This window comes from Mesoplodon densirostris, chromosome 2 (genome assembly GCF_025265405.1).
Source record: "Mesoplodon densirostris isolate mMesDen1 chromosome 2, mMesDen1 primary haplotype, whole genome shotgun sequence".
Classification (NCBI taxonomy): Eukaryota; Metazoa; Chordata; class Mammalia; order Artiodactyla; family Ziphiidae; genus Mesoplodon; species Mesoplodon densirostris.
In genome coordinates, this window is record NC_082662.1 from 110308876 (window position 1) to 110380964 (window position 72089).

At 41.4% G+C, this 72089-nt stretch overlaps 3 protein-coding genes across 4 annotated transcripts; 2 read left to right on the top strand and 1 right to left on the bottom strand.

The window, feature by feature from the left end:
• Positions 1-6293: 6293 nt before the first annotated feature.
• On the bottom strand, positions 6294-34961 carry LOC132482065 (myomegalin-like). 2 transcript variants are annotated; one of them, XM_060087094.1, is made up of 7 exons: positions 34840-34961; positions 15270-15502; positions 13886-13937; positions 12864-13051; positions 9023-9256; positions 7637-7768; positions 6294-6385 (listed from the first exon to the last, which is right to left on the bottom strand). In XM_060087094.1, the coding sequence occupies exons 1-7, from the start codon at positions 34959-34961 to the stop codon at positions 6294-6296; spliced, it is 1053 nt and encodes a 350-aa protein (XP_059943077.1). The 2 variants fall into 2 exon arrangements, 1 of the variants encoding a protein (XP_059943077.1); XR_009530867.1 differs by lacking the exons at positions 6294-6385; positions 7637-7768; positions 9023-9256; ... (1 more) ...; positions 15270-15502; positions 34840-34961 and adding an exon at positions 13182-13254 and having other exon boundaries at positions 13886-13940.
• Positions 34962-37425: 2464 nt separating this feature from the next.
• LOC132482057 (securin-like) lies at positions 37426-38125 on the top strand. Its single transcript, XM_060087082.1, has one exon. It carries the CDS (start codon positions 37469-37471, stop codon positions 38075-38077), a length of 609 nt encoding a protein of 202 aa, XP_059943065.1. The 5' UTR covers positions 37426-37468; the 3' UTR covers positions 38078-38125.
• A 16301-nt stretch (positions 38126-54426) lies between these two features.
• On the top strand, positions 54427-71750 carry FCGR1A (Fc gamma receptor Ia). Its single transcript, XM_060120159.1, has 4 exons — positions 54427-54472; positions 56641-56925; positions 57865-58080; positions 71548-71750. The coding sequence occupies exons 1-4, from the start codon at positions 54427-54429 to the stop codon at positions 71748-71750; spliced, it is 750 nt and encodes a 249-aa protein (XP_059976142.1).
• The last annotated feature ends 339 nt before the right edge of the window (positions 71751-72089 follow it).

Genomic DNA, 72089 nt, shown 5'->3' on the forward strand with positions numbered 1-72089 from the left:
GGGATCCCGGGGTCTCACCCCGCGCGCCTCCTCTCCTGTCCCTACAGCCTCTGCCCTGGCGGCCTCCTCTCCATACGCGGTCGCCTGGCAAAGGCGCGGCTCCAGGGCAGTTCTGAGGTGCGGCCCAGACGGGGCAACTCACTCGGGACTTGCGGCCCCGGCGGGCCTCGTGGGCGCGTTCACTGTCCCGCAGAGAGCTCGGCCTTTCGTGTGGGGCTCCTGTTTTGGAGAAAGCAGGGAGGGAACGTTCTTCGGGTACAGTTCCTTGGAGGGAGGTGCGGCACTCAGAACATGAGGGCGGAGATAGCACACACTCCTTGTAGGCTTCTTACCATCACTTAACAAAGGGCTTGCGTACAACTGTTTGGTGGTCTCTTGGCTAGAGTTCGGCGCTTTCACTGCTGCTATCCTGGTTCCATCCCAGTGAAGGAAGTTTTTTCGTGCGTGTGGCATCTCCACATTCAGAAATCTTCACTTCCTCCTCACAAGTATTATGTGCCCCAAGGTGCAGATGCAGTAGATCTCTGCATTGAATCCTTAAGTCAGGGAGGTCTGGACCCAGGGTCCAAGGCATCTCCCAGGCTGGGAGAAGGGAGATGTGATGAACAGCCTTGGCAGCCCCTCGCAAGATTCCTATCATCACTTAGAAACGCAGAGTGCACAGCTCCCTGGTGGCCTAGTGTCTAGGATTCAGCGCTTTCATCGCCATGGCCCGGGTTCGATTCCCTGTGCAGAGAAGCTCGTTTTTGAAGTGTCACACGCAGCCGCCTTTACTTCTTCTGCAGAAGTGTGCTGTGCCCCAATGTCCAGATGCAGTAAAGTCTCTGCACAGAATCCTGAGGCCATTGAGGTCGATCCCCAGGGTCCAAGGCATCTCCCACGTGGGGCGAGGGGAGATGTGATGAGCAGCCTGGGCACTCCCTCGCCTCCACTCCTCCCATCATCTCAGATACCTACAGCCTCACTTTCAGTGTCGATCTAAAGAGAGCTTGGGACTTGAGTACCAATTACTCCTTAAAAAAACAAACAAAAAACCCTACTTTGAAACCTCCAAAAATTTGCAAGAATAGTAACAGCATATGTTCTTCACCTAAATGCACCATTTAACATTTCCTCACATTTGCTTTCTAATTCTCTCTCCATGTACATGACTTGCTACACCATTTGAGAGTAACTTGCAGACATCTCAACTCAAGATCACTGTTTGGGCCGCTGTTGCTTCATTCCTTTGTCTCCCTCAAAACCAGCTGCTGTGGTACCTGTCCTCCAAGGCCAAGGGAAGATTTTGTCCTGGCAAGGAGGCCCCTCTTGACCTGTTCTCTGCAGGCCATAAGAAGCTTCAGGTGGAAATTTATTTGGCTCTCCCTGACAGTGCAGGCCAGAATGGCGTTGAGCTTTTAGGAACACAACTAGGCTGTAATCTGCCCCTAGAACCCGCTGCCCTGCAGACTCTGCTTGGTTGCCTTGGTGGGCAGTGGGGTCTTGGGTCAGCCTGAGTGCTAGAACTGCCTACCTTGGGAGGGACCCTTCAGGGAAGTGCAGCTGCCCCCTTGGCTCTTGCCTGGCTTTCTGTGCCCTGCCGGGATATCATTTTACTCATTTTTTTGTTTATAACATTTTTATGCATAATTATATTTCAACTTCTGTATACACTACAGTGTGCTCACCATCAAAGATTTACTTCCCATCTCTTGCCATACAGTTGACTCCCTTTACTTACTTCTTCCTCCCCCCTCCACTCTTCCCCTCTGGTAACCATTGCCCTGTTTTTGTACCTATGTGTTTGTTTTTGTATGGTTCACCTTGTTCATTTATTTTAAAATTAAAAAAATTATTCAACATGTAGTGAAATCACATGGTATTTGTCTTTCTTCGAATGACTTATTTCACTTAGCATAATACCCTCAAGTCTATACATGTTGTAGCAAATGGCAAGATTTCATTTTTTTTAAGGCTGAGAAATTACATGGCTGCCAAACCTCTAAGCATTCCCGTGATTTGTCAGTATGAAATACCTTCATTTCTTTCTGATTTAATGGTTTGTTCTGCTCTCTGAATGTCCTATGCTCATGGGTATGTGCCAGGTGACTATAAGCTAATAAAGGTGATCAACACAGCACCTTCTATGTTTAAGGCCTTAATAAATAAACTACTAATTATAACAGTGCACAGACTCCCCTGTGGCTGTGAGGCAGGGTGAGGAAAGGGGAGCAATATCAAGACAGTTATGTCTGGAACAAAGCAGAGTTCAAAGTGCCCACAGCACATAGCCATAGAAGGGGCTGGCAGTATGACAACTATGTTATTCCAGATTCTCCAAAAAACAAATGCTGAGCAGGATTAAATATACAAGGACTATATTAGGGGAAATACCTATGTGAAAGGAAATAGGAAGGTACTTGGAAGGATGGGAGACACCTTAGAACATGAAGCAAATCTGACTCTGAATAAGGAAGACAGGGAGAGAAAGCACCCAAGACTGCCTGCCATGAAGTCTAAATTCATCAAAGTTATTGTGGAGTCACTGAGCCAAAGTCAGCCAACAGAGAGTCCTATGTCTCCCAGGAATGGGTCTGCCTTTGCATCCTCACTGCACTCAGCTACTGGCAGGGAGCAGCCCATGGGAGATGTGGCCTCAGAGATAGATTTTAAAGCATAGCTGGGTCCTTCAGTCAATTAAGATCTATGTATTACGAAGGTCTATAAGGCAAATTATCATGGCCATCATAGCAGCCAAACCCAGAATAGATGTAAGACTACACAAAAGTACTAGTGATTGGCAAGTATGGGGAACAGAAATAAGTACAGTGGTAGAACTGTCACCTCTCCTTCCAGTTCTGTGAAAGCTACTGTCACTCACCTTTTGTTCTACCTTCAGTTTGAGCTGTAAGTGGCAATAAGGAGTAAGTGGACCCAAGAGCCACAGATGTGATTACTTCTGTGCCCTGGGCTGACCTCATGAGACAAGTCATCTTGTTGACAGCATCTTGATTAACACTGTTCTTTTTCTAGTAAGTACGGCATTGTTTCTTGCTCAAGCCTGCATGGAATGTAAGCATGTACAACAGTGACTGAGACAGAGGGCTGGCTCACATTGTGGAAGGCAAGGAGAGCAGGAAGAATGGATACAGGGAAGACATAACTAAACACTACTATATATATATATATATATTGGCTGTTGGGTCTTTGTTGCTGTGCGCGGGCTTTCTCTAGTTGCAGTGCGCGGGTTTCAGTAGCTGTGGCATGCGGGCTCAGTAGTTGTGGCTCGCAGGCTCTAGAGCTCAGGCTCAGTAGTTGTGGCGCACAGGCTTAGTTGCTCCATGGCATGTGGGATCTTCCCGGGCCAGGGTCACTGTGCCACCAGGGAAGCCCACTATATTTTTTTTAAAAAGAAACTTGGGAATTCCCTGGTGGTCCAGTGGTTAGGACTCTGTGCTTTCACTGCTGAAGGCCTGGGTTCAGCCCCTGGTTGGGGAACAAACATCCCACAAGCTGCATGGCGCAGGTCCCCCCATCCCCACCCCTACCCCCCCAAAAAACTAAATATGTAAGGAGATTGGGTTGCTGAGGGAAGTATCCACATTTCTTTTGAAGACAGGGGAGACTAGATTAAGAAAGAATACTGAAAGAATAAGAGAAGGGCTAAGAATGCTCTCCTGAGAAAGCAAAGAAGATTGAGCCCAGAGGGATGTGATAATGCAAAAAAATGGATGCACACCACATGGAATAATAATGCATGTGAAGGCACTTTGTACATTTCAATGTACCCCAAAACAGAAGAGATAGACCTTAAATATAATGAATATGCATTGCCATTAATTCAGTGATTCTTATGTTGTTTGGCATTATGTCACTATCTTACTCACTTTATGCTTCCAGCAACCACATGAGGTAGATTTTTTATTATGGTGTTAGAAATGAGGAATTTGGGACTGGCTTAAATACCTGAGAGCCTACATTGTTTGCCTAAACCAAAAACCAAAAAAGTAGTGGCAAACCAGAACCTCCTGCAAATAGTGGGGACAAGCAGCTGTAATTAATACAGTAAAGGCTCATGACACCTTATTTGAATCTTTGGGGTCAGATGTTTTTAAGATGTCAGAATTTGTTATTCTTTTAGGAAAATAATATAAAGCACAGCCTTTATATTACACAACACCTCCAGTGAGTACTGGGATCGTATCCCACAATTAAATACATATACTGGATTCTAAAAATGTAGGCATCACTTGTCTTGCCCTAGTCACTTCCAGCTCATGAAATGAGGGCCACTTCATTTGGAGTCTTTATCTGGAAGGACATTCATCCTGGAAATACAAGTTCTCCTGTTGCTTCTCCTTCCAGTTCTATGAAATCACTCCACCTTCTTTTGCTCTACCTTCCATTTGAGCCCTTGAAGCTGGGACTGAGAGGATAGCAGAGCCTCCTCAGGAATTCCATCTCCTTGGAGTGTTCTGGTGAGCCCAGGTTGGGAAGGGGTAAAGGAGGGGGAATTTGGGTTCTCATCACTGCAAAGCAGTCAGCTGGAAGGTGAGCCCAGTCACACCCACACTGATATTGAGATCTAAAGCAAAGGTGGAAGGAAGCATCACTATTGGTATCTGAGGTGACCTAGGGCCATATAATGCCCCCTGGGGTGATCTGCACTTATCTGGGTTCAGTGAAATAAGAGTGGCATCTAAATTCAGGGAAACTGAGCTTAGTACCAAGGCATCAGGGGATGTGCCGGGTTTCTTTGTGGGAGGTTGACGGGGGTTGAAGAGAGCTATTGAGGTGATGTGAGTGCCTTTGTGATAACCTACTGAGAAAGGTAGCATCCAGTAAAGACAAGCACATAAAAACTATGCAATAGAACTATTTAAAAGACCAGGCCGTGAATATCGATTAAAGAATCATAGAGGGGCTTCCCTGGTGGCGCAGTGGTTGAGAGTCCGCCTGCCGATGCAGGGGACACGGGTTCGTGCCCCAGTGTGGGAAGATCCCACATGCCGCGGAGCGACTAAGCCCGTGAGCCATGGCCGCTGAGCCTGCGCGTCCAGAGCCTGTGCTCCGCAATGGGAGAGGCCACAACAGTGAGAGGCCCGCGTACCAGATTGTGCCTTAGGCATCTAGCTCAGCAAGCTCTCCTTTCAAGGATTCACTCTCAGACATTCTTCATGAGGAAACACCTACTCTGGTCTTGAATACTTCCAAGGACAGACAGCTCTCTCCACTATGAGGCACGTTACTTCTGTCATTGGACAGTTCTAGTTGGTAGAAATGGCTCTCATCATCAAGTCCACCTTGGCCTTCACGTCACTTTCACCCACTGGTGTTCATTCTGCCCTCTAACTCCATAGTCTAATTTCATCTCCACATGGCAGCTGTTCCAACATTTGATGATACTGTATTCAGAATCTTTTCTTCTCATGTACCTTTTTTCATGAAATACTCTGTCATCCTCTGAAAACTAGCAAGACTATGTCTCTTAGTTGGCAACTAGAAGTTCTCTTAAGACCGAGTTATGCCACGACCAATATAGAGCACACGGGCCTAAATTTTATCCTTGACTCAGCTCTCTGGGCATCCTTCTGACCTGCTAAGTTATTAATATGGCTTAACTTGTTCTTGGTGAACCCATTCTGCTTATCAGTGTCCATCTTTTCTATGTGCTTACACGTCATCTAATTAATACCAATCGATTCTTAGTTTGAAAAAGATCAAAATAAAATTTACACTTCTATATATATTGAAATATATTATTTCTACCATTCTGAAAATTGGACAACTGCTATTTTCCAGGCTTGAGGCAACTCTGATCTTCGTGACTTTGAGAAGCAGCTTCTGTCATTCTGTTGAAGGGAGTGCACCCGGGTCTGGTAAATGGTCTTCATTATAAACGTTCAGATTTTATCCAACTATATTTTCACGTGATAGTTTTTCTGTTCTTTCCAAGAATGTAATGGGGGTCAAGGAGTCCCACGGCCCCACTCTTAATAGCTCCAACCTTTTCCCAGCATTGGCCTTTCTGGTCTAGTTCTCTGAAATAGAGATAGCTAATAGAGAAAATGTATATTTTCCTTTAACCTTTGCTATGGATTTCAGGCCATTCTGGGTTTTATTCTTTCCTGCCCAAATTTTACTTTTTATAGACACTCGATAAATATGTATAAACAATTTTTAAGTAATAATTTATTAACTTGATCCAGTTATTTAAAGGTAATGTCTGATGCCTCCAAGTTTATATCCACGAATGCTGTTGGATAGGGCTGGAAAATCTGGAGAACATATCTCTAGACCCTCCTGTTGTCACGTCACAAGATGTCCTTACCAGAGCCAGAATAGTGACTCTCAGTGTATGAATGAGGGGTTGCAAGGGGGACATCTGGAGCTGGCTGTGCAGTGCCTGGGGAGGGAGAGACAGAGCTGCAATGAAGTCTGGAGGGACTTAGGGAACTCTCTTCACTGACTGCTCCAAACAGAAACTGACATCCTTTCCCCTCCTCATTCACACTCAGCTGGAAATGGGAAAGGGAGAGAAAGAGACACCAAGCTGGTGTTCAGTTCACAGCCAGTGACCCTCTGGTTATCTGCAAAGATGGGAGAAGGGATTTATACATGAAATGTGAATTTCTCAGTGCTATTCACACCTAGAGCTTGTGAGTCTAGGGACTTGTAGGTGGGATCTCATAAGAAGCAGCCTTATCTAGATTGGGCTGTGTGGGTCTGGGCATTTTTTACTCTCCACCCTCTTTTCTTTGATTCTGAAGCAGAGTATTTCTGTGGAAAGGAGGAATATGGAAGTGAGCTGAAAACTCCAGCTGGCTTCCCTGAAGGCCCTTTTCTTGTTGTAGAGCTGAGGCATGGACTCTGGGTTCTAACCATGGAAACCAAAGGTGGATACTGTCTCAGGGAATAAAAACAACCCAGTCAAGTCACACATTTGGGTAACAGATCCTTTCAAAGATATAGTTCCTTGCATTCACCAAAGTTTCAGCCCTAGCCAAACAGAAAACCTGGGAGCCTCATGCACTGGGACAATAGTATGATGTGGCTGAGTCCATGACGGGCCACACATTCATGTCAGTGGCTGCAGTTGTAGAACAGGGTCTTTCCCCCTAATTGGCTGCTGCTGTGATGTTGTAGGGGCTCTGGTCACCTTTTTTCTGATCCTGACAAGGGAGAAGGAATGTGGAAGTACTGGTCTTCCAGCAAAAACATCTGGGTGGCAAGTGTGGAAATATGGGCCACTTGCATGGGGCGGGGAGTGGCAGGTGCTATCCAGGGCATGTGGTAGTAACATGAAGGTGGGATGTGGTCCTCCCTCTGCTGAAGTGGGCACCATGGAAGCCTTGGCTCTATCATTTGACAATCAGGCCACAAGCCCAGGGGCAGCACCAGGTAGTATAGGGAGTCACAAGAATGGGCATCACATCAGACAGCCCTGAGGATGAAAACTAGCCCTGCCTGGGGCAAGCCACTTGGGGTCAGTATTTGTAAAGTAGGGACAATAGTGCCTGTCCTGCTTCCCTCTCTGGGCTGACTGTGAGGAAGAGTGGAGTACTGCACACCAATGTGTTTTATAATTGCTAACCTATATGCCCTCTTGAGACTCCTAGATGTGGACAGAACCAGGAGGTTTGGGTGACTTTCTTACTTTTTCCTTGGTGAGCATTGCTGAGCACATATTCCAGCCTCTCCCGCAGGTGGTCATTGATGAATATGGATTCCTCCAGGCGCTGGCACAGGTTCTGGATCTCAACAAGATTCTTTTCCAGCAGGTTGGCCCCTGTTGCATACCACCAAGACATGGGAGAGGTAGGAAATGGGGAAAGCTGTCACTCATGGGCAGGTGGGGGGTTCTGCCCAGGGTCTCCCTGCAAGATCCCTGCCCATATTTATACCTCCGTCAACTTCCTCCTCACACCTGGGCACCCAGGAAACACCAGGCAACTTCGTTTAAAGAGCTCCTGGGCTCTCAATCACAAGATAGCCCTGTGTTAGGAACTCCACAAGGCCTCCTCCCAGATAGAAGCTGAGTACACCTGAGGGAGATGGACACCGGGCTGGCGAACAAGGGTGAGAAGCCGCTGAAGTCCTCTAGGCAGGACTGGCCTGACGATGAGAAAGCACGTCTACTTCCTTAGGCAGCAATCCAGAGGGCCTCCCTCTCTACCTCAGTCCTCTCTTACCCTATGATCCATGACTGAACAACCTTTAACATCCACTCACTGATAGAAAGACTAAGGTAAGTGGAGATGAAATTAGATCAGGCTGTGAATAATGAGTGACACTGAGTGTTTTCCTTTGGTGAGAAGTGACAAGGAAGAGCCTGGGGAGGTATCAGGACCTGAAGGAGGAGTGAGAGAAAGGAACACCTTCAAGGAGAGAAAAAGATGCACAAAGGAAAGGGTAGAAAGACCAAAATTAGCTTCATCCACCAGGACATCTTGCTTAGGGCCAGGTTTTTCTCTGAGAATTTCAAATGTTGTATTGTTACACTGTGAATCCCAGAAACTGAGCTGCTTCAAGGCATTCCTCTACACAGCTGCACCCCTAGCCACTGGGTGCCAGGATGCCTGGCTCCAAACCCAATGGCAAAGTTTGAGAGGCAGGACTGGCTTAGAGTTGTATACAAAGTGTGTGTGTGTGTGTGTGTGTGTGTGTGTGTGTGTGTGCCTATAGAAATAGTTTCCCATCCTGCAATAGCTCTTGACCTAAGGAAGACCTACCTTCCTCATGGAAGGGAACACACAAATGTGAGGCGACTCATCCTCCCTACAGAGTGCCTCAGAGTGCCTTCCTTTACTGTCCTGCCCAGAGTGAGTCCCTAGGTAGGGGAAATGGGAGAGGCACGTAGAAAGGACCAACACTGAGCTGGGACTTCATTCTCTGGCTGACCCACGGGATATTGCCTTTCATCTTCTCACCCATTTCTGTGAGCCAGGGTCTAACAGAGGAACAAAAAACCATCTGGCCAGGAAAGGAATGTATCATTCCTGTCAATGGGCTCTATTTCACCAACTGCTCCTTTGTATTTTACCAGAGGGCTTGGAGTTGGGCTGGTATAAAGAGGAGAAGGAGGATAGGTTCCCAGATGCATTCATCTTCTGAGGCCTCATCTCGTCCCATGGGCCACTGCGGCCATGAAGCCCAGGGTCTGGTGTCCCACTCAGTTGTGTGGTGTCGCTCAAAGGATAGAAGGGCTGAGCAGACATGGCTTCTGAATGGTTGCTGGGCAATGAACCTGAATCAGCAGGAGTGGCTGCGCTGACATCTGTCCAGAAAGGAATATGAGTGAGAAACAAACAGAGAAGTCAGAAATGAAGTGTTTTAAAAATAATTATACTGGGTTGAATAGTATCCTCCAAAAATTCATGTCTACCTGGAACCTCAGACTGTGACCTTTATGGATATAATTACTTAAGATGAGATGATACTGGATTAGGGTGGACCCTGAATCCAACATGACTGATACACAGGGGAGAAGACCACATGCCAGTGGAAGGCAGAAATGGGAGTGATGCATCTTCAAGGCAAAGGATGCTTCCCGCAACCACCAGAAGTCAGGGAGAGGCAAGGAAAAGGGAGCATGGCCTGTTGATGCCTTGATTTCAGACTCCTAGCCTCCAGAACTGTGAGAGAACAAATTGCTGTTGTTTTTAGCATACAGTTTGTGATATTCTGTTACAGCAGCCTTAGAAAACTAATGCAGTAATTCGTGGAATGAAGACTAAGGTGGATATATCAGTGACCCCCAGCCTAGTGCTGAATTCAGCTAAAAACTCATTTCTCAAGGACCATAAATTTCACCCCAAGGTTACTGGCATTCCTGGCCTATGATATCAAGAAGTAGTTGTTAGATGTAGTGTCTGAGGGTCACAGTGCACACACAGGAAAAGTACAGGGGCCCCTCTCCTAGCTCCCTCTATGATCCCCAAAATGCTGGAATTGCCAATTGTATAAGTCATGAGACTCAGGAGATGAAGCAATTTGCTGGCCTGTGAACAGGTGATCCACTCACCAACAGTCTATGCTCTTGTCAGCAACAGAGCAGCTAGTCCTTCCTGAGGTTGTTCTGTATTGGGATTGTTGGAAGAGGATGAAGAAGGGAAAATTGTCTCTACTTCTGGTGGATGAACAGAAAACCTAGATAGGGTTGCTCCCTCCTGGTGGCCCCCACTCCTCCTGCCTCAGCTTACTCTGGACACCTTCTGAGGCTGAGGGAGTGTCTGAGGAAAGCAAGTGGTGAGTTGCATCCCACCCAGAATGGCTCATGAGACTGTAAAAATAATTCTTTTTTTTTTTTTTTGCGGTACGCGGCCCTCTCACTGTTGTAGCCTCTCCCATTGCGGAGCACAGGCTCCGGACGCGCAGGCTCAGCGGCCATGGCTCACGGGCCCAGCCGCTCCGCGGCATGTGGGATCTTCCCGGACCAGGGCATGAACCCATGTCCCCTGCATCGGCAGGCGGACTCTCAACCGCTGCGCCACCAGGGAAGCCCAAAAATAATTCTTAAATATAGCTGATTGTCTGGCTCCCGTCCAAAGAATGACCTGGGTATTTCTGCATGGGGGATTGTAGAACCAAACAATATATGGTATCTTACAGCTCAATGATCCTATGAGAACGTCATCATGTCCTTTGCTGGCTCCCTTTAGAAGAAAACCTGGCTAGGTGGCAGGGCCATAATTGAGAGAAAAGTTCAAGCGTCGCCCCTTTCAAGGATTATTACCAAGGTCCACAGAGTAGTTGGGTTTCTCCTCTAAGCAGGGAGGAGTGAAGTCCTATTTCCCTCAAGCAAGCCAAGTTCCTCTAGGGAACTGCCTACTTAAGTCAGTATCCTTCCCCAGTTTACATAATACCAGATGTAATTAACATCACAGTGAAATAAAGAGTAAAGCCTTCAGTTCAAAGCCTCACATAAAGTAGGAACTCAATCAAAATGTGATTCCCAACCCCTTTCAAAGCCCCTTTATCCCCTCCCCAGAAAATCAACTTACTCTCAGCTAAGAGTGCAGGAGGGTTCAAGTCTGTCAGTTAACAGTGATCAGCGTTTCCTTGTCCCATTCTCCCCTGGCCACACAACACAGGGAGCGTGCCCTTCACGGCATGTGGAAGGCAGCAGAGAAGAGCCTCCTGTGAGAGGAATTCAGCCTCACGGTGAAGCTGCCACATCTGCCACACACCATTTGTTAACTACCCTAGAAATTTTGACCCCAAAAGCAAAGGAGTAGTGATAAGCCATTGCCCCTCTGAGAAAATAATGACTTCAGATGGGAAAAAGAAGGGCTTCAGTCTCCCTTAGAAAAGATAGGAATAACAGAAAATAAGGCCGATACTTTCTGAGAGTGCCACTCTAGCGGCCACATTTTAAATGTGGCCATTCTTACAAGTAGTGGCAGGAATTGAAGGTAAGGAGAAGGTGTATTTGCCTTTCTCCTGCTGTCCCTCAGGGCAGCGCTGAGGTGGAACCAAGTGCCTATGGGCAACTGAGTCCAAGGATGCACTCAAAACTCCCATTGGCCCTTGGATGATGTCACATACATATCAAGGGCACCCCATTCATTTATAAATTCATGGGTGGAAGTGCAATGTGTCTAGGGTCTTGTCTCCTTTGCAGAGGCTAGGCCTTTGTGTGGGGCATAGGGGCAGAAAGAGTGGAATGGGGAAAACCTTCGCTCCAGAAGCCTAGAGAAAGAGGTGTGCAACGGAGTGACTCCCTCCCTGCTTGGTCCCTGAATGCTCAGGCTGCAGTTCAGTGGACAGCCTAAGCTTTAGGGTCAGGCAGGCTAACAGTGAATGTTACCCCAAGCTGGGCTGTCTTCGGTAAGTTCCCTTACTTCACCAAGACTCAGTGTCCTTAGCTGTGCTGTAAAATCAGAATACCAGCACCAACTTAAGAGGATTGCTGTCCTGATTAAATGAAGCAACATATGTGTAGTGGTCAATAATACAAGCATAATAGGTGCTCAATAAAGGCGTACTTCCTGTCTTCCCTTGGCTGCTATACTCGTGAGGAAACATTATGCTGCTTTGCTTCTCAGGGTAAAATGAGAAACAGGAATAGTACCAGGTCAAAACCCATTATGGCTTATTCATACCTAAAATAGTCAGTTCAGATAAAAAAAAAAAAAAGCAAAAAACCCCCAGATATAGCCAGGGATTAAGGATGGTTTCCTGGTCCCTGGTTGTTCACACCAGAATCTGACTCATGCAGTTGCCTAAAAATTCAAATGCTTTTCTCAGGAGGGAAAATAAAGAGAAGGCTTAGCAGGAGAAAATGAAGATTTGATTTTAAACTTACTCTCCTCCTCCTATCTCTAGCAAGGCTGCCTAAGAGCCCTCCTTGGGGAATTCTGGAGAGGGGCATGCTGGTGATGGATTCAGCCAGTCCCAGTTACTGATGGTTTAGAGGATATTACAGCTGAATTATTAGAATGATGAGTGGGATCTGTAAATCCACAAATGATAAAGAATATTTAGTGGTGAATAGAAAATAGGAACTGTGGCTGTTTACCCAAAAGAGTCCAAGATCAGAGGCCCAATGTTAATGATATTTGCATCCATAGTCTGAAACATGACGTGACTGTGTTGCAGTGATGAGGAGCATTTGTCCCCTCCCGTTCCCAATTCATGACCCCTCCCCTCAAGTCCAATACCATGTATGTGCCTGATGGGGTCTGGTGGCTGACGCCGTGGGGGACTAGGAATGGAGAAAAGCTATCTGACACCCTTAGGGCCTGTGCTTGGCACTGAGTCCCAGACCTGTGCTCAACCAGGTGCATCACAGTGGATCTGCAGGGTCTGGCTGCCAAGATGCCTCCCCTTGGCCTAGACAAATAAGCAAGCACCCAGAAACTGTAGGCTCTCTGGATGCTTACTGGCCACATCCACTGCAGGGCGCACTTCCTGCTCATCACACAGCGGAGAGGTGCTGTTAGGGGAGCGATGGGCAGCGGACTGGGCATGGCTGCTGGAGCAGGTCTGGGGCCTAGTCTGGGGCCGGGCATCCTGCTTGGTCTCTAGGACTTCTGTCATTTTACCCTTTTTCTGCAACTCCCTTAAGATACTAGGGGGTAAGAAAGACAGAAGGAAAAGTGAAAGTCACCCAAACACCACAGCTGTATTGACCTGAGGGCTCACAGGAGAGGCCCCAGGAGTCAAGGAGACTGTTCCTTTAGGGAAGAAGCCAAACAATCCATTTCCATTTGGGGGTAGAGAGTTGGGAGGCAGGAGAAAACAACAGTGTCCAGTGCCTTGGCCACAAACATCCTGAGAAAGAGAGAAGACCCGTCAGGCTCTTTAACACTTAACAGTTCCTTCATAAGACACCCACAGGCCCATAAGATTTCAACATACTCTGTGACATAATCCACTGAATAGTATTTAAAACTGCTTCCTGAGGCAATGTTGCCTTCTGGGTGTCTTGTAGTTTCTAGACCCCCTTCCCTAAGTATAGTTATACACAGTATAAATCTATCTATGTCATATTTATAGTATAAATCTTTTTTCTTTCAAAGAAAATTTGTAGCCATTTAACATCTGCCAGCACTCGTTGGGTCACGCCTGAAGATATCAGGTATAATCTCACTCCAGTTTTTAAAGATCTAGGGGAAATCAGAGGTGATCCCTGGGAGACTCCTAAGACTGGAGAGTTAGGCTAGAGCAGCTCTATATTACTAAATTAGTGAATTAATTCGAGACTTGGAACCAAAAGAAAAATAAATTTAAAAAATAGGAAATGAGACCACTTTGTCGCTAAGGATACATAATCGTGTAATGGTATAATCAGCTGTTTGGTTTTTACAGAGGATGAGAGCTCCTGCTCCTTTGATCTTCTGGCCTTTGCTCTGGATCCTTTACCAGATTATATCTTTCATAGCCCCTGAAAATTTGGACTTACCTGAGGTTCCGCAGCACCTGCTCTCTTTGATTCTTCTTACTTATACAGTCATCTGAAAAGCAAAATAAAAAAAGGACCAGTCATAATTTAAACAGTTCTCATTTACCAAATACAAACACACACTGGGTTCTCTCTCTGGGATCAGAGACACATAGCTGCTTGACTCTCAAGTCCAGGATACTCTGAATTGTCTCAGGAGACACTGGGTTGAGTCTTTAGAGAACTTATCTGGCAGACTTTCCTGAACCCACCATGAAGATCATCATCTCTACTCGCTCTGCCCTGAGTCAGAGTAAAAAGCTGAAAATGTCTCTCTTCCCACAGATCATGGGATACTTGTCCAGCTGGCCTCTGGACCACCCCGGCCAGAGCCTCCAAGTCCTGCCACAAGACTGGTTCCCAGTCCCGTGTCTGTGTGTCCCATCACAGCTTTCATGCAGAACCTACTTCTGCCTCTGTAGAGGTGACAGACATCCTTGTCCCACCTCTGCATCTGCCACCAGGAGCCTGCACAGTGGCCTCAAGCCTGCTCTTACTATGTGCCCTCAGGCTTCCAGGCAATATTCTATGTAAAAGGCTCCTGAAATAAATATTCCACAAAAGGTACTTATACACAGAGCGCCTAAATCATTCCCAAATCAGCATGATTCTTTTATCATTCTTTTGAAGTACTCTGATTAATATTGTTTATTTGATCCTAAGAACAATCATGCAAACTTTAGGGGCTGGTATCATTTGACCTAATTTTTTAGATGAGGAAACAGATATCAAAAGGAATATGAGGGCTTCTCTGGTGGCGCAGTGGCTGAGGGTCCGCCTGCCGATGCAGGGGACACAGGTTCGTGCCCTGGTCCGGGAGGATCCCACGTGCCGCGGAGCGGCTGGGCCCGTGATCCATGGCCACTGAGTCTGCGCGTCCGGAGCCTGTGCTCCGCAACGGGAGAGGCCACAACAGTGAGAAGCCCGTGTAATGCAAAAAAAAAAAAAAAAAAACAAGGAATATGAATATGTCCAGAACTAGTAATGATCACATACAGGCTAGAGCAAGAGTCTTTAGATTCCTAGTTTAGGGCTCTTTTCACAACAACCAGCTGCCCCTACTACACCTCTCTTTCTGCCAATTAGTTTCAGATAAATGCTGTCCCCCCACTGATACCTCCTGCCATAGCAGCCATATTCCATAAGAGATGGAAGCATCATGGCATCCTCAACCCTGTGTGCCACTCTGTTGCTCCTAACCAGCCAGTCCTGACTCTGGCCCCAAGATGGTGATTACAAAGCAGGACCCCAGATTGAAAAGTCACTCGTGGATGAGTGTGGGCCTGTGTGAGCATAGGTCCTTGGGAGGGACTAAAGGCCCTCCTGAGGCCTGGGGCCAGATTACCTGTGATGAATTTGCTGGCAAGGCTCTCTGCCAGCTGGCTGCCCTTGGCCAGCTGCTCACGGAAATGCTGCTCCATGTAGCAGTCAATCTTATTACTGCTGAGGAGCTCCTCAAAGGTCTTCACTGTCTTCTTGACATGTTGGATGAGAAGGGAAGAGACAGCCCTCCCAATCCTCATCTTTTCCCGCAGGTGGGTCAACTCTCGAGCCTGATCCTGGATCAAGGAATATTTCCTAAGGTGGGAAAGAAACAGTAAGGGTGGAAAGGGGTGACTGATAGATTATGGAGCTTCAGCAGAAGGTGCTTTGAGAATTTCACCGAAAGAGCCTCTACGCTGAACTCTAGCACGTGTTTAGTGACCGGAATGTGGCAGAGAATGATGGAAGGAAAACAAAAGAGTTTCTCTGTGTAAAAGACCCCTTCTAAGATCATCTTTTCCCCTGCCCTATACTTCTGAAAATGGCTTTCTTCTCTAATTCTACTGTAAAATCTGCTCCCAGTCCCTCTCTTCAGTTTATAATCCATTTCAATACAGTAAACAAAGCTAGGTGTTAATTGAAAAGTTGAAAGGAAAATCATTATGTGAGAGAAGAGACCACTTGTCTAGGCAGCAGGATTCTTCTTTCACCAGAATGGACCTATCTGTGTCTTTTCCATAGACAGCCAAGGCTTGATTGGCAAGACATCCTCAAGCCCTTAATTTAATCACTGTATACTACTGCTTCTGTATTCTCCAGTGTAACTGCTACAGTTTTGCCCATAGGGTTCAAAAGAATGATCTGAAAAATATGATCTCCAAAAAATGTTCTGAATTAATTTAGAATCCTATGATATCTTGGCCAATATAACTACTATTTGTTATATAGAAGAGTAGAAGAGAAGGTTTTAGTTTATCTTGTTCCTGAGGGAGGCAAAGTGGTTAGATGAATGAGCAGGAATCAGCAAGCCCAATGCACTCTGTCCTCCCACTGCAAACTTGAGAAGTCACTTTACTACTTTGTGCCTCAGTTTCTTTATCTGCAAAGTGAGAGTCATTTAGCTTCTTTGCCTTTTTAGAAATACGGTCAGGATGAAATTTATTTTAAATGTTGGGATGAGTAGAGCAAAGCCTATAAAGCATTTAACTTATCAAAATGAAGACAGATTATCATTCATTACTTTGGTAATGGTGAGCTTATAAGACCACCTTGACATCCTCTGTGTATCTACAGATGTGCCAGAGCAGAACCAACGGCTTCTGATTTCACCATTTTCTCTTGGAGACCTAGGCAGTGTTGTCTGTATTGTGCCAGCAGGAAGCACAGGTGCTATTTGTTTTCTGAGAAGCGGAAATCTGCCTGAGGCCCAGAGTCGCTGGTCTGGAACAGGCAATCCAGGTGTTGGAAGGAGCCTGAATGGGGATCAGGGCAGGTCAAGTAGCATAAAACCCCCTTTGAAACTTTTAACCCACCCTACACTTTATTCACATTTCTGTCCAACAATTCTCCTGTCATTAAGCAGCTATACTGGTCACTAGGCTAAGAATTCTTTCAGTGCTGGGAGCTTTTTATTCATCTTATGCACACAGGCAAACACAGAGGGGGCTCTCAGTAAACAGTTCTTCAATAATGGAAAAGAGAAGTGCTTGCAAACCTCCACTCATTGCTCCTCAGTGTCCTCTCAGGGAGCCTATGGATTCTCCATTGACGCAGAAAACCCTTCCCTTAAGAAGGACCCTGCACTCACTTGTGCGGAGGTCTGTGAAATGGGATTGTCCTCAGAAATTCATCTCAGTGGGTGACAGCTTCTTAGGAAGAGATGGCCTTGTCCTACACTCTTTTCATCTGGGCTTCCAAAACACCCAGAGGTTAGAACAGTTAGAGTGTTCTGTTGAAGCTATCTATTCATATACTTTTCTTCCCCACCTGTTTGAGTTTCCCCATGGAAGAGATCAGATCTTATTGAGTCCAGGTGCCTAACATGGTATCTAGCAAATGATACATTCAGTAAACATTTATGAGATATTATGTATAAAAGCCTTTCTCAAATGTAATATAAGTACAGAAAAATACTATTATTACTGCTGCTTCAGATGCATTAAGGATTTAAGCACACTGCAAAATCTCAGAAATTCTACTTTGATTCAATATGCAGATGACTTACTTCTGTGTTCCTCATCTAGAGAGAACTCAGAAGTTAATTCAAAATATTTTTTACAACTGGCTTATAAAGGCCATAAGGCCTCGTGAGATACACTTCAGTTTTCACAAGGAAAGGTACATTACCTAGGTCATGATTTATCTGTAAAGGGACACTTTCTGTCTCCAGAAAGAATAAGTACCACCCCCAAGTAACCCAACCTATAACTAAGAACTTAGAGGTTTCCTCAGACCTGCAGGATATTGACAAGCCAGGGTCCCTAACTTTTCCTTGTTAGCTACTCCACTCTGTGTAGGAATTGACTAAAAATAACACTCAAGAATCTCTTCCTTGGGAAACAAAATATGAGAAAGGCTTTACTGAAACTAATGGGCTTTACAAAATCCTCCTGCATTGGGACCCCCACCCCGCCAACTACACTAAACCTTTCATGCTGTTTGTTTAGGAATGTACTAATCAGGCTTTGGAAGTTCTTATGCAAAAAACTGGAGGAAAAAAATAGACCCATAGCCTACAATTGGGTCCAGTGGCCCGGGCATACCCAAATTGTTTAAAGGCAGTAGCTGCAGCCTTTAAATTCCTTTGTGGAATCCTCCTTGAAACGTGTTCAGGGAAGTGAATTAAATTTACAGGTTCCTCATGTCATAGAAAGTTTGCTAAACATTGAGCATACACACCATTTCTTAGCTAGTAGATTAACATGAGATTCTACTTCTGCCTCCTAATCTGAGCATTCTTTGCTGCCGCTCTTTAAACCCTGTTACCTTCCTACGCTTACCTGACAGAGAGAGACTCAACGGTGCTGAATTTGGCTCCCCAAATCTAACTCCTAGATGAGTTTTACAGAAAATCCTATTAGCCAACCCAGATTTAGTACTCTGGGTTGGTGGCTCCTATGCCACAAATTCTGAAGGGGAACATCAATCTGCATATACTGTAACTACTCAACACGAACTGTTAGAAAGAGGAGTCCCTTCCTCAGTTTAATTCAGCTCAACATACAGAACTGTTTACCCTCACTTGAGCCTGTGAATTGGCAAAAGACAAAACTGCAAATATCTACACTGATAGCAGGTATGCCTTCAGAGTAGTCCATGGTTTTGGTATGCTCTGGGAACAGAGAAGATTTTTAAGTCCAGTGATACACCTATAAAAATGGACCTCAGGGCCTCCCTGGTGGCGCAAGTGGTTGAGAGTCTGCCTGCCGATGCAGGGGATACGGGTTCGTGCCCCGGTCTGGGAGGATCCCATATGCCGCGGAGCGGCTGGGCCCGTGAGCCGTGGCCGCTGAGCCTGCGCGTCCGGAGCCTGTGCTCCGCAGCGGGGGAGGCCACAGCAGTGAGAGGCCCGCATACCGCAAAAAAAAAAAAAAAAATGGACCTCAGGTTGCTGACCTCCTCTCTGTACTATTATTGCCCTCACAAGTTGCTGTCATAAAAATTGAGGCTCATACCCACTGATCAGACCCTGAATACCAGGGAAATGTGATGGCTGACTTTCATGCTAAGGCTACTACTCAAGAAATTACTAAGGTACCAAAACTGTAATTTAAATGAACTCCATAAAATGGCACATAGCCATTTTCCCTGAATTTCCACAACCTACCATCCATGGTAGAGCCAAATCAGATTACTTAAGACAATTTGTGTAATAGGCAAAAAGTTGTATCTGATGCTGAAAGATACAAAAGTGTCATGAAGAAGGATGAATATTTAACATAAAAAAGAGGACTTTCGGAGGGCCCAAATGGCTGTCTGGTGCTTCCTGAATCTCTCAAACTACCACTCTTGCAAGCACTTTACGAGACTACCCACAATGGAATTGACAAAATGACTCAAATTATGAAAAAATATTAGTGATATGGTTGTTCTAAATTAGCAAGACAAGTTTATAATCAATGTTTAAACTGTCAATCATATAACATGGGTAAAACCATTAATGTAACTCCAGGGGCTGCTCCCCCACTGTCTGGACCATTTGAATATTTACAATTAAACTTTTTCAATTGTCTCCTTTAGGGGCTATCAATATGTACTTGTAATGGTGTGTCTAGAGGAATAGAAGCTTTCCCATCAGTTGGAAAGCTGATGCCAACATTGTAGTCAAGAAATTATGAGGCAGGACATAATTAAAGTGATGAAGGAGAGAAACCTGCAGCCAAGATTACTCTACCCAGCAAGGATCTCATTCAGATTTGATGGAGAAATTAAAACCTTTACAGACAAGCAAAAGCTGAGAGAGTTCAGCACCACCAAACCAGCTTTACAACAAATGCTAAAGGAACTTCTCTAGGCAAGAAACACAACAGAAGGAATATACCTACAATAACGAACCCAAAGCAATTAAGGAAATGGGAATAGGAACATACATATCAATAATTACCTTAAATGTAAATGGACTAAATGCTCCCACCAAAAGACACAGAGTGGCTGAATGGATACAAAAACAAGACCCATATATATGCTGTCTACAAGAGACCCACTTCAGACCTAAAGACACATACAGATTGAAAGTAAGGGGATGGAAAAAGATATTCCATGCAAATGGAAACCAAAAGAAAGCTGGAGTAGCAATTCTTATATCAGACAAAATAGACTTTAAAATAAAGACTATTAGAAGAGACAAAGAAGGACACTACATAATGATCAAGGGATCGATCCAAGAAGAAGATATAACAATTGTAAATATTTATGCACCCAACATAGGAGCACCTCAATACATAAGGCAAATACTAACAGCCATAAAAGGGGAAATCGACAGTAACACAATCATAGTAGGGGACTTTAACACCCCACTTTCACCAATGGACAGATCGTCCAAAATGAAAATAAATAAGGAAACACAAGCTTTAAATGATACATTAAACAAGATGGACTTAGTTGATATTTATAGGACATTTCATCCAAAAACAACAGAATACACATTTTTCTCAAGTGCTCATGGAACATTCTCCAGGATAGATCATATCTTGGGTCACAAATCAAGCCTTGGTAAATTTAAGAAAATTGAAATTGTATCAAGTATCTTTTCCGACCACAATGCTATGAGACTAGACATCAATTACAGGAAAAGATCTGTAAAAAATACAAACACATGGAGGCTAAACAATACACTACTCAATAACGAAGTGATCACTGAAGAAATCAGAGAGGAAATTTAAAAATACCTAGAAACAAATGACAATGGAGACACGACAACCCAAAACCTATGGGATGCAGCAAAAGCAGTTCTAAGGGGGAAGTTTATAGCAATACAATCCCACCTTAAGAAACAGGAAACATTTCGAGTAAACAACCTGACCCTGCACCTAAAGCAATTAGAGAAAGAAGAACAAAAAACCCCCAAAGCTAGCAGAAGGAAAGAAATCATAAAGATCAGATCAGAAATAAATGAAAAAGAAATGAAGGAAACGATAGCAAAGATCAACCAAACTAAAAGCTGGTTCTTTGAGAAGATAAACAAAATTGATAAACCATTAGCCAGACTCATCAAGAAAAGAAGGGAGAAGACTCAAATCAATAGAATTAGAAATGAAAAAGGAGAAGTAACAACTGACACTGCAGAAATACAAAAGATCATGAGAGATTACTACAAGCAACTCTATGCCAATAAAATGGACAACCTGGAAGAAATGGACAAATTCTTAGAAATGCACAACCTGCCAAGACTGACTCAGGAAGAAATAGAAAATATGAATAGACCAATCACAAGCACTGAAATTGAAACTGTGATTAAAAATCTTCCATCAAACAAAAGCCCAGGACCAGATGGCTTCACAGGCGAATTCTATCAAACATTTAGAGAAGAGCTAACACCCATCCTTCTCAAACTCTTCCAAACAATTTCAGAGGAAGGAACACTCCCAAACTCATTCTACGAGGCCACCATCACCTTGATACCAAAACCAGGCAAGGATGTCACAAAGAAAGAAAACTACAGGCCAATATCACTGATGAACATAGATGCAAAAATCCTCAACAAAATACTAGCAAACAGAATCCAACAGCACATTAAAAGGATCACACACCATGATCAAGTGGGGTTTATTCCAGGAATGCAAGGATTCTTCAATATACGCAAATCAATCAATGTGATACACCATATTAACAAGTTGAAGGAGAAAAACCATATGATCATCTCAATAGATGCAGAGAAAGCTTTCGACAAAATTCAACACCCACTTATGATAAAAACCCTGCAGAAAGTAGGCATAGAGGGATCTTTCCTCAACATAATAAAGGCCATATATGACAAACCCACAGCCAACATTGTCCTCAATGGTGAAAAACTGAAACCATTTCCACTAAGATCAGGAACAAGACAAGGTTGCCCACTCTCACCACTCTTATTCAACCTAGTTTTGGAAGTTTTAGCCACAGCAATCAGAGAAGAAAAGGAAATAAAAGGAATCCAAATCGGAAAAGAAGAAGTAAAGCTGTCATTGTTTGCAGATGACATGATACTATACATAGAGAATCCTAAAGATGCTACCGAAAAACTACTAGAGCTAATCAATGAATTTGGTAAAGTAGCAGGTTACAAAATTAATGTACAGAAATCTCTGGCATTCCTGTACACTAATGATGAAAAATCTGAAAATGAAATCAAGAAAACACTCCCATTTACCATTGCAACAAAAAGAATAAAATATCTAGGAATAAACCTACCTAAGGAGACAAAAGATCTGTATGCAGAAAATTATAAGACACTGATGAAAGAAATTAAAGATGATACAAACAGATGGAGAGATATACCATGCTCCTGGATTGGAAGAATCAATATTGTGAAAATGACTCTACTACCCAAAGCAATCTACAGATTCAATGCAATCCCTATCAAACTACCACTGGCATTTTTCACAGAACTAGAACAAAAAATTTCAAAATTTGTTTGGAAAAACAAAAGACCCCGAATAGCCAAAGCAATCTTGAGAACGAAAAAAGGAGCTGGAGGAATCAGGCTCCCTGACTTCAGACTATACTACAAAGCTACAGTAATTAAGACAGTGTGGTACTGGCATAAAAACAGAAAGATAGATCAGTGGATCAGGATAGAAAGCCCAGAGATAAACCCACGCACATATGGCCAACTTATCTTTGATAAAGGAGGCAGGAATGTACAGTGGAGAAAGGACAGCCTCTTCAATAAGTGGTGCTGGGAAAACTGGACAGGGACATGTAAAAGTATGAGATTAGATCATTCCCTAACACCATACACAAAAATAAGCTCAAAATGGATTAAAGACTTAAATGTAAGGCCAGAAACAATCAAACTCTTAGAGGAAAACATAGGTAGAACACTCTATGACATAAATCACAGCAAGATCCTTTTGGACCCACCTCCTAGAGAAATGGAAATAAAAACAAAGATAAACACATGGGACCTAATGAAACTTCAAAGCTTTTGCACAGCAAAGGAAACCATAAACAAGACCAAAAGACAACCCTCAGAATGGGAGAAAATATTTGCAAATGAAGCGACTGACAAAGGATTAATCTCCAAAATTTATAAACAGCTCATGCAGCTCAATAGCAAAAAAACAAACAACCCAATCCAAAAATGGGCAGAAGACTTAAATAGGCATTTCTCCAAAGAAGATATACAGACTGCCAAGAAACACATGAAAGAATGCTCAACATCATTAATCATTAGAGAAATGCAAATCAAAACTACAATGAGATATCATCTCACACCAGTCAGAATGGCCATCATCAAGAAATCTAGAAACAATAAATGCTGGAGAGGGTGTGGAGAAAAGGGAACACTCTTGCACTGCTGGTGGGAATGTGAATTGGTACAGCCACTATGGAGAACAGTATGGAGGTTCCTTAAAAAACTAAAAATAGAACTACCATATGATCCAGCAATCCCACTACTAGGCATATACCCTGAGAAAACCATAATTCAAAAAGAGACATGTACCAAAATGTTCATTGCAGCTCTATTCACAATAGCCCGGAGCTGGGAACAACCTAAGTGTCCATCATCGGATGAATGGATAAAGAAGATGTGGCACATATATACAATGGAATATTACTCAGCCATAAAAAGAAACGAAACTGAGCTATTTGTAATGAGGTGGATAGACCTAGAGTCTGTCATACAGAGTGAAGTAAGTCAGAAAGAGAAAGACAAATACCGCATGCTAACACATATACATGGAATATAAGAAAAAAAAATGTCATGAAGAACCTAGGGGTAAAACGGGAATAAAGACACAGACCTACTTGAGAATGGACTTGAGGATATGGGGAGGGGGAAGGGTAAGCTGTGACAAAGCGAAAGAGAGGCATGGACATATATACACTACCAAACGTAGGGTAGATAGATAGTGGGAAGCAGCCGCAGAGCACAGGGAGATCAGCTCGGTGCTTTGTGACTGCCTGGAGGGGAGGGATGGGGAGGGTGGGAGGGAGGGAGATGCATGAGGGAGGGGATGTGGGAACAGACGTATATGTATGACTGATTCACTTTGTTATAAAGCAGAAACTAATAAAAAAAATGGAAAAAAAAAAAGAAATTATGAGAAAATGTTTTTCCATTGTGGGGAATCCCAAATGAAATTTCAAATATTAGAGGGACTCACTTTACTAGACAGGTTTTAAAACAACTAACCAAGGTTATTCAAACATTATGGCATTATGATTGTCCCTATCAGCCTCAGTCTTTAGGGAAGTTGAATGTACCAATGGCATTCTAAAATTTAAATTGGCAACACTGACTGAAAACACAGGAATACCTTGGCCTAAAGTGCTACCCTCAGCCCTCATGACAATGAGGTCAACACCTTTTGGGAAACATAAATTAACTCTTGTGAAATCACCACTGGACAACCCAGGCTTTGATAAGAGAACCCCATGCACATCCTGCCCTTGTAAATTCTAATATGACCCAATACTGTAGGGCACTAATACAATATTCAAAAGCTTACAGTCAACAGTTCAAGGAGACTTTCAGAGATCCTTGGTCTGATGAGGACTTTGTATCCCTTACACTGGAACCTGGAGACTAGGTATTCTGGAGGAGACATCAATGAAAAACTCCACTTGAACCTTGATGGAAAGGGGCCTACCAGGTTTTTAAAAAATTTCTCACACAGCAGTTAAATTACAGGATATTGAAACTTGGATCCATGTCTCTCAACTGAAGAGAAGCCTCCCTGCACCACCACCAGACTCTTGAACTTAAAATGAAAGATTTTAAGTTGATTTAAAATGAAAGATTTCCAGGAAAAAAAAAATCTTCCCTCAAAGCAGATGACAACATCAGGTAGACAGCTTACACCCAAGATCACAGAATGTGATTCTGCTGGATTCTCCATTCTCTTCCAGGACTTATTTTTATAACAATTATTGTGATATTGCTATTTTACAAACACAAAACATTCAAACTCATTTTCCTTTTTCTGTTAGGGATTTTCTCTACCCACTAAGGTCCACCATTCAATGCATACCCTCCTTTACTAATCAAAATGATTGTTATGTTATTATTATTTAAGTGTATCCACTTAAATGCTCAGGGAGACTCTCAGTTAATATTAGAACCAGGTTTTACACATACTTGGATGACAGGAAAAATGGCCTTACAGAAAGATTTAGTATCCATCCTTTGGCCATTCAGCTAGTACTGATAGCCAATTAATCTGCCATTGAGAGGAAGCTTCAGAAGCCAAAAGATGGCCTGTAATCACTGTAAACTTCATTGCTGGCAATCTGTCCCTATGCATAGAAAACCTTAATGGTACTGGACTTGATTTAGGACATGTTCTGGACTCACTCTTTAATCGCACCCTTTGGTTTGACTCAGATGATGGAGACTGAACTCCTATATATAATGACACAGATTTTAAAATAGATAATGACAATGAAATCTTTGATTATAGTATTAAGAAAATTACTGAAGCTAAACTCAACCTAGTCTGCAAAACAAGAAAAAATTACATTGGGCTGCATCTTGTAAGTGCCTTTGAAAATCATAAACAAAACTTAAGCTGTTCCCCCAAACTGGCATGAGGTGGCCAGTTTTAACCAAACCTCTATCGTTAGGAAAACTCTAATGCTATAACAAATCATTGTAAATAATAAACAGCCTCTGCATTCTTACTATGTAAGCTATCTTATAACAATATACTTCTGAGCCTCATTCTAACTGTCCGTTTAAGAGTTCCCAGTTCATGAACTGTTTTTATGTGCACAATAAACTCTTACTAATTACTATTTTTAGTGATCCAATAGTTTCAATGTTGTCATTTCTGGATTTTTTACACTCAGTTCCCTCTAACTTTCTCATTCATACGAACTTTGGCTACCCGTTCCCATCCCACCTCCATCATCTCCATCCTTCTTTTTGTTATTCTCTTTTTCCATCTAAGAAGATGCTTCTTCTCCTATCTGCTCTTTCAGCTCTATCTCAGGATATAATATTAGCATAGTGTTCCTTGTAAGAAACACACACACGACACACAGATATACATCAGGGGCCAAGGCCCAGTCTTGGCTGCATTTACTAAGATAACAGACCCTTTAACATCCTAGTCCATCAAGAGGTATAAAATACTAGTTCAGGAAGGGACTTCATCTTATTTTACAGATGAAGACATTGAGGCTCACAAAGAATAAGAAAGATATTTGACATATGTCAAAAATATCTCAAGAAAGCTGAGGGGGGATATATCTGAACCCCCATAATTGGTTGGTGGAAGAGCCATCATTAAAAAGTTTGGCTTCAAACTCCCAACCTAGTATCTTTATCAGTACCATGCATCCTCTTCTTCTGACTTTCAGGGGTCACTGAGATAGAAATAAAGCTAATTCTACTTTTAAGACAAGGCTCTTTTCTGAAACACATTTATTATTCTGGATTCTATAGGTCTGTTATTTACTCTCAGCCAGTTGCCAAATAATAAATAGCACTTATCACAATAACAATTAAAATGTACCTAGGTAATTTTTTTGCATAAAAGCTGCTTTTTTGAAAACATCAATAAAATCAATAAGCCTCTGGCCAGGCTAAATAAGAAAGAGAGAAGACACAAATTACTAATAACAGAAACGAAAGAGAGGGCATCATTATAGATCCCATGGACATTAAAAGGATAATAAAGGAATACTATGAATAACTCTAATCCCACAAATTTGATAACCTAGATGAAATGGGCCAATTTCTTGAAAAACACAATCTGCCAAAACTCATACAAGAAGAAATAGACAATCTGAATAGAACTATATCTATTGAAGACATTGATTCAATAATTAACAACCTTCCAAACAGAAAGCACCAGGCCCAGATGGGTTCACTAGTGAATTCTACCAAATATTTAGGGAAAAAATTATACCAATTCTCCATAGTCTCTTCCAGAAGATAGAAGCAGAGGAGATACTTTCTAACTCATTCTATGAAGCTAACATTACCCTAATATCAAAACCAGACAAAGGCATTATAAGAAAAAAACTACAAACCAATATCTTTCATGAACATATGTGCAAAAATTCTCAGCAAAATATTAGCAAATTGAAGTCAACAATGTATAAAAAGAATTATACAACACACCAAGTGAGATTTATTCCAGGCATGAAAAGCTGGCTCCAACATTTGAAAATCACCTGATGTAATTCATCACATCAATAGGCTAATGAAGAAATATCACATGATCTTATCAATAGATGCAAAAAAAAAGCATCTGACAAAATCCAACACCTATTCATGATTTAAAAAAAAAAACCAACTCCCAGCAAAATAGGAATAAAAAGAAACTTTTTCAACTTGATAAAGAATATCTACAAAAAACATATAACTAACATTACACTTAGTAGTAAGAAACTAGAAGCTTTTCCACTCAGATCAGAAACAAGGTAAGGTTATCCCCTCTCACCACTCCTTTGCAACATCATATTGGAATTCCTAGCTAATGCAATAAGATAGGGAAAAGAAATAAAAAGTTTACAGAATGGAAAGGAAGAAATACAACTGTCTTTGTTTGCAATGACATTATTGTCTATGTAGAAAATCTGAAAGGATCAACCAAAAAACTCTTGGAACTAATAAGTGATTACAGTAAGGTTGCAGAATACAAGGTTAATATACAAAAGTCAGCTTCTTTCCTATATACCAGCAACATACAAATGGAATTTGAAATTGAAACAATACCATTTGCATTAACACCCCCCAAAATGACATATTTAGGTATAAATCTAACAAAATGTGTACAAGACCCATGTGAGGAAAACTACAAACCTCCGAGGAAGGAAATCAAAGAAGAACTAAATAACTGGAGAGATATTTCATATTCATGGATAGGAAAATGCAATATTGTCAAGATGTCAGTTCTTCCCAACTTCATTTAAAGATCCAAGGCAATCACAGTCAAAATCCCAAGCAAGTTACTTTGTGGATATTGGCAAACTGATTCTAAGGTTTACATGGAGAGGCAAAAGAACCAGAAGAGTCAACATAATATTGAAGAAGGGCAAAGTCAGAGGACAGACACTACCAATGTTAAGACTTACTATATACCTATAGTAATCAAGAAAGTGTGGTAGTAGTGAAAGAATAGACAAATCAATAGAACAAAATGGAGAGCCCAGAAACAGACCCACAAAAATATAGTTGACTGATCTTTGACGAAGGAGTAAAGGCAATATAATTGAGAAAACGTAGTCTTTTCAACAAATGGTGCTGAACAATTGGACATCCACATGCAAAGAAAATGAACCCAGATACAGACCTTATACCCTTCACAAAAATTAACTCAAAATAGATCATAGACCTAACTGTAAAACACAAAACTATGAAACTCCTAGAAGATAATGCAACAGAAAATCTAGATGATCTTTTTTTTTTTTCTTATACATATGTTCCCATATCCCCTCCCTTTTGCGTCTCCCTCCCACCCTCCCTATCCCACCCCTCCAGGCAGTCACAAAGAACCGAGCTGATCTCCCTGTGCTATGCGGCTGCTTCCCACTAGCTACCTACCTTATGTTTGGTAGTGTATATATGTCCATGCCGCTCTTTCACTTTGTCACAGCTTACCCTTCCCCCTCCCCATATCCTCAAGTCCATGCTCTAGTAGGTCTGTGTCTTTATTCCTGTCTTACTCCTAGGTTCTTGATGACATTTTTTTTTCTTAAATTCCATATATATGTGTCAGCATACAGTATTTGTCTTTCTCTTTCTGACTTACTTCACTCTGTATGACAGACTCTAGGTCCATCCACCTCATTACAAATAGCTCAATTTCATTTCTTTTTATGGCTGAGTAATATTCCATTGTATATATGTGCCACATCTTCTTTACCCATTCATCCGATGATGGACACTTAGGTTGTTTCCATTTCCGGGCTATTGTAAATAGGGCTGCTATGAACATTTTGGTACATGTCTCTTTTTGAATTATGGTTTTCTCAGGGTATATGCCCAGTAGTGGGATTGCTGGGTCATATGGTAGTTCTATTTGTAGTTTTTTAAGGAACCTCCATACCGTTCTCCATAGTGGCTGTACCAATTCACATTCCCACCAGCAGTGCAAGAGTGTTCCCTTTTTTCCACACCCTCTCCAGCATTTATTGTTTCTAGATTTTTTGATGATGGCCATTCTGACTGGTGTGAGATGATATCTCATTGTAGTTTTGATTTGCATTTCTCTAATGAGTAAAGATGTTGAGCATCCTTTCATGTGTTTGTTGGCTGTCTGTATATCTTCTGTGGAGAAATGTCTATTTAGGTCTTCTGCCCATTTTTGGATTGGGTTGTTTGTTTTTTTGCTATTGAGCTGCATGAGCTGCTTATAAATTTTGGAGATTAATCCTTTGTCAGTTGCTTCATTTGCAAATATTTTCTCCCATTCTGAGGGTTGTCTTTTGGTCTTGTTTATGGTTTCCTTTGCTGTGCAAAAGCTTTGAAGTTTCATTAGGTCCCATGTGTTTATTTTTGTCTTTATTTCCATTTCTCTAGGAGGTGGGTCAAAAAGGATCTTGCTGTGATTTATGTCATAGAGTGTTCTGCCTATGTTTTCCTCTAGGAGTTTGATAGTGTCTGGCCTTACATGTAGGTCTTTAATCCATTTTGAGCTTATTTTTGTGTATGGTGTTAGGGAGTGATCTAATCTCATACTTTTACATGTCCCTGTCCAGTTTTCCCAGCACCACTTATTGAAGAGACTGTCCTTTCTCCACTGTACATTCCTGCCTCCTTTATCAAAGATAAGGTGACCATATGTCCGTGGGTTTATCTCTGGGCTTTCTATCCTGTTCCATTGATCTATCTTTCTGTTTTTGTGCCAGTACCATACTGTCTTGATTACTGTAGCTTTGTAGTATAGTCTGAAGTCAGGGAGCCTGATTCCTCCAGCTCCATTTTTCGTTCTCAAGATTGCTTTGGCTATTCGGGGTCTTTTGTGTTTCCATACAAATTGTGAAATTTTTTGTTCTAGCTCTGTGAAAAATGCCATTGGTAGTTTGATAGGGATTGCATTGAATCTGTAGATTGCTTTGGGTAGTAGAGTCATTTTCACAATGTTGATTCTTCCAATCCAAGAACATGGTACATCTCTCCATCTATTTGTATCATCTTTAATTTCTTTCATCAGTGTCTTATAATTTTCTGCATACAGGTCTTTTGTCTCCTTAGGTAGGTTTATTCCTAGATATTTTATTCTTTTTGTTGCAATGGTAAATGGGAGTGTTTCCTTGATTTCACTTTCAGATTTTTCATCATTAGTATATAGGAATGCCAGAGATTTCTGTGCATTAATTTTGTATCCTGCAACTTTACCAAATTCATTGATTAGCTCTAGTAGTTTTCTGGTAGCATCTTTAGGATTCTCTATGTATGTATCATGTCATCTGCAAACAGTGACAGCTTTACTTCTTCTTTTCCCATTTGGATTCCTTTTATTTCTTTTTCTTCTCTGATTGCTGTGGCTAAAACTTCCAAAACTATGTTGAATAAGAGTGGTGAGAGTGGGCAACCTTGTCTTGTTCCTGATCTTAGTGGAAATGGTTTCAATTTTTCACCATTGAGGACGATGCTGGCTGTGGGTTTGTCATATATGGCCTTTATTATGTTGAGGAAAGTTCCCTCTATGCCTACTTTCTGCAGGGTTTTTATCATAAATGGGTGTTGAATTTTGTCAAAAGCTTTCTCTGCATCTATTGAGATGATCATATGGTTTTTCTCCTTCAGTTTGTTAATATGGTGTATCACGTTGATTGATTTGCGTATATTGAAGAATCCTTGCATTCCTGGAATAAACCCCACTTGATCATGGTGTGTGATCCTTTTAATGTGCTGTTGGATTCTGTTTGCTAGTATTTTGTTGAGGATTTTTGCATCTATGTTCATCAGTGATATTGGCCTGTAGTTTTCTTTCTTTGTGACATCCTTGTCTGGTTTTGGTATCAAGGTGATGGTGGCCTCGTAGAATGAGTTTGGGAGTGTTCCTCCCTCTGCTATATTTTGGAAGAGTTTGAGAAGGATAGGTGTTAGCTCTTCTCTAAATGCTTGATAGAATTCGCCTGTGAAGCCATCTGGTCCTGGGCTTTTGTTTGTTGGAAGATATTTGATCACAGTTTCAATTTCAGTGCTTGTGATTGGTCTGTTCATATTGTCTATTTCTTCCTGATTCAGTCTTGGCAGGTTGTGCATTTCTAAGAATTTGTCCATTTCTTCCAGGTTGTCCATTTTATTGGCATAGAGTTGCTTATAGTAATCTCTCATGATCTTTTGTATTTCTGCAGTGTCAGTTGTTACTTCTCCTTTTTCATTTCTAATTCTATTGATTTGAGTCTTCTCCCTTTTTTTCTTGATGAGTCTGGCTAATGGTTTATCAATTTTGTTTATCTTCTCAAAGAACCAGCTTTTAGTTTTATTGATCTTTGCTATCGTTTCCTTCATTTCTTTTTCATTTATTTCTGATCTGATTTTTATGATTTCTTTCCTTCTGCTAACTTTGGGATGTTTTTGTTCTTCTTTCTCTAATTGCTTTAGGTGCAAGGTTAGGTTGTTTATTCGAGATGTTTCCTGTTTCTTAAGGTGGGATTGTATTGCCATAAACTTCCCTCTTAGAACTGCTTTTGCTGCATCCCATAGGTTTTGGGTCGTCGTGTCTCCATTGTCATTTGTTTCTAGGTATTTTTTAATTTCCTCTTTGATTTCTTCAGTGATCACTTCGTTATTAAGTAGTGTATTGTTTAGCCTCCATGTGTTTGTATGTTTTACAGCTCTTTTCCTGTAATTGATATCTAGTCTCATAGCATTGTGGTCGGAAAAGATACTTGATACAATTTCAATTTTCTTAAATTTACCAAGGCTTGATTTGTGACCCAAGATATGATCTATCCTGGAGAATGTTCCATGAGCACTTGAGAAAAATGTGTATTCTGTTGTTTTTGGATGGAATGTCCTATAAATATCAATTAAGTCCATCTTGTTTAATGTATCATTTAAAGCTTGTGTTTCCTTATTTATTTTCATTTTGGATGACCTGTCCATTGGTGAAAGTGGGGTGTTAAAGTCCCCTACTATGATTGTGTTACTGTCGATTTCTCCTTTTATAGCTGTTAATATTTCCCTTATGTATTGAGGTGCTCCTATGTTTGGTGCATAAATATTTACAATTGTTATATCTTCTTCTTGGATTGATCCCTTGATCATTATGCAGTGTCCTTCTTTGTCTCTTCTAGTAGTCTTTATTTTAAAGTCTATTTTGTCTGATATGAGAATTGCTACTCCAGCTTTCTTTTGGTTTCCATTTGCATGGAATATCTTTTTCCATCCCCTTACTTTCAGTCTGTATGCTAGATGATCTTGAGTTTGGTAATGACTCCTTTTTTTTTTACTTTTTATTTATTTATTTATTTATTTTAACATCTTTATTGGGGTATAATGGCTTTACAGTGGTGTGTTAGTTTCTGCTGTTGGTGATGACTCTTTAGATACAATACCAAGTTTTAAAATTTAAAACTTCTGCTTTGCAAAAGACATGGTCAAGAGAGTAAGAAGACAAATCACAGACATGGAGAAAATATTTGAAAAAGACATATATGATAAAGGACTGTTATCCAAATACACAAAGAACTCTCAAAACTCAACAATAAGAAAACATACAGTTCAATTAAATAATGGGGAAAAGACCTGAACAGACACCAAAGAAGATATACAGAGGGCACATAAGCATATAAAAATGCTCAATATCAATGTCATCATGGAACTGCCAATTAAAACAACAATAAGATACTACTATACATCGTTAGAATGGCGACCATCTAGAACACTCACAACACTAAATGCTGGTGAGGATGTGGAGCAATAGATACTCTCATTCATTGCTGGTGGGAATGCAAAATGCTATAGCTACTTTTGAAGACAGTTTGACAGTTTCTTACAAAATTAAACATATTCCTACCATAGGATCCAGCAACCACACTCCTCACTATTTACCCAAATGAGCTGAAAACTTATGTCCACATAAAAATCTTCACACAATGTTTATAGCAGCTTCATTCATAATTGTCAAAACTTGGAAGCAACCAAGATGTTTTTCAGTAGACGAACAGATAAATAAATGGTGGTACCTCCAGAAAATGAAATATTTTTCAGTTCTTAAAAGAAGTGAACAATCAAGTTATTAAAAGACATGGAGGAATCTTAAAGGCATATTACTAAGTAAAAGAAGACAGTTTGAAAAAGCTAGATAGTGTATGACTGCAACTACATGACATTCTAGAAAAGGCAAAACTATGGTGACAGTAAAAAGGTCAGTGGTTGCCAGGGATTAAAAGGGAGGGAAGGATGAATAGGTGGAGCAGAGTATTGTTAGGGCAGGGAATAGTCATTCTATATGATACTGTAATGGTAGATGCATGTCATCATACTTTTGTCAAAACCTACAGAATGTACAATACCAAGAATGAACCGTAATGTAAACTACTGACTTTGGGTGATAATGATGCTCATCAATTGCAACGAATATCAACAAATATACGACACTGGTGCAGGATGTTGATATTGGGGGAAGAGGCTATGCATGTGCGGGGTCAAGGATAGGTATATGGGAACTCTTTGTACTTTCCATGAATTTTGCTCTGAACTTAAAACTGCTCTAAAAATAAAGTCTATTTTTTAAAAAGAACGATCACAAGAATATAAATTTTTTAAATGCGTTTGACAAAGTGAGTGTAGGCTTTGTGAATTGAGAGTCCAGGATTCTGATATTATTTCTGCCGAAGGCTACTGTGCAACTGTGATCAAGCAACTATATCTTTGGGCCTGAGTGTTCTCAGTTCTAAAATAACTCTCAGGTTATTTTAGCTCTAACATTATTCTCTGGGTCAGTGAAATTTAAGTGGTACATATTGACAGTGACCCAATGGAGCATGAAGCAAAATCTAAACATCTCCAAAGCTGCACTTCAACCACTAAGCAAGTTAGTGATGATTTAGTATTTCAGTAACTGGTGCTCACAGGTAACTGTATAATAAATTATCCCCATATTAATTGAATGCCTTCCCAAAGTTATAGGAAGACAGCCATTAAAGACAGACTAACAAATCTAGCCAACAGGCCATTATTTGGCAATTTTGTAAGCTTATTTGTAAAATTGAGCTGATCACACTGTAGTGTATACAGAAGTAGAAATATAAGATTGTATACATGAAATTTATATAATGTTATAAACCGATGTTACCTCAATAAAAAATAAATTTAAAATATTGAGTTTATCCAAATTGCCATTCTAGAAACCAGGGGCATGAGCTTCCAAGAGATGGGGTGGAGATGGAGGAGCCTCTGTATAAGTCTACCTCCTCAGGCACTGATGTGGGTCAGCTTTCACCATCAAAACATCCCAGGTAACAGGAGATTCGTATGTGCTCCCATCAATGAAGAAAAGAGACACTACTCACGTGACTGGAAGAGTTCCATGAAATCTCAAGCACCCATGAGATCATGTATTTGCTGAATACATGCATTGTTAGTTAGAATAAAACCAAATTACTCTGAATAATATAAAGTATTAATAATAAGAACACAGGGACTTCCCTGGTGGTCCAGTGGTTAAGACTTTGCTTTACAATGCAGGGGATACAGGTCTGATCCCTGGTCAGGGAGCTAAGATCCCACATGCCTCACGGCCAAAAAATCAAAACAAAAAACAGAAGCAATATTGTACAAATTCAATAAAGACTTTTAAAAAAAATGGTCCACATCAAAAAATCTTTAAAAAAATCAAACACAACTTGGTTCCACGTTGTGGACCTTTTTTAAAAAATAAAATAAAATAAAAATACTATAGACTTTTCTTTAAAGAATTTCCAGGAAGATCTTAAGAGAAAGCACTACAGTTAAGGTACAAAGCCTGAATACAGACCCTGAAAGCTGCTACGATAGCAATGACTTAATTCTGACAGAAGCCTCTGAACAAAGAGTCTCTTACCCACTGTGGGACACAGAGGAGAATCCTGCTTTCTCAGGCTGAGTCTTCTGCTCATTCACTCCCCTCTCAGCAGGTCCCTTCTTCTCTAAAGGTTGATGCATCACAGTCTTCAGTTGGAGCATTTTCTCACAGAGAACCCTCTTACTGCCTCATTTACAAAGAAAGATAGAAAAGAAATGCATCTGGGTCTCCACAATGGCTAGACTTTCCTCCAAAGCTACTTAGAGGAATCAAAACAAAATAATGGTTTAAAGAGGCTGGATTACTATGAAGGGTCCCCTAGGAGCATAAAAATCACAAGAGCAGAACCTACAAGAAAGTAAACAATGAAGCCTACCATGTGCCCCCTTGAACAGTTCTTTATCAGCCATGAAGACCCTGGTGATCCACTGGGTTGAAGGAAAGATGCAGCAAGTAGGGGGAGACGCTGCTTGCTATGAAGAGGAAGAGGAGGGTCCAGAGAAGTTTTAGAACTAAAAACAAGCAAACAATGAAGTAAACAAATGAAAATAAATGGGCTTTAAACTGGGCTAAAGGATGAGTATTTTTGATTCTTACAGTTGAGATAAAGTTCCCTGGGAGTGTCCCTTCAGAAATCAGAAAGCCTTTTTATCATCCCTAAGTTTTGACAGTCATGTAGGCAGAAACAAAATTTGAGATGTCAGAATTCAAATCTCAGTAACTGGGACTCAACAATAGCACCACGGGAAGGACTCAGAGTGTCTGGTCTCAAGTTGTAATCCTAGAATTGGATGTGGAGGTAGCTACAGAACCTGAGGAAGCCCTGCTTTCTGATGGCCTGCCACACTCAACACAAGGCTACCTGTTTCTCCCTGGATGTCCCTATCAATAAAGACCACCTCTCTTACCAGCCAGTTTTAGTATCTGTGTATTCTTTTGCTCATACTACCAACCAATCAATTTCTAAAGAAAAATCTAAGCATATTTTCCTTGTTCAATCTTGCTGTTGCATAGAAAACATCAAACAAATAATATTTTCTCAACATCTTTTATTTTCTTGAAGATAGCTTCAATAAAAACAATTATTGTGGCTTTTCCTAAATGAATTTTTTAAGGCTTCTAGTGATTCTCACCATTTCTCTTTGGGAACTCTCCAGATTTTGCTCCTTATATTCTTTTAAGAGCATAGTGATCAAAAACTGGAGTATATGTTCGAAGTATGACTAATAAATTTAGCATAATGATTTTTCATTAATCATAATCTTTTCATTCAATAATAATTAATATATCCCAATACAATGTTGGATTTCTTTCCCTTGAAGTAGGGAAACATGTAGGGGTTTCATTTAACAAGAAGTCAATTTTAACTTTCTGAACTCTCACCCTCACCCAACTTTGCTACTTAACAGATGATTGTTTTTGCATTGCTTTTTTAAAAAATTCTATATAAACATTATACTCTACTAATGTCTGTTTTGAGTTGAATTCTGGATCTACAATTTACTTTCCACTTTGTCAAAGCCCTTAAAATATTTTATCTCTTTTAATATGATTAATGGATACTTAACGTTGGTGCTGATTTTAAAAATCTAACAGATTTATTTATTCTTTCACTTTGGGTCTTGATAGAGTTGCCTGGGCTGCCAAAAAGCCATTGGAAATGGCCCTTGACAGAGCCCAGTAAGACCTAGGTCATGGAATGGAGGGAATGGATGGCAAATGCAAGCAATAGTTTTTAGTGACACAGCAGCTGAGACTATAAAGAGAGTCACAGGCACAACAGGAGTGAGAGGGATTACCTTGTTTCCCACTTCCTAAGCCTCCATTTCAATGGCGTGCTGATAAGTGTTTAACAACAAGCACTCCTGGGGATAAAGTCCTGATTTGTAACATTTGCCTATCTCTGTGGAGTAAATACTCTCACTGTGGCCAATTTCAAGCTACCAATGAGACATCACTGAATACAGAGGTGGGAAGGGATGCTAAGTAGCACACCATAATATATATAGATATTATATCCACCACATAAATACTATAGACATACCACCTCACATCCATTAGGATGGTCACTCTTAAAAAAAAAAAAAAAGCAAATGTCAAGGATGTGGAGAAATTGGAACTCTTATGCATTGCTGATGGGAATGTAAAACAGTACAGCTGCTATGGAAAATTGTATAACAATTCCTCAAAAATTTTTTTAAAATAGGATTACCATATGATCCAGCAATTCTACTTCTGGGTACATACCCAGAAGAATTGAAAGCAGGGATTCAGAGATCTTTGTATAACCATATTCATAGCAGCATTATTCACTATAGCTAAAAGGTGGAAGCAACCCAATTGTCCATTCAGCAAAGGAATGGGTAAACAAAATGTGGTATATAATACATATAATGGAATACCATTCACCCTTAAAAAAGGAAATTCTAATGCATGTTACAATATGGATGAACCTTGAAGACATTATGATGCTAAGTGAAATAGGCCAGTCACAAAAGGGCAAAAGATTCTACTTATATGTGGTGAAATTCACATTTTTTTAAGTGGGTACGATTCCACTTACATGTGGTACCTAGAATAGTCAAACTAATAAAGTCAGAAATAAGAATGGTGGTTACCGAGACCGTGTCTCAGAAGAGTTTGGCAGTTGTTCCCAACGTAATCCAGAATGGCTACTCTGATCTATGTTGACAAGGAAAATGGAGAACCAGGCACCCGTGTGGCTCCTAAGGACGGGCTGAAGCTGGGGTCTGGGCCTTCAGTGAAAGCTTTAGATGGGAGATCTCAGGTTTCAACACCACATGTTGGCAAAATGTTTGATGCTCCACCAGCTTTACCTAAAGCTGCCAGAAAGGCTTTGGGAACTGTTAACAGAGCTACAGAAAAGTCAATAAAGACTAATGGACCCCTCAAACAGAAACAGACAGCCTTCTCTACCAAAAAGATGACTGAGAAGACCATTAAAGCAAAAAGCTCTGTTCCTGCCTCAGATGACACCTATCCAGAAATAGAAAAATTCTTTCCCTTCAACCCATTAGATTTCGAGAGTTTCGACCTGCCTGAAGAGCACCAGATTGCACACATGCCCTTGAATGGAGTGCCTCTCATGATTCTTGATGAGGAGAGGGAGCTTGAACAGCTGTTAAACCTGGGCCCCCCTTCACCTCTGAAGATGCCTCCTCTACCGTGGGAGTCTAATCTGTTGCAGTCTCCCTCAAGCATTCTGTCGACCCTGGATGTTGAATTGTCACCTGTTTGCTATGACTTAGATATTTAAATTTCTTAGCACTTTATAGTCTGTGGGTATGTATTAATAGTTTGTATTAATAAAGCAATTCTTTGTTTAACAACAAAAAAAAAGAATGGTGGTTACCAAGGGCTGGGGGGAGGGAGATATGGAGAGTTATTGTTTAATAGGTAGAGAATTTCAGTTTTGCAAGATGAAGAGTTCTGTGGATGGATGGTGAGTTGTGATAGTAGCATAATAACATGAACGTACTTAATGCCACTGAACTGTACACTTAAAAACGGTTAAGATGGTAAACCTCAAGAGCATAGATAATAGTAAAATGCAAAATAATTAGGAAGAAATGAGTTTTAATATTCAAAACTTAATATTCACAATAACATGAATAAATCCCTCCAAAACACTATGTTCAGCAAAGGATGCCTCTGGACAGAATGTTTTTGAATATCCAAAACATAGCTATTTTAATATTCCTCTGTGTTACTCGTGTATGATTCCAGTTAGTTCCAGACAGGCAGAAGAGGCAAAGCTAAGTTGTAGGCATAGAAATCAGAAGAGTAGTTGCTTCTTTGAGGTATTTTCACTGGAAACTTACATGAGGGAAACTTCCTGAGTTGATGTTCTATAGAACCTGGTCTGGCCAGTGGTTACAAGGGTAAGTACATTTGTCAAGATTCATCAAGCTGTGCACTTTATATACATGCATTGTACTATTTGTAAGTTATATCACAATAATTACTGTTTGCAGTTCTAGAATTTCCATTTGATTTTTTAATAGATTTCTAATCTCTGATGTAAGTTTCCATCTTGTCATCTACGTCCTTGAACACCTAAAATATACATATTTTACTGTTCCTATCTGGTAACTCCAATAGCTTAATCATATTATGAGTCAGTTTCTATTGTTTGCTTTTTTCTTCTTGGTCTTATTTCTTTCAATGCCTGGAAAATGTGATGGAGTAATGGCCCGGATGTGTGAAAAACGATGGAGACTTTGAATAAAGTTATTGGTGGGGGGATATTATAGAGGGGCAGATTGCCTCAATCTATTCCATGACTAAACTGATTTACAGTTTGTTTGCCCTCCTGGGAAGTCTTAATATATATCTGTTTTTTCCAACACAACTAGGCTGCTGCTTTAGGGCTCCCATCTGAGAAGCACCATCTCTCTGGAGGGTCTTGAACTTCAATTTATATCTATCTCCTTTGTACCATGATACCACTGAAAACTGCTCTTCTTTCAGCTGTACTCTGCTTTCTTTCATAGCTTCTTGCCGGCATAGAGCTGCATCTGCAAATGCTTTGAGGGGAAAGCCTTTACCAAGTGTCCAGCTCACTTCCCAATGCACTCCAGGATCCTGGCTCCTCAAGTCTGAATACTTGGACAGCTCCACAAGCCTTCCCTGCCCCCTCTCCGACCCCCTACTCCTCAATTCCCAATCCCTGATCCTATGAGATTACTTAAAGTGCTACTATTTTTTTCTGACTCTTAGCAGCTGCCCTCTACCCAGCTTCTCAGCCTCTTGTTCCTTGCCAAGAACTGGCAAATGCCCTGAGGGGAAAAAGCAGAGAATTGGTTTCATTCCAATGAGCTTCTCTCTAGAACTGGCTCTGTGTGTCCTAACTGCATTGGTAGCTTTCCAAAGACTTCAAACAGAATTCCTTTAAATTAGATTTTATCTACTTGTTTTCAGGGTGTGTGCTGGTTTACTACAGATACTCCATCATAACTGAAAGAGGAAATCTACAAATTCCAGGTAAACTAAAATTTCCTACTTTGATTTCTTAAGAACAACAAAAATGAAGGGGTCACTGATACATACCTGGATTTTTCTTATAATATTTGGGTAGGTCTGGATGGATATTAAAAGCACTTCCTAGAATCACGTGCAAAAGACTTTCTACCATGAGCTGAAAAATCGTCGTGCCTGCATAAGGTCCAAGGATTTGATGAAGTTTGATCCAGTTCCCTGCTGAACTGTCTGCACTTCAGTTAGATCAGTATCAAACCTTGCCAGTAACCAGTTTTCCAGATATTGGTCACTAAGATGCAGGAGAAGCGGCCAACCAAGCCACTAAACATCCCTAATTTATTCTAGGGAATGTTGAAAGTCAGCAGTGGTACAGTTAGAAGTGGAAATAAATGGCTTAATAATAATAACAATAATAACAGCTTTCTTGGAGCTTTACTGTGTGACCAGCACTGTTCCTCAGTGCTTTACTATGTAATAACTTATTAAGTTCACATAACAATCCTAAAAGATAGTGTAGGATATTACCACGCCCTTGCTGCAGATGAGAACGCTGAGGCACTGAAAGGTTGAGCTAATTTTAAGGGTCCCATCCTTGTGACAGTGAGAGCCAGCACTCAGACCCAGGCAGTTTGCCTGCAGAGCCCTTCCCCTTGACCACCATGCTCAGTGGTAACTGAGAAGACTTCACTAAGATTTGCATCCCCTCCTTCTTGTTCAACCTCCAAGATTTCAAAGAGAAAAAGAAGATTGAAAGGAAGGCCTACAAAACACTCAGAAACAATTAATGAAAGGAGGAGGAAGAGAGAGAGAGTAAAAAAAACCATTTAATCTTCCCCAGAAACAGACTCCATTGTTCCAGAGATGATGCAATCACATCTCCCAACCAGAAGTATTTATGGGCCTTGATTCTTCTGGTCTGAACTCGGGAGTTCCCTTAGAGGGGCTCCTAAGGGTAACAGTGCATTTTGTGTTCAAAGGATAGAGGGGACAGCTGAGCACCCCCATCCTCTTGTCTTAGGGATGAGGGAGTGCTCCTGGAGGGACAGTGAGGAGGGAGGACATCCCATAAAAAATGAGACAAAATCATGCTTTTCTAAGTTCATTAATGAACATAACACTTTCATATTTAGCCATGTTCATGTACTTTTATCATGGAAAACAGTGTTTTCTTTACGTTGATTAACATTTTTTTTTTTACTCACATATGTTGCCTACTTTTTTGTTTGCTAGGTCATTTAACATATTTCTTATGTTTATTTTCAAGCCCTTGTATAATAGTCCAGCATCTAGTCCACCTGGGGGTTGTCTCTACTGACTGATTTTTTCTTTTGATTATATGTCACTTTTTTTGCTTCACAGTGCCTCTTGTAACTTTTTAATATGTGCCAGACAGTGTGTTTGACAGTGTAGAGACAGAAGTAAATATTTACTCCCAGGTATGGACATACCCATTTTTCTATCAGGCCTCTAGTGTGAAGGGCTGAGTCAATCTAATGTGTCTGTCTTGAGTTGGGTTTGGTTTTGTTAGATTAATTAGATTTGGTTTACCACTGGATTCAAATGTTTTTGAGTAGGATCAGAAATTTTTTTTCAGCTGGGTTTAGGATCTGAGTACCAGAGAGACACCGGACATTTTTAAAAATGCATTTCAGCCCAGCAACCAGCTTTTCTGAACCACGAGAGATATATTTCTCCTTTACAGCCTGCCTTTTCACTTTCTGGCTCATAGCAGAGATCTTTTTGCTCTTCAGTTCTGCTGTCAGCTTTCTGCACTCTGCTGCTTCTTCCTGCTACTCTCCTGCTAGTCTTTAGAGGATCCAAGGTATATGAATGTAAACTCACATTTTCATTTAAAAAGTAAATCATGGGCCTCCCTGGTGGCGCAAGTGGTTGAGAGTCCGCCTGCCGATGCAGGGAATACGGGTTCGTGCCCCGGTCTGGGAGGATCCCATATGCCGCGGAGCGGCTGGGCCCGTGAGCCATGGCCGCTGAGCCTGCGCGTCCGGAGCCTGCGCGTCCGGAGCCTGTGCTCCGCAGCGGGGGAGGCCACAGCAGTGAGAGGCCCGCATACCGCAAAAAAAAAAAAAAAAAAAAAAAAAAAAAAAAAAAGTAAATCATGAGTATTATAAATGTGTGTATATGTATTTGTATGTTATGTGTCCTTATTAATAGATAGTGTTAAAAAATAACTCAGAGACAATTATGAGTACATAATTCACTCTCATATATGAAGGAGAACTGTTGATCTTCAAATAAAGCCCCCCTCCCACCCTGGCCCGCCAAATATATTAAAACAAAATAGGTGAGAGGGAAGAAAAGAAAACACAACCAGGGAATGACAGATTTCTCTCTCTCTCCGCTTCCTTTTTTTCATAAGCTGATATTCTGGAATCTCTAAAAGGACAGTCTGAGCAGTCTGCCTTAGGAACAATCTCACTGGTCCATGGGAGAAACCAATGTCAGTGATTTTGAGGTTTTCTGGATAGCGCTGAAAATTTAGCTAAAAATTGTGCATGACAAGTTATGTCTGCCAGTGCCCATCCATTGGAACCTCTGTATTAGTTAGACCAGGTTTGTGCCATTTTCCTCTTCAGAATTTTTTTTTTTTTTTTTGCGGTACGTGGGCCTCTCGCTGTTGTGGCCTCTCCCATTGCAGAGCACAGGCTCCGGACACGCAGGCTCAGCAGCCATGGCTCACGAGCCTAGCCATTCTGCAGCATGTGGGATCTTCCCGGACTGGGGCACGAACCCGTGTCCCCTGCATCGGCAGGAGGACTGTCAACCACTGCACCACCAGAGAAGCCCCTCTTCAGAATTTTTAACCTGCCAGCATTTGGTCAAAATTCTGCTTCTAATGGAGCCAATTTGACTATGGCAGCCTCAGTCTCTTTTTGATACATAATAATCAGTAGGATGTTACCACAGGATAATGGTTCTGTACCAACATTTATACACATGAATATTAGTGGAAGAAGTATGAGTAAAATCACAAATATCATAAGTAATTTGGAATCTACTTCATACCCAATTTTCCAGTCCACCTAGGCCTAACTAGGAGAATAGGGCTCAAGAATCAGTTTGGTCAACCTTAGCTAACAAGGTAAACTTTTTAATTGACTGATTGATTAATTTTTTAAGTCCTTAGTTCAAAAAGGTAAGATAGCTGGCCAGTAAATAGTAAAGGGTAATTTCACAATTATGGACTCTTCTAGGTAACACATTTATGCTAATTTTTAGAGTATCTAAAGCTTGAGCTGTTTTATTTATTTGAACCAAAGTCAGTGATAAGTTATGGGTCACATGTTCTAGTTTAAGAACAATGAGCCAGAGTAGAAATCCTCATACATCACAAACTGGTGAAATCTGTAGAGTCTCAGATCATATCTTTAGCATGTTAGGTTCTTAATTTTATATAAATAACTGCTTTTTTTTTTCTGTTGTTAGAATGGCCAGATGACAATGGTGCAGGTGGCATTTTTGATTTGGTGAGCATGGGAAAGTCATCTCATTACTCAAAATAATTAATAGTAATAGTAATAATAACTTCAGGGATACACATAGAAAAGGCACAAAGTAATTATCTATGAAAACTGAAAGGAGCCAAATACTCTCTGAAATTATAAACAGTAACACTTACCTTTTACAAAAATACTTAATTTCTCTTATTTTCAATTTATATAAGTGATTGTCAGTATCCATAAACCAACCTAGGCAGTACATCTTTTGAATTTTTAGAGACCTAGTTTGTCTATATGCTCCAGAAAAGAATAAATTATACCAACTTGTTTCCTAATAGTTGCACAAGTGACAAAAGATATCTGTACAAAAATGATGACTACAGCATTATTTGTAATCATAGAGCCATGAAACCAACCCACTTTAAAAAACAATGTGTAAAGGGTACAAAGGTACAAACAAAGGAGGAAATGCCTTCATCAAAAATAAGGCAGAAGATAATAACAATGATCATGATTCTACTGATAACATTATTGATTGAACAATTACTAAATCCAGGCACATCTGGCTGGTAAGGTACTATTTATACAGTTAAAAAAAATGAAGTACATAAAATTTGTTACTAGCCCAAAGAAGAAAAAGATGATTTCATCCAGAACCAATGCTCTTAAACACAGGTTATATCAGGCCTCTCTTGTTCCTGTTTCTAGAAAGTTCGTGTCTCCCAACTGTACATTTCTTCCCAACAGATCTTCTGGGAGGATATGAGAGGACAAGAAGTGGCCATTAGATGACAGAAAGGTAAGTGAGCAATTTACTGATACCAGCTTGTATATTGTAAAAGATTTACACCTTCCCCTGGTATGATGGAATGACCAAACTTTGGGTAACGGCAAAATGCACTTACGCCACAGAGACACAGTAAACTTCCTATTTTCATTGTAATAGAGAGTGATCTCTCATTTAACACAAATGGATTCCACCCACTTTCTGCAATATGACTAGGCAGGCTCCAAAGCCTCATAAAACTAGGAAGATTAGATCCACAAATTAAGTTGTCACATTTGAAGCCACTGTGTAGGGTGATTCTGAAACTAGGGCACCTGAATGGTCTCGCCCTGCCTTGACCCTCACCAGCTTCAGAAGTCAGTACCCACCTCCCCAGATGCCCAGGGAGGGCACTCTCCTCACCCCACCACCAGCTGAGTGGGACCCAAGGCAAGCTTAACACCCAAGGAGCTCATTTAGGACTTGTGGAACCAATGCATTTTGAGAGTCTGAACATAAAAATAGACAATGGCTAGATGGTAGAGAAATATAGAACTCTGATCCACAACCTGCAGCCACCTGCCCAGGAAACCAACACTTTCTATCTAACAATAAACCCTCAGGAAGCTAACCTGCTATAAGTCAGATTTGTAGGAAGTCAGACTGTTATCTCTAGTAACAATCCAGGAAGCTAAACAATAAGTTCTGGAATAATTGGCTCAAAATGGCCAGGACTTCATTAATAAATAAAAATTTCCCTAATTTTTGTCCCCATTGCAACATAGAACCAACTAGAGAAAGCCAAATATGCACCCCCAACCAGTCATACAGGATGCCTGGCTTCTAGTTAGTCCACCTACAGCTTCTCCAATCAGGGCACACCTGAAGCCTTCCCTTTTTTTTCACTATAAAGCTTTCCTACTCCTCTGCCTTTGAGCCTCTGCTAAAATGCAAGTGACCCTGGCTGACTCCCTTGTAATAATAGCAAGCTCTGAATAAATTGCCTCTGCTTTTCTCATTTGGTTGGTCTTTATTTCCATACATTGTAGCCTTTAAGCTTTTAGTCCTTTGAAGAACTCTGAGAGCAGAAATAGAAGAAAGGTTTTTCAAAACGGAAAGTCTTATTTTAAAGGGCTCTATTTTGGTCAATTGATTTTGAAGTGTGCAATGTCCCACAGGTGGGACAATGGAGGGGCCTACAGGGCACCATCTGTGCTGCTTGAGCTCCACACACTCAACTCAACTGCATTCAGTCTCAGTGGGTGGTGGGTCAGTGCGTGGGCATGGGGAAAAGGTCAGGGCCAAAAGGGAAACTTCAGGAGGAGGAAAAGAAGAAGGGGAGGCATGGTCAAGGACAACAAGACCTCCCAGGAGGCTTGTGCAGAGACCCAGGCCAGATCCTGAGAGAAGAGAACTGTTCTTTTTTTGTTGTTTCTTTGTTTCTTTTTTTCCGGTACGCGGGCCTCTCACCGTTGTGGCCTCTCCCGTTGCGGAGCACAGGCTCCGGACGCGCAGGCTCAGCGGCCATGGCTAACGGGCCCACCCGCTCCACGGCATGTGGGATCTTCCCGGACCGGGGCACGAACCCGCGTCCCCTGCATCGGCAGGCGGACTCTCAACCACTGCGCCCCCAGGGAAGCCCGAGAACTGTTTTTATTCTGTATCAGAATGGGGAGGGAGAAATGGAGAGAGAGGACCTGAAAGAGAGAAATGTGCAAGAACCTGTAGTTGTTTAAGAACAAAGTTGGAAAACATTGTGGATGTTTTCACAACAAAAATATTAAAGGACAGGGAGTGGTCAAGATGCTCAAGGAACTCAGGAGACGAATTGATGAACACAGTGAGAAGTTTAACAAAGAGTTAGACAATATAAAGAAGAACCAAATAGAGCTGAAGAATAACTGAAATAAAAATACACTAGAAGGAATCAACAGCAGATTAGATGATACAGGGGAACAGAATAGCAAACTGAAAGACAGAGCAATGGAAACCACTCAAGCTGAAGAGAAAAAGGAAAAACAAATGTTTAAAAATGAGGACAGTTTAAGAGACTTCTGAGACAATATCAAGCATACTAACATTTGTATTATACGGGTCCCAGAAGGAGAAGACAGAGAGAAAGGGACAGAGAACATACTTGAAGACATAATAGCTGAAGACTTTCCTAACCTGGGAGAGGAAACAGACATTCAGGTCCAGGAAGAACAGAGAGTCCCAAACAGAATCAACCCAAAGAGGATCACACTAAGACACGTTATTAAAATGGCAAAAATTAAAGATAAAGAGGGAATATTAAAAACAGCAAGGGAAAAACAACAAGTTACATATAAGGGAACTCCCATAAGGCTATCAGCTGACTTTTCATCAGAAACTCTGCATGCCAGAAGGGAGTGGCATGATATATTTAAAGTGATGAATGGGAAAAATGTAAATACTCTACCCCACAAGGCTCTCATTCAGATTTGAAGGAGAGATCAAAAGTTTTACAGACAAGCAAAAGTTAAAAGAGTTCAGCACTATGAAACCAGTTTTACAAGAAATGTTAAAGGAACTACTTTAAGCAGAAAAGAAAAGGCCACAACTAGAAATATAAAAATTATGAAAGGAAAAATCTAGTTGGTAAAGGCAAATATACAATAAAGGTAGTAGATCAACTGCTTATAAAGCCTAGTAGGAAGGTTAAAAGACAAAAGTAGTAAAATCATCTATAGCCACAATAAGTAGTTAATGGAAACACAGAAAGATGTAAAATATGATGTCAAAAACAGTAATCATAGGAGGAGGGGAGTAAAAATGCAGGGTTGTTAAAATGCGTCTGAACTTAAGAGATCAGCAACTTAAAATAATCATACATAGATACAGATATAGAGATTACTATATATAAACCTCTGGTAATCACAAACCAAAAATCTATAATAGATACACACACACTGTTATTTTTAAATGGGTATTTGACACATGTAAAAGAAATAAATTCAGTTAGAATCTATCTTAGCACTGTAAACTGAATTGGTTTAAAAGCAACATCACCCAAAGCTCAATGAGTATCCACAGTGTCCAGGTTTTGGTCTTTAATACCACTGCCCACAAAATGAAGCAGACTTCTTAAAGAAATGACTACTTCCAGGAATGGTGCAGGGGAATTACAAGGTGAGCATGGGAAAGCTTGGACCAGAAAGCAATGTTCATTAACAAACTATTAGGATCTTTTCAAAAACACATAGCCAGCTTTAAGGAATTCCCAGTGGCATATGTTGTGATAATTTGAGCATGAAAAGGAATTGTGATTTTTGTGCAGGGGTCAGTAAACTATTGCCTACTGGCCAAATGTGGCTCACAGCCTGTTTTTGTAAATTTTTTTTTTTTGGAACAGAGCCAGGCCTATTCATCTATGTATTATGTATGGCTGCTTTTGTGTTACAATGGCAGAGTTGAGCAGTTGTAACAGAGACCATACGGCCTGCAAAGCCTAAAATATTTACTATCTGGTACTTTTCAGAAAAGAGTTTGCTGACCGCAGTCTAGTGGATTAAAAAACAGAATATTGGAATCCATAAATGATAATCAGAGATGAAGTCATTTGCATGTTGAAGTACTTAGGTTCAATGATCATGATGTCTGTAAATTCCTCAAAATGGTTCAACAAGAACATATAATTAAGTAGATGTAAACCATCTAATTTCTATCTTCATAGATTAGTGTTGACTGTTTTGAAATTCACATAAATAAATATACTTTTTGTGTCTGGCTTTTTTTTTCATGCAACATAATGTTTTTGATGCATCTGTGTTTCTGAGTGTATTACTTTGGTGTTATTCATGAAGGTTATTCCTGTGTGTGTCCATATCACTGTTGATGGATAATTGAGCTATTTCTAGTTTTGGCTATTGTGAACAAAGCTGCTATGAATATGCTTGTATAATTCCTTTCTGTAGACATGTGCATTCATTTTTCTTCAGTATATACTTTGTAGTAGAATTGCTCAGTCACAGGGTAGGTGTACGTTATTAGAAACTGCCAAAACAATTTTCCAGAATGACTGTGTGATTTTACCTTCTCAACAGCAGCAAGATATTGTAAGTTATTCCACATTCTTGTCAGCATTTGCCGTTCTGTCTTTGAAGTTTTACTTATTCTTATGGGTGCATAAAGGTATCTCATTGTAGTTTTAATTTGTGTTTCCCTAATAAGTAATGATATTGCACATCTCTTAGGTCTTTTGTCCATTTAGAAATTCTCTTTTGTGAAGAAAGCCTATTCCAGTATTTTGCTCATTTTTATATGGCTTGGCTTTTTGTTATTATTTCTATGAGTTCTCTATACATTCAATACTAGAGTCATTTTCAGTTAAGAATATTGCAAATATCTTCTACTCTGTGGCTTGCCTTTTTACTTTATGGTGATTTTGGATGAGCAAAAGTTTTTAATTTTGATGAAATCTAATTTCTTTATTTTTTCTTTTATTGTTAAGGCATCTTACTCTAAGACATCTCTCCTATCCCCAGATTGTGAATATATTTTCCTACATTTTCTTCTAGCTTTAATGTTTTAGCTTTCAGCTTTTACATATATGATTCATCTCCTGACCTCAGCACAATACTTAATCACTATAGAATACATAGCTTGCTTGCAGACCACCAACCCAGACTCCCCAAAATTTTTACAACCTTTGATGTAAAGACATTCACAGTAGTTTCCTGCTCTGCTCTTTGATAACTACAGATACTTGTACTTCCATCTCTCACTCTTTCTTTGGCCCTCTCTTTCCTTCTCTCTCCCCTTCTTATCCCTACAGCTGAGAAAACCAGAAAAACCTAAAACTGAGAAGAAAGACCTGGTCAATCTGTGCTCAGGAGCACAGGTTCTGGTTTGTAAAACTGATTCAGCCCTTGTGTGGCCTTGGACAAGTAACTTAAACTTTATGTGCTTCAATTCTTTCTTCTGTAAAATGGGCCTAATAGGAGTAGTCTACTTCATTCTGCATTGTTAGCTGTGCCTAAATTTAGTAGCTACTTGATCAATAATGTTATACTTAGTAGAATCATCATTTTCATTGTCATTATCCTCTGCATTATTTTTGAAAAACACTGTGCTGATATTTTGCACCTCACTTTTATGTCTTCGGGAAGTTATTGTAAATGGAATAATGGAATATGAACGCTGTTGTGTTCTGCATAATGGCTCTGAGTTTTATTCATATTGTTGAGTATATCAAAAGTTTATTACTTTTTATTGCTGAGTAGTATTCCATTGCATGGATATACCACAATTTGTTTACCAGTGTCCTGATAATGGACATTTGGGTTGCTTCAAGTTTGGGCTATTGTGAATAAAAATGCTATGAACATTCTTGCTACAATTTTTTTTTGTATGGACATGTGTTTTTATTTCTCTTGGAAGAATATCTAGGTGAAGTGTTTCTGGGAACAAAAGGATATTTATGTAAATTTATGTTTAAATGTATAAGAAATTGTCAAACCAAAGTGGCTATAACATTTTATAGTCCCACTAAAAATGTATAAGAATTCCAGTTTTTCCACATCTTCACCAAGATTTGATGTTTTCAGACATTATAATTTTAGCCATGCTACTGAGTGGAGTGTTATCTCAATGTAGTTTTAATATCTATTTCCCTGACAGCTAATGATATTGAACACTTTTTATGTGCTTACTGGCCATTAATATATCTTCCTCTTTGAAGTGTGTTTAAGCTTTTGACTGTTTTAAAAAATGGGTGTTTCCATTTTTAAACTGAACTGTAGTAGTTCATTATATATTCTGGAGACATAGTCTTTGTCAGATATCTTTTGTAACTATTTTCTTCCAATCTGTGACTTGACTTTTCACTTACTTAATGGTATATTTTCATGAGAAGACTTTTTAATGTTGTTAAAGCCTAATGTATCATTGTATTTTTTACTTCTTTTTGTGTCATATTTAGAAAACCTTTGCTTACTACCAGGTCACAAGGATATTCTCATGTATTTTCTTATAAAACATTATAGCTTTAGTTTGTATGGTTTGATCTATGATCCAACTCAAATTAGCTTTTGTGTATATTGTGAGGTAGGGATTGTAGGTTTTTTCACTACATAGATATCCAGTTGTTCCAGCACTATTTATTGAAATAATATTCCTTTCCCCATTGAATAGCTCTAGTGTCTTTTTAAAAAAAATAATTTGACCATATAAGGTGGGTCTGTTTTAGGTGTCTCAATTCAGTTCCATTTATCTATACATGTATCCTTTTGCCATTCCCATACTATCTTGTTTGTAGTAATAAACAGCTTGATAGTAAATCTTAAAGTCTTCCAGGTTTGACTTTTTCACACAGCTCAATAAATTTTGAAACGTGTATATACTAAAGTAGCCACCATGCACATCCAGATATGCTGTCACTTAATCCCTCTCATTTAATTGTAGGATACGTGCGTTCACAAATTATGGCTGACCTGTTAGCCAAAGATCCTCTATTGCAGCCTCCAGAGAAAAATCTCCATTTACCTTCAGAGCTGATTGAGAGACAAAATATCTGCAACATTCAACAATGAATCTAGATTTTTTTGGAAAAAAAAGTTCATTTTCCTTACACCCATGAATACAATGTTTGATTTGCAATTTTCTATTCTTTATAGGGACAGTCCCCTGGAGGGCCTATCCTAATTTACTAGGCTGATTGTTGCAGCCTAGTACAACAGTGTGGGGTTGCAAATTAAAGGCTGAAGTAGAACTTACTTTTATTGTATAGAAAAGATGATGCGGAGATGCTGAGGAAAGGCTTAGGGAAGAGTAAGCTGGAACTAGAAAGTTGATATTAGGATCTTTTTTTTTTTTTTTTTTTCCTCAGGGTGTGGAGAAAAGGGAACACTCTTGCACTGCTGTTGGGAATGTGAATTGGTACAGCCACTATGGAGAACAGTATGGAGGTTCCTTAAAAACTAAAAATAGAACTACCATATGACCCAGCAATCCCACTACTAGGCATATACCACCTCAGTCTTAAACCCGGCCCTGCCATAATGCTGGGGCCCAGACGAAAACCGCCCCCAGCCGTAAGCCGGGCCCGGACGTAAACCTGTGGCCCAGACGTAAACTGCCCCCAGTCGTAAGCCAGGCCCAGATGTAAACCTGGGGCCCAGAGACAACCCCCCCACTGAGTCGTAAACCCGGCCCTGCCCTAAATCTGGGGCCCAGACGTAAACCGACCCAAGTCGCAAGCTGAGCCCAGACGTAAACCTGGGGCCCAGAGGCAACGCCCGCACTGAGTCGTAAACCCGGCCCTGCCCTAAATCTGGGACCCAGACGTAAACCGCCCCCAGTCATAAGCCGGGCCCAGGCGTAAACCTGGGACCCAGATGCAACACCCCTGAGTCGTAAACCCAGCCCTGTGGTAAACCTGGGGCCAAGACATCAATCTGGTGCCCAGCCATAAACCCTCCCCAGTCGCAAGCTGGGCCCAGACGTAAACCTGGGGCCCAGACGTATACCGCCCCCAGTCGTAAGCCAGGCCCAGATGTAAACCTGGGGCAGAGAGGCAAACGCCGCCCCTCCCCCGAGCTGTAAACCCGGCCCTGCCGTAAACATGGGGCCCAGACGTAAACCGCCCCCAGTTGTAAGCCGGGCCCAGACATAAACCTGGGGCCCAGAGGCAACCGCCACCTCTCCGCCGAGTTGTAAACCCAGTCCTGCTGTAAACCTGGGGCCCTACCGAAAAGCTGGGTCCCAGACGTAAACCGCCCCCAGATGTAAACCAGGGGCCCAGACGTAAACCGCCCCCAGTCATAAGCCAGGCCCAGACATAAACCTGGGGCCCAGAGGCAACCGCCGCCCCTCCCCCGAGCTGTAAACCCGGTCCTGCCGTAAACCTGGGGCCCAGACGTAAACCGCCCCCAGTTGTAAGCCGGGCCCAGATGTAAACCTGGGTCCCAGAGGCAACGTCCCCACTGAGTCGTAAACCCGGCCCTGCCCTAAACCTGGGACCCAGACATAAACCGCCCCCAGTTGTAAGACTGGCCCAGACGTAAACCTGGGACCCAGATGCAACACCCCTGAGTCGTAAACCCAGCCCTGTGGTAAACCTGTGCCCAAGACGTCAATCTGTTGCCCAGCCGTAAACCTTCCCCAGTCGCAAGCTGAGCCCAGACGTAAACCTGCGGCCCAGAGGCAACCCACCTCAGTCGTAAACCCTGCCCTGCTGTAAAGCTGGGGCCCAGACATAAACCGCCCCCAGTCGTAAGCCGGGCCCGGACGTAAACCTGGGTCCCAGACGTAAACCGCCACCAGTTGTAAGCCGGGCCCAGACATAAACCTGGGGCCTGATATTAGGATCTTGCAGTGATTGTCAGACTTCGTAGTAAGAGGAGTTAGATGCTACCTATCCAAAGGCGGAAAAAATGTTGGTGGAAAAAAACAATATTTAAAGTCATTTTATTAGGCCTTGTCATTTATATATCATCTTTCCTTTTCGTTTTTGTAAAATTGGCATAAAGCTGGCCTTATGTGTTTGTTATATGACTTCTGGAATGTGTATTTCCATTGAAAACTATTAAAATTAAAATATTCATTGTGAACGTCCTAGATTTATCTTAAGTTCTACCAACAGTGCACTTAAAACAAAGTGGTCCCAACCTAAGGGACAAACCTACCTGGCTGAAGTGCCGTTCCTGGGTCTCTGTCATCAACAGTAGTTGCTTTCCCTAGTGTATTGGTTTTCGTATTTCCCCCACACCTGAAAGTCGTCGTTCATACCAGCCATAAACCGTTTCCTTTGCTAAAAGATTTTAAAGTACTCTTACCCCAAGTAAGTGCATTTTAAAAATTGACCTATCTGTTGCATCCTTGGAATCCATCAAAAGCCAAGGGAGAGACGTTCAAGTGCTACAAGTTCAAGTGCTGCCCATCTGGGGAGGCAAAGGGGCTGCTTACTCGGTGGCCGCCTGGCCAGTTGTCAGCTTTGGCTCCAGCTGCCCACGGGAACTCGACTTTCCTTCACCAGCGCCGGGAGGACCGGGTCGCTGCGGACGCCGACTTCAATTTCAGGGTGCGTTTAGATGAGGAATTCGCATGGGATTTCTTCCTTTCTCTTAATCTGTTTTCACCTCTCCCTCTGTCTCTTCAGGACCGTTTTTGGATCCTGAGTGGACAGGACTTAAAGCAGAGGCTGCCTTTCTCTCCTACAGGTCTCTTCCTGCCCGGACGTTACTGCCCGTGAGGAAGAACGAGAGGAGCCGGGAAGGCAGCGGGTGCACGAGAACCACGAAGTCGCCTCGTGCGCCCGCGCGCACCGCGCCCCTGCGTCTCACAGACCGCGGGCAAATTGAATCAACACCGCCGGAAGCTTCTCCGCCGGCGCCACGCGAGGTGTGGGGTCCCGACCCGTCAAGAGGGGCCCCGCTGAGGCGGCCCGGCCCTGCCCCCGGGCCTCGAGGACAGGCCCGGAAGAGGCCGATTTGTACCGGCGGAGCCAAGAAAAGTCTCAACCGCGGCCCGACCCCACGCTCCCGAGGTTAAAGGTCTCAAACCCTGAAGTCTTAGCGGACCGAGCGTTGCGAGTTGAATCGATTTCCGCGCCTTTATCAGGAGAGTCAAGGGCCAAAATCAGACCAAGATTGTGTGGATCAAAGTGCGCAATTAATCAGAAAGGAAAAACTATTTCTTAACTGATTAGGTTGTGGATTGTGAAAGACCGGCATCAAGCTTTTTGGCGTGAGCACACGAAGGATGGAGTTGCCCTCAACTAAGGTAAGAAAACTGCAGGTGCAGCAGGTTGTATGGGGAAGATCCGGAATCCAGTTCAGGGCCTTGGAGCCTGATTTAAAAGCGTTTTCCATCCAAGCCGTCTCCAATGCTACATCCGCCTGAGTACATTTGGACGATGGAGATGCCGGGTCTCGGTGCGCGGCCCCTTCTCACCCCGCGCACATTCCCTCCCGCCTCCACTGGGCCCCTCGCACGCTCCCCGGTCACCGGTGACCTTCTCTCCACAAGCAGCCACCTCGCAAAGACGCGTCACCAGACCGGTTCTGAGGTGCTGCCAGGATGAGGCAACTCGCTCGGGACTTGCAGACCCGGCTGGCCTCGCGGGCGCTCGGAGCGTCACCTGCGGGCTCCTTTTTTGGGCGAAGCAGGGAGGGAACGACCTTAGGAAAGGATTTCTGGAACGACGGGTGACCCTTCCGGAAGGCTCAAGGCCTTCCAGAGCAAAGGGAAAAGGTCACTCTAGTCAGAAGCAAGGAGAAGAGCTCGCAATTTGCAGTTCTCTGGTGGTCTAGTGGTTAGGATTCGGTGCTCTCACTGCTGCGGCCCGGGTTTGATTCCTGGTCAGGGAAGGAGGCTTTGTTTCCTACTAGGTTTGGCATTTTCTAACCGCTATCATTCGTTTTTTCCACGACTGGAGGAGACATGGGGTTAACTGTTTACCGAGAACACATTCCAGAAAGTGGAACAGGTAGGTGAAATGTAGTATGAATTTAAAACTCCCATATGCGGTCACCACCGAAGTATAAATCCAATTACATGCCCCAAATTGTATGAGGCAATTTTCTCTCCCACATTTAAAACCAACACTAGAAATTATCAGTATTTTAGATATGATTTTGAACTTTATTTACCATCAATCTCTTCACAGTCAATTTCCCCATAGTCTTTTAAGTCCACAGGAGACAAACTAAAAGAACTGCCTAGTATTTCAGCAAACTTGAATTCAAGACTCTTTCTCTGTTCTCTTCTGTTTTGGTGTTCACCCTTCCAGGTAAGATAAGTCGCAATAAAAAATGTAAGCCTGGCCTTTTTGCTTGCAGTGGTCTCACTGGTTCTAAATTTTGTGGATATGGAGCTGTAGCTTGGATAGTTTCATGGGTGTACTTTACCTTTAGGAACTTCACAAACGTGGTACATCAGAGGATCCCTAGATTTGTCTTTGGAAGTGTTGGCAGAAATAGACACCAGAAATAAAAGTAACAGCTTCTGAAGACCAAAGACTGGTTGGAACCACAGCAGACTTTTGTTGTTGTTGAAGTGTAGTTGATTTACAATGTGGTGTTAGTTTCTGGTGTACAGCAAAGTGATTCAGTTATACATATATATACATATTCTTTTTCATGTTCTTTTCCATTATGGTTTATTATAGGATATTGAATATAGTTCCCTGTGCTATACAGTAGGACCTTATTGTTTATCTGTTTTATATATAGTAGTTTATATCCACAGCAGACTTTTTAAAACCAGAGAGGTGTTGCTTTCATAATTTAATTTTCATTTTGATGGCCACTTTATCTATTTTGATGAGGACATTAGTGGAGGGAAATTTCTTTATTGGATCATTAATTTTTCTATATTGTTATTTATCTAAAGGAAACTTAATAAAAAATTGTACTATAATGGTGATAATAACAATAAAATTTAATAATAAGATTTCACATCTTACATTATTAACATTGATGTAGCTGGCTTATGCTGTCATGTATTGCCCACTGTATAACATTACCTGATGAGTATATTCAAATATGTAGTAATACATACTATTTTGTATATATTTTACATATAGATAGATAGATAGACAGGTAATGCAGTTATTTATAATTCAAGAAGGGAAATATAATGGGAAGGTGTTGGTAACCTCTTAGGTAGTGTAGCCCTGAAATTAACTGATTTTATGCCATGTTCTCACATACTTTAGAAGGCTATGCTATAATATTAAAATGACATTCCTTGGCCAGTTTTGTTGCCAGCTAATGTCAAGGCCATGGCATAGTGAGAATCCATTTCATCAATTTTATTTTAGTTGCAAGGAGTAGTGACTAACTCAAGGTAGGTAGGAGAGTTATTAGAAAATAACTCAATGGAATCTCATAAAAGCTCCATAGCCAGGAAGACATTAGGATGTGGTTATATTTCCTGTCTATCTCTCAGGGACCCCGTGGCCTCTCTGGTTCCACTTCTCTCTGAACATCTGCTAACTAAGCAGTTTCATCTGTCCCAGTTTGCATGTGGCCCTTGTTGTTACTCTCTCATGGCCTTTTATCTTAGTACTCATAACCACTAGCAACTTTTTTCTGTCTGAAAAATAGTTCATTCCTATGGGAAAGAAATTCTTGTCCCAGATTATGTATGTATTTATTTATTTATTTGGCCACACTGCGTGACTTTTGGGATCTTAGTTCCCCGACCAGGGATCGAACCTGGACCCCCTGCAGTGGAAGCGAGGAGTCCTAACCACTGGGCCGCCAGGGAATTCCCCCAGATTATCTTTTAAGGCAGAAACACAAGTAATGAGTCACTGAACTGGCTAGTGTAGGGGTCAGTGTCCACTCCTGGTCAACCATTACCAAAGGGCATGGTCATATAATAACATGGCTATTCAGGGAAGCATGGACTGTGTAGACGTGTTCTCCCCAGTAGAATAGGGGTAAACTGTCAACTGTAAGTATGTCTATGAGGAAACCCCAAGAATGACTGTCTGCTAGAAGTAGGGAAAATTATGTCTTATAGATGCATTCTCTAGGGGCAGGTTTCCCAAAGGGGGTGGGAATATATCTTCTATTAAAAAACAAACAAACAAACACAAAACCTTGACACTGAAGCAGGCCCCCCTATCCCTATCAACTTTTTCTTTAGAGCTATTTCCAGCCCCAGTGCTGAGAGCATCCTCGTCATTCCCCCTCCTAGAGGGAAATCTGGTAAACCTGAGCTGTGAAACAAAGTTGCTCCCACAAAAGCCTGGTTTGCAGCTTTACTTCTCCTTCTACATGGGAAGCAAGACACTGATGAGCAGGAACATATCCTCTGGATACCAGATACTACCTGCTAAAAAAGAAGACTCCGGATTATACTGGTGTGAGGCTACCACAGAAGATGGAAATGTCATCAAGCACCGCCCTGAGTTGGAGCTTCAAGTGTTTGGTGAGTGAGAATGATGGGAACTGACTGGCACATGAGGAGATGCTCCCTTATCTCCTATGGGATTGAGGTCTCATGACACCTTTTTCCTAGCTCAGCTAGGAGAAACCATGAACAGGTCTTTCCACTCTTGATTCAAAACTTCAGCATTCTCCTCGTAAACTTCCTTAAATTTCCTTCACTTTCTTTTTCTTTCTTTTCTTTCCTTCTTCCATTTATTTCTGTCCTTTTGTCCTTCCTTCTTTATTTTCTCCTGCCTTCTCTCTCTCCCACTCCCTCCCTCCCTCTTTCTCCTTCTCCCATTCTCCTCTCTCTCCTCTCTTTCCTCTCTCTCTTCCTCCTTCTTTCCCTCCCTCTCTCTCCTCCTCTCTCACCAATAATCTAATCAACAATATACTGACTTCCTCTTATCTGTTGTCATAGGTATGGGGATATAAAGACATTGGGGTGCAGTTTTTACTTCAGGGAGCTCATACCGTAGATTAGCGAGATAGGGATTTTGTGGATTGCACATAAATACTTGCCTGTCTATATATGGCTGAGGTGGAGGGATTGTGAGCTCCAGAACAAAGACTTTTTGGGGAAAAAAGTTTATCTTCAACCTAAATTCTAGTCATTAAATGGCATAGAAATAGCAGTTGTCTCTGAAACTAGGGAGTAAGTCCACCAGCAAGGCCCTGGCAGTTAAGCTCTTAGGAGGAGCCCACCGCCTGTCTATAACCATATAGCCCAGCTGGAGCTACCATCAGCTCCCTCCTGCCCCTAAAATTACCAGTGTCTGCCTTGGGTACAGACATATCAGGTCTCAACCAACCTTCTCTTCCAAACATAACTCAGCCAGATCCCTCTGGTTTCTAAATAGCATTTACTCTCTGTCATTTTCTTTTGCAGGCCTCCAGTTACCAACTCCTGTCTAGTTTCGTTTCCTTTTCTATCTGGCAGTAGGGATAATATTTTTGGTGGACACTGTTTTCTGTATGATAATACATAAGGAACTACAAAGAAAGAAAAAGTGGAATTTAGAAATCTCTTTGGGTTCTGATCATGGGAAGAAGGTAACTTCCTACCTTCAAAATGATAGATATTTAGAAGAAGAGCTGAAATGTCAGGAACAAGAAGAACTGCAAGAAAGGACACACCAGGAGAGGCCCTGGGAGGGTAGGCAGTGGCAGCAGTGCAGTGGGTACCCACAGATTTAGACAGTCCCTACCCCTCTTCTCTGTGTATAAGCACAGGGCACAAACGTCCAAAAGTTGAAAAACACTAGAACTGTGAGTCCCATGGCATCTAACTCTTAAATAAAGCAAACAAATGAGGTGACTTCAATGGAGATAAACTTGAAAATTTGGTAATCAGCGATGATTTGAAGTGAGACCTACTCTAAAGAAATTTTTTAAAAACTTGGAAGTCAAGTCTACTCTGATTATTCTATTAGGGTAGTCTGAGCAATAATTTATTTCTGGGGACAGGGTGGAAAGGTAAGTGTGTGTATATGTAAGAGATTAAAACAGAGAAAGACAGAATGAGAGGGAGAGAGGGAAACAGTAAGAGAGGGAGGATATGAGGGAGACAAGAGGGACTAGTATAGGAGGAAACATAATCCACAAATGATTCTGAGTGACTGAGAATGAGAGAGCTCACACCTCTTGGTGCTCAGGATCGTCCTTTCATGGCTTTTCTCTTTAGCACACTGGCGTCCATACATCTTACAGAGATACAAGGAAGTAACTCATGATGAGAAATGAGTGCATTATTTTTGCCCTTTCATTTGAGGTTTTCTCATAACCTCTCTGTGTACAGAGACACCAGGGGTCCTGCTTATCTGTCCGAGTCCCCTGCCCCATAGGAAGGCAGAATGTAACCACTGCTTTCCTTAATAAATTAAACCCAGCTCTCCAAGTATGGCACTGCACATGGGGGAGGGGCAGTGATATCATAAAGCCCCAGCTCCTTCCAGAGAGTTATTTTACCCTCTGATTTTATAGATGATTAAAGATCTACTACTCTTCCACTTGGACAAAATATTTTCCTGTTACTCTATAACACAGCTGAGAAAAAAATGAAATATGTGAATAAGACTTTGCTAAAGCTTAGGGAAAAAAAGAAAGGGTATAAACAAACCTAGCAACATAATTCTTAGATTATTTGGTTTAAAAAAATGTAGCTTATCTGCCAAACAAGGATGCGTCCCTGCCCAGCCTCTGTCCTGGTTCCACATGGCAGGACTCACCTTTAACACACCCCCTGCAACTAGAAGCACCTTCAAGCAACTTGGGACTTGAAGCAGATGGAAAAGCATGTTAGCCCACTGCTTTACTAGTCTGTGGACAATGAGAATGTTCTTCTCCCCTTCATCTTAAGGAAAAGTACAGAGGAGACCTTCAAGATGGCAGAGTAGTAAGACGTGGAGATCACCTTCCTCCCCACAATACATCAAAAATACATCTACATGTGGAACAACTCCTACAGGACACCTAGTGAATGCTGGCAGAAGACCTCAGACTTCCCAACAGGCAAGAAAATCCCCATGTACCTGGGTAGGGCAAAAGAAAAAAGAAAAAACAGAGACAAAAGAACGGGGGGTGGGGTGGAGCTTTGGAGCCATGGAGGAGAGTGCAGCAACAGGGGTGTAGAGGGAAAAGCAGAGAGATTCCTGCAGTGAGGTTCGGTGCCGACCAGCACTCACCAACCTGAGAGGCTTGTCTCCTCACCCGTCGGGGCAGGCGGGATCTCAGAGCTGAGGCTAGGGCTTCGGAGGTCAGATCCCAGGGAGAGGACTGGGATTGGCTGTGTGAACACAGCCTGAAGGGGGCTAGTGTGCCACAGCTAGCTGGGAGGGAGTCCAGGAAAAAGTCTGGAACTGCCTAAGAGGCCAAGAGACCATTGTTTTGGGGTGCGTGAGGAGATGGGATTCCTTCCCTGTGTGCCCACAGAAGGCAGAGCACCACCTAAATGAGCTCCAGAGATGGATGCGAGCCGCGGCTATCAGCTCAGACCTAAGAGACGTGCATGAAACGCTGATGCTGCTGCTGCAGCCACCAAGAATTCTGTGTATAAGCATAGGTCACTATCCACACACCCCTGGGAGCCTGTGCAGCCCACCACTGCCAGGGTCCCATGATCCAGGGACAACTTCCCTGGGAGAACACACAGCGTGCCTCAGGCTGTTGCAATGTCAAGCCAGCCCCGCGTTGCAATTATAACTACTGTACCCCTCCCTCCCCCAGGCCTGAGTGAGCCAGAGCACCCTAATCAGCCACTGCTTTAACCCTGTCCTGTCTGGGCGGGAACAGATGGCTGAGGGTGATCTACATGCAGAGGCGGGGCCAAAACCAAATCTGAACACCAGGAGCTGTGTGAACAAAGAAGAGAAAGGGAAATCTCTGCCAGCAGCCTCAGGAGCAGCAGATTAAATCCCCACAATCAACCTGATGTACCCTGCATCTGTGGAATACCTGATTAGACAACAAATCATCCCAAAATTGAGGCTGTGGACTTCGGGAGCAACTGTAGACTTGGGGTTTGCTATCTGCAACTGATTTGTTTTTGATTTTTATGTTTATCTTAGTATAGTTTTTAGCACTTGTTTTCATTGGTGGATTTGTTTATTGGTTTGGTTGCTCTCTTTAAAATTTTTTTTTATTTTAACAGTTTTTTAAAATTTATTATTATTAAAAAATTTTTTTTCTTTCGTTTTTTTCTCCCTTTTCTTCTGAGCCGTGTGGCCGACAGGGTCTTGGTGCTCTGGCCTGGTGTCAGGCCTCAGCCTCTGAGGTAGAGCCGAGTTCAGGACATTGGACCACCAGAGACCTCCCAGCCCCACATAATATCAATAGGCGAGAGCTCGCCCAGAGATCTCCGTCTCAACGCTAAGACCCAGCTCCACTCAAAGACCAGCAAGCTACAGTGCTGGACACCCTATGCCAAACAGCTAGCAGGACAGGAACACAACACCACCCATTAGCAGAGAGGCTGCCTAAAATCATACTAAGTTCACAGACGCCCCAAAACACACCACCAGACATGGCCCTACCCATCAGAAAGACAATATCCAGCCCCCATCCACCAGAACACAGGCATCGGTCCCTTCCACCAGGAAGCCTACACAAGCCACTGAACCAACCTCACCCACTGGGGGCAGACACCAAGAACAATGGGAACTACGAACCAGCAGCCTGTGAAAAGGAGACCCCAAACAGAGTAAGTTAAACAAAATGAGAAGAAGAGAAATATGCAGCAGATGAAGAAGCAAAGTAAAAACCCACCAGACCAAACAAATGAAGAGGAAAAAGGCAGTCTACCTGAAAAGGAGCTCAGAGTAATGATAGTAAAGATGATCCAAAATCTTGGAAATAGAATGGAGAAAATACAAGAAACGTTTAACAAGGACCTAGAAGCACTAAAGAGCAAACAAACAATGATGAACAAAACAATAAATGAAATTTAAAATTCTCTAGAAGGAATGAATCAATAGCAGAATAACTGAGGCAGAAGAATGGATAAGTGACCTGGAACATAAAATAGTGGAAATAACTGCTGTGGAGCAGAATAAAGAAAAAAGAATGCAAAGAATTGAGGACAGTCTCAGAGACCCCTGGGACAATATTAAACACACGAACATTCGAATTATAGGGGTCCCAGAAGAAGAAGGGAAAAAGAACGGGAGTGAGAAAATATTTGAAGAGATTATAGTTGAAAACTTCCCTAATATGGGAAAGGAAATAGTCAATCAAGTCCAGCAAGCACAGAGAGTCCCATACAGGATAAATCCAAGGAGAAACACGCCAAGACACATATTACTCAAACTGTCAAAAATTAAATACAAAGAAAAAAATATTAAAAGCAGCAAGGGAAAAACAACAAATAACATACAAGGGAATCCCCATAAGGTTAACAGCTGATCTTTTAGCAGAAACTCTGCAAGCCAGAAGGGAGTGGCAGGACATACTTAAAGTGATGAAAGGGGAAAACCTACAACCAAGATGACTATGCAGCAAGGATCTCATTCAGATTCAACAGAGAAATTAAAATCTTTACAGACAAGCAAAAGTTAAGAGAATTCAGAACCACCAAACCAGCTTTACAACAAATGCTAAAGGAACTTCTCTAGGCAGGGAACACGAGAAGGAAAAGATCTACAAAAACAAACCCCAAACAATTAAGAAAATGGTAATAGGAACATACATATCGATAATTACCTTAAGTGTAAATGGATTAAATGCTCCAACCAAAAGACATAAACTTGCTGAATGGATACAAAAACAACACCCGTATATATGCTGTCTACAAGAGACCGACTTCAGACCTAGGGACACATACAGACTGAAAGTGATGGGATGGAAAAAGATATTCCATGCAAATGGAAATCAAAAGAAAGCTGGAGTAGCAATTCTCATATCAGACAAAATAGACTTTAAAATAAAGACTATTACAAGAGACAAAGAAGAACACTACATAATGATCAAGGGATCAATCCAAGAAGAAGAAATAACAATTGTAAATATTTATGCACCCAGCATAGGAGCACCTCAATACATAAGGCAAATGCTAACAGCTATAAAAGGGGAAATCAACAGTAACACAATAATAGGAGACTTTAATACCCCACTTTCACCAATGGACAGATCATCCAAAATGAAAATAAATAAGGAAACACAAGCTTTAAATGATACTAAACAAGATGGACTTAATTGATATTTATAGGACATTCCATCCAAAAACAACAGAATACACTTTCTTCTCAAGTACTCATGGAACATTCTCCAGGATAGACTATACCTTGGGTCACAAATCAAGCCTTGGTAAATTTAAGAAAATTGAAATCGTATCAAGTATCTTTTCTGACCACAACACTATGAGACTAGATATCAATTACAGGGAAAAAACTGTAAAAAATACAAACACATGGAGGCTAAACAATACACTATTTAATAAACAAGAGATCATTGGAGAAATCAAAGAGGAAATAAAAAATACCTAGAAACAAATGACAATGAAAACATGATGACCCAAAACCTATAGGATGCAGCAAAAGCAGTTCTAAGAGGGATACTTATAGCAATACAATCCTACTTCAAGAAACAAGAAAAATCTCAAATAAACAACCTAACCTTACACCTAAAGTAATTAGAGAAAGAAGAACAAACCCCAACGTTAGCAGAAGGAAAGAAATCATAAAGATCAGATCAGAAATAAATGAAAAGGAAATGAAGGAAACAATAGCAAAGATCAATAAAACTAAAAGCTGGTTCTTTGAGAAGATAAATAAAATTGATAAACCATTAGCCAGATTCGTCAAGAAAAAAACGGAGAAGACTCAAATCCACAGATTTAGAAATGAAAAAGAAGTAACAACTGACTCTGCAGAAATACAAAGGATCATGAGAGATTACTACAAGCAACTATATGCCAATAAAATGGACAACGTGGAAGAAATGGACAAATTCTTAGAAAAGCACAACCTTCTGAGACTAAACCAGGAAGAAATAGAAAATATAAACAGACCAATCACAAGCACTGAAATTGAAACTGTGATTAAAAATCTTCCAACAGAAAAAAGCCCAGGACCAGATGGCTTCACAGGCGAATTCTATCAAACATTTAGAGAAGAGCTAACACCTATCCTCAAACTCTTCCAAAATATAGCAGAGGGAGGAACACTCCCAAACACATTCTACAAGGCCACCATCACCCTGATACCAAAACCAGAAAAAGATGTCACAAATAAAACTACAGCCCAGTATCACTGATGAACAAAAAATCATCAACAAAATACTAGCCAGCAAAATCCAACAGCTCATTAAAAGGATCATACACCATGATCAAGTGGGGTTTATCCCAGGAATGCAAGGATTCTTCCATATACACAAATCAGTCAATGTGATACACCATATTAACAAATCAAAGGATTAAAAACCATATGATCATCTCAGTAGATACAGAAAAAGCTTTTGACAAAATTCAACACCCATTTATGATAAAAACTCTCAAGAAAGTAGGCATAGAGGGAAACTACCTCAACATAATAAAGGCCATATATGACAAACCCACAGCCAACATCGTTCTCAATGGTGAAAAACTGAAACCATTTCCTCTAAGATCAGGAACAGGACAAGGTTGCCCACTCTCACCGCTATTATTCAACATAGTTTTGGAAGTTTTAGCCACAGCAATCAGAGAAGAAAAAGAAATAAAAGGAATCCAAATCCTAAAAGAAGTAAAACTGTCACTGTTTGCAGATGACATGATACTATACATAGAGAATCCTAAAGATACTACCAGAAAACTACTAGAGCTAATCGATGAATTTGGTAAAGTAACAGGACACAAAATTAATGCACAGAAATCACTTACATTCCTATACACTAATGATGAAAAATCTGAAAGAGAAATTAAGGAAACACTCCCATTTACCACTGCAACAAAAAGAATAAAATACCTAGGAATAAACCTACCTAAGGAGACAAAAGACCTGTATGCAGAAAACTATAATACACTGATGAAAGAAATTAAAGACAATACAAACAGATGGAGAGGTATACCATGCCTTGGGTTGGAAGAATCAACACTGTGAAAATGACTCTACTACCTAAAGCAATCTACAGATTCAGTGCAATCCCTATCAAACTACCAATGGCATTTTTCACAGAACTAGAACAAAAAACTTCAGAATTTGTATGGAAACACAAAAGACCCTGAATAGCCAAAGCAATCTTGAGAAAGAAAAACAGAGCTGGAGGAACCAAGCTCCCAGACTTCAGACTATACTACAAAGCTACAGTAATCAAGACAGTATGGTACTGGCACAAAAACAGAAATATAGATCAATGGAACAGGATAGAAAACCCAGAGATAAACCCATGCACATGTGGTCACCTTTTCTTTGATAAAGGAGGCAGGAATATACAATGGAGAAAAGACAGCCTCTTCAATAAGTGGTGCTGGGAAAATTGGACAGCTACATGTAAAAGAATGAAATTAGAACACTCCCTAACACCATATACAAAAATAAACTCAAAATGTATTAAAGACCTAAATGTAATGCCAGACACTATAAAACTCTTAGAGGAAAACATAGGCAGAACACTCTGTGACATAAATCACAGCAAGATCCTTTTTGACCCACCTCCTAGAGAAATGGAAATAAAAACAAAAATAAACAAATGTGACCTAATGAAACTTAAAACCTTTTGCACAGCAAAGGAAACCATAAACAACACAAAAAGACAACCCTCAGTGTGGGAGAAAATATTTGCAAACAAAGCAACTGAAAAATGATTAATCTCCAAAATACACAAGTAGTTCATGCAGCTCAATATCAAAAAAAGAACCAACCCAATCCAAAAAATGGGCAGAAGACCTAAATAGACATTTCTCCAATGAAGATATACAGATTGCCAACAAACACATGAAAGGATGCTCAACATCACTAATCATTAGAGAAATGCAAATCAAAACTACAATGAGGTATCACCTCACACCGGTCAGAATGGACATCATCAAAAAATCTACAAACAATAAATGCTGGAGAGGGTGTGGAGAAAAGGGAACCCTCTTGCACTGTTGTGGGAATGTAAATTGATACAGCCACTATGGAGAACAGTGTGGAGGTGCCTTAAAAAACTAAAAATAGAACTACGATTTGACCCAGCAATCCCACTACTGGGCATATATCCTGAGAAGAGCATAATTCAAAAAGAGAGAAGTACCACAATGATCTTTGCAGCATTATTTACAATAGCCAGGACATGGAAGCAACATAAGTGTCCATCGATAGTTGAACGGATAAAGAAGATATGGCACATATATACAATGGAATATTACTCAGCCATAAAAAGAAATGAAATTGAGTTATTTGTAGTGAGGTGGATGGACCTTGAGTCTGTCATACAGAGTGAAGTAAGTCAGAAAGAGGAAAACAAATACCGTATGCTAACACATACATATGGAATCTAAAAAAAATAAATGGTTCTAACGAACATAGGGGCAGGACAGGAATAAAGAGACAGATGTAGAGAATGGACTTGAGGACACGGGCGGGGGAAGGGAAAGCTGGGACGAAGTGAGAGAGTGGCATTGACATATATACACTACCAAATGTGAAACAGATGGCCAGTGGGAAGCAGCTGCATCGCACAGGGAGATGAGCTCTGTTTTGTTACCACCTAGTGACGTGGGATAGGGAAGGTGGGAGGGAGACACAAGAGGGAGGAGATATTGGGATATATGTATACATATAGCTGATTCACTTTGTTATACGGCAGAAACTAATACAACATTGTAAAGCAATTATACTCCAATAAAGATGTTCCAAAAAAAAAAAGAAAAAGTACAATCATCATCTCAATATAAATGCAACAACTCCAACATTTGTATTAAAAGAAATGGTCATATATTATAGTAGGAGCTTTATTGATTTCCCATGTTTGACCTTATAGACTGGGGAAACAGAAATGAGAAGAATTGCAGGGAATTAGTTCCATAGGAAAGAGGCCCAAAGGCCCTCTATAGAGGAACTCTTTGTAGAAGACTCCAGCCTAAGGAATTGGGAATTGAAGCAGGAGTGACAGTCACACTCAGAGGAGACAGTTATATCCTACCCATACTGGGTGGATAGAATTTCAGGAAAAGGGCTCCCTGGGGACAGGAGGTTGGGGGAAGGCATGGATATAGACCTGGGGTAAACTGTAATGGAGCCAGTCATTGCTAACGCATCAGGAAGTACTTCCTCCTTCCCCATGCTTTTCTTCTGTGCTTCCTCTCCAGATTTTTCTACACTTGTATCTTTGTCAGAGTATTTTCTCATATGTACTTTAATATACTTTAATAATTGATTTGATTAATTCAGTTTCTTGATTGAACAATTTGCACCTCCATTTACCCTTATTTCTGGCATATAGCTGTGCCGGAAATAGGTTCTTGGGGTCCCCCAAATTGAGGCCTACCTTCCAGTTCCCCAAGCCTTGGTGCTGCGTCTGGTCAAGGCCTGGTACCACCTCCTCCTTTCTCCAGGTGAGTGTCCAGCCCCCCTGTTTCCCTACAGGGGTTGAGTGCCCTCTCCCTGGCACTTGCCCTATCTAAGAGCTCAATCCTCTTTATTTTTATTCCATCCAGTGTGTGGAAACACACAGAAATCACAGGATCCATTGAGGAGAGAGGCCCAAAGGATCCCTGATCCCTTCTTTGCTCACCATACTCCACCTTTGGGGAAAGCCTGTGTATGTGGGCTGGGGTGGGGGTGGTAGACTCCATGGTGGGACCAGAAAACCATGGGAAGGAAAGTGAAAGGTTCTCTAGGTCTGCTCTAGAGACAAATTAACAGGTACCCACAGGGAAACTTTACCTCATGGTCTCATTTTTTGAATCACTAAATCCAATTTGTTTCTGGCACAAAGACAATGCACTAATTAACCTGAATCTTTACACCAGTTTTTCAGTTTGCAGGGAGGGGCACAGCTGAAAAAAGTCAGAAATGGCTGCTCCCCCCAGCCTTTGGAGCAGGCATGATCACTGGAAGAGAGCCATTCTGTTTCTTGTGCTTTGTGTGCCACCATGTCAGTGCTGTGCCCCCTCTGCATACTCCAGATGCCACCTGCAGGCAGTTCTCCAAAATGCCTCTGATTCTTGAAGTCTCCTCTGCTGTGTGAACTAGCATCCAGGGAAAGCCAGAAGTGCTTTTGTAAAAGCTGGTAGCAGCTTTTACTTACTGGAGGCTATGAGAAGTATGTTTTACGAATCCCCTTCAGTAAATGCATTGAAAACCAAGTTTAGGCTCCAGATTATGTGCAACAAATTCATCTGACCACCATCTTGTCCACTAATGATAACTTAATGCATGGTTATATGTTCAAGATTTATAATCAGATGTATCTTGTTAAACAAGCTTAATTGGTCTTTTACCATCATAAGAACAAAAATTCTAATAATATTACTTAAATCTTTTAAAACTTAATATTTAAACAAAACTATCCATCATCTTAGTATCATCAGGACAAATCAAGGTCTTACATGTTTTTAACACAATGCTCTTTTCAGAATAGCTGAGAACAGTTATTGAACATTTAACATCACATTATGTATTTTTAAGAATGTTTTTGTTTTTCTTTTTGAATATATGGTCAAATCCAAAATGTACAAAAAACATATACAGTTAAAAATCTCCTTCCATTCCTTAAAAAACTACAAATAGAACTACCATATGACCCAGCAATCCCACTACTGGGCATATACCCTGAGAAAACCATAATTCAAAAAGAGACATGTACCAAAATGTTCATAGCAGCCCTATTTACAATAGCCCGGAGATGGAAACAACCTAAGTGTCCAACATCGGATGAATGGGTAAAGAAGATGTGGCACATATATACAATGGAATATTACTCAGCCATAAAAAGAAACGAAATTGAGCTATTTGTAATGAGGTGGATGGACCTAGAGCCTGTCATACAGAGTGAAGTAAGTGAGAAAGAGAAAGACAAATACTGTATGCTGACACATATATATGGAATTTAAGGAAAAAAATGTCATGAAGAACATAGGGGTAAGACAGGAATAAAGACACAGACCTACTAGAGAGTGGACTTGAGGATATGGGGAGGGGGAAGGGTAAGCTGTGACAAAGTGAAACAGCGGCATGGACATATATACACTACCAAACGTAAGGTAGATAGCTAGCGGGGAAGCAGCCGCATAGCACAGGGAGATCAGCTCGGTGCTTGTGACCGCCTGGAGGGGTGGGATAGGGAGGGTGGGAGGGAGACGCAAAAGAGAGGGGATATGGGAACATATGTATATGTATAACTGATTAAATTTGTTATAAAGCAAAAAATAAAAAAATTTTTAAAAAAATCTCCTTCCATCTTGGACTCCTAGCCCTCTGTCTTAGTCTGTTTGGGCTGCTATAAAATAATACCATAGGCTGGGTCACTTGGACACAACAGAAATTTATTTCTCACAGATCTGGAGGCTGGGAAGTCCAAGATCAAGGTGGCTACAGATTTGGTGGCTGGTAAGAGCTCAATTCCTGATCTACAGATGACTATCTTCTTTTTGTGTTCTCACATGCAGAGGGTGCTGTCTGGGGTCTCTTCTATAAGGGCACTAATACCACTCATGAGAGCTCCACCTTCATGACTCAATCAACACTCACCAACGGCCCCACCTCCTAATACCATTACTTTGGGAACTAGATTCCAACATATGAATTTGGGAGGAAACACAAATATTCAGTCTATAGCACCTCCTAATGTCCTTTCCAAAAGATAATTACTATTGGTTGTTTTCTGTCATCTCAGAGATTTTTATGCTTTTATAGGCAAATAAAGGGAGACATCCTTCCCTCTCTCTCCCTTTGTACACAAATGTTAGCATAATATACACACTATTGCACCTTGCCTTTTTCAAACAAATTATCAGGAGTAGTATTTGCTCCAGAGCTCCTCAGCAGGTCGATCAAGGCTGTCAGGCCTTCACTGCAGTCTGATTTCTTCCTCTGCCCAATCCTATGTCCTCATTCTTCCTTTCACAAGGGTTCATCCCTAATAATCACCTTGTACCCTAAACTCTGTCTCAGCCTCTGCTTCCAGAAAGTCCAATCTGAGCATTTTGTATGCCACTGCAACAATTTATAAAGTCTTTGGAGTCTTATAAGACTGTTCAAATAACACTTCTAGGGACACATTTATTTTAACAGAGAACAAAACAAGTTGTTAACATCAGAAAATATGCACCACGGCTCCACTGTGCACAGGAGAATAAGCTTGATATTCCTGTGAATGTTTTTGGTTTAAAACCTTATCAAATCAGATTTTTTGAGCTGGTTTATGATGCAAAATGTTCTCTCTCCCTCTGTCTGTAAGGGAGAGGGAACATCTTCATTTGTTTCTAATCGTACTTTTATGAATTATGAAGGCTTGCATTTTAAGGTCAGGATTTGCAATTTCGCTAGTTAACACTAGAAGCAAAATGCAAGCCTGCTAATTTTATTTGTAGAATCAAGAAATGGGTCAATAAGATTTTATTCAACACTGGTGAAACAAGCACCATACAGCAGTTTATTCTACAATCACCACCACTCCCTATTGTCACACATATGGATTGCTTTACTCACCGGCATAGGTGTCCCCCAAGAGTGTATGAACCCACAGGGATATATAAAGATGTTCTAACAGGTACATTGGCAATGATAGTTTAAGGGAATCAACCCCCAAACATCAACTTCCATAAGCACTCTTTCATTACATTGTGCAGCCTAAGAACATGCCCGTTGTAAATGCTTGAAGCTGGTTCACATTTTCCACCTCCTCTTTCCCACTCACCCTTCTCCCAGTTTACAAAAGAAAGGCATATATCTCACCCATCCCAAATCATGATACACTACCCTGGGAATAAAAAAAAAAAAAATCTCTGAGTGTACCAAAGAGACAAAGGAACTATAAACCAGAGGTAAGTTTTTGTGTCTTTCTCTATTTTATACTTATGGGTGTTAGGGGCAAAGTGAGGTATTAGAAATGGATATGTTAGCCCATGTTGAGATGTTCTGAGTCCTAGTATACTGTAGAGAAGTAGGGCAAATTTCATGACAATTTTTATTTAAAGACCTTGCCTCTTGCTCTGTTATTTAAAAAAAAAATGCTTGGCTCTGAGGTGAAAGTCTTCTGAGAGCAAGGCAAAGAAATTGTAAGTAAGAAATACTAAAAAAAAAAAAAAAAAAAAAAAGAAATACTGATAACAACCGCACCTTATCTAGGACAACAAACATGCACAGCTCTATACCTGGTCTATTCATCTATGAATTAGGCTGTATAAGAATAGGCTAGGGTATGTTAAGGCTCAAACAACTCCAAAATCTCAGCACCTTACACCAACAAAGTTTTGTTGTTTATATTACACTAGGGTCAACTGAGAGGGAGGAAGAAGGCCAGTTGTTGTGCCAGAGTGAAAAAGAGTTCTGGAGCATCTCAAACCAGAAATTAAATGCTCCAGCCCAGAAGTGACACGCAACACTCCCACTTCCAACTCACCGGTCAGAACTGGTTATATAGCTCCACCCAAACACAAAGAGGATGTAAAATCCTAAAGTAAGCTAAGGCAAGAAGCTGGAAATATTGTGAGAACAGCATAAATGCCATCACAAAGAGTGATATGCAAAAAGCATGCTAGGAAATATCAACTAACTTCAAAGAGCAGTCTTCCTGCATTATCACCATCCTCAGTAAAGAGGTTGATCTCATTCATCCATGACTCAGTCTGTTTCTCAGCTGAACAGTCTGCATGATTTCAAAAAAACCTGAAAAGTCCTTTTACTTCTAGCAGATCAACATTATATCTTCAAGTAAAAGGAATGTATTGAAGGTAAATTGGTGTGTTTTCCATTTTCTGTAACAATTTAGAAGGGATTGTTTCATTAACTTTTCCAGAAAAAAGGGGGGGTGTACTAGATAGCGTAAATCCATATTTATATTTTTACTTGGTTGCAAATCTGCTTGTTATCACTCATCAGTCATTTCTCTTCCTAACTGGGACGTGTTAGTAGATTCTATTGTAAATCAGCTACTTACCAACGGTCATTAATACACTTTTTTAGCTCCACAGTTACTGGCTAGAACCGGGCTCCCGGATGGACAGGCCATGGCGGTAGCTCTCGGATCCGACGCGGAGGCGGCGTTGTGCGTATCCCACGGAAGGCCGCTGGCGCCACCCTGTGGTCTCCTGTGCACATTGCGACCTTAGCTCTCCACAGAAGCCGCAACCGCCAGTGCGCTCGGACCCAGCGGCGCGGAGGCTGGCGGGGTGCAAGCTTTCTGCAGCCTCCCCCCAGAGCCCTGTGAGAAATACTTGTTTCCCCAGAGCCGGCCGGGGCAAGAAATTAGCTCTGGTCAGGTCGGCGGCAGAGGCGGCGGGCGGGTAGAGGAGAGAAAGGGGTCGTGAGTGTCAGATTCGCCCCGGTACCCAAAAAAAGCACCCAACTCGGGGGCTGCTCCTTCATATCTGACGTAACTGTTTGCTCGGGCCAGCAGGTGTGAGAACCCGACTCCCGAATGAGCCGGGTGGTGCAGCGGAACCGCGCAGCTGAGAAACCCCTTCGTAGGTCAGGGGGGATTGAGGGAGGGCTCGATCCCGCTCGCGGACCTGGCGGCGGCGCCACCCCATGGGCGCCTGTTGTGGTT

What these genes read in the sequence shown, in the direction of transcription:
- FCGR1A (XM_060120159.1), top strand. Translation starts at nt 54,427, where the DNA reads ATGGGGTTAACTGTTTACCGAGAACACATTCCAGAAAGTGGAACAG. An exon ending in GTTGGAGCTTCAAGTGTTTG is followed by an intron (nt 56,926 to 57,864) that starts GTGAGTGAGAAT and finishes TCTATCTGGCAG; the next exon opens with TAGGGATAATATTTTTGGTG. An exon ending in CCAGGAGAGGCCCTGGGAGG is followed by an intron (nt 58,081 to 71,547) that starts GTAGGCAGTGGC and finishes CCGGATGGACAG; the next exon opens with GCCATGGCGGTAGCTCTCGG.
- LOC132482065 (XM_060087094.1), bottom strand. Translation starts at nt 34,961, where the DNA reads ATGCTCCAACTGAAGACTGTGATGCATCAACCTTTAGAGAAGAAGGGA. An exon ending in CAGGTGCTGCGGAACCTCAG is followed by an intron (nt 13,052 to 13,885) that starts GTAAGTCCAAAT and finishes CTTACCCCCTAG; the next exon opens with TATCTTAAGGGAGTTGCAGA. An exon ending in CAATGCTCACCAAGGAAAAA is followed by an intron (nt 6,386 to 7,636) that starts GTAAGAAAGTCA and finishes CTCCCTCCCCAG; the next exon opens with GCACTGCACAGCCAGCTCCA.
- LOC132482057 (XM_060087082.1), top strand. Translation starts at nt 37,469, where the DNA reads ATGGCTACTCTGATCTATGTTGACAAGGAAAATGGAGAACCAGGCACC.